At 35.9% G+C, this 71,606-nt stretch overlaps 6 protein-coding genes and 1 long non-coding RNA gene across 9 annotated transcripts; 2 read left to right on the top strand and 5 right to left on the bottom strand.

Annotated features, from left to right (window-relative positions):
- Positions 1-6,399: 6,399 nt before the first annotated feature.
- On the top strand, positions 6,400-9,408 carry LOC132623862 (uncharacterized). Its single transcript, XR_009576450.1, has 2 exons — positions 6,400-6,910; positions 8,269-9,408. It is a non-coding gene; the product is annotated as an uncharacterized LOC132623862 (long non-coding RNA).
- Positions 9,409-18,298: 8,890 nt separating this feature from the next.
- LOC132623017 (F-box protein SKIP23-like) lies at positions 18,299-19,809 on the bottom strand. Its single transcript, XM_060337718.1, has one exon. It carries the CDS (start codon positions 19,687-19,689, stop codon positions 18,484-18,486), a length of 1,206 nt encoding a protein of 401 aa, XP_060193701.1. The 5' UTR covers positions 19,690-19,809; the 3' UTR covers positions 18,299-18,483.
- A 928-nt stretch (positions 19,810-20,737) lies between these two features.
- Positions 20,738-23,447, bottom strand: LOC132624636 (GDSL esterase/lipase At5g33370-like). The gene is made up of 5 exons (XM_060339384.1): positions 23,198-23,447; positions 22,561-22,709; positions 22,233-22,457; positions 21,583-21,832; positions 20,738-20,967 (listed from the first exon to the last, which is right to left on the bottom strand). Exons 1-5 carry the CDS (start codon positions 23,445-23,447, stop codon positions 20,738-20,740), a joined length of 1,104 nt encoding a protein of 367 aa, XP_060195367.1.
- Positions 23,448-26,792: 3,345 nt separating this feature from the next.
- On the top strand, positions 26,793-34,231 carry LOC132621177 (protein S-acyltransferase 10). 2 transcript variants are annotated; one of them, XM_060335346.1, is made up of 12 exons: positions 26,793-26,946; positions 27,058-27,155; positions 27,268-27,382; positions 28,073-28,147; positions 28,279-28,350; positions 28,507-28,644; positions 30,112-30,145; positions 31,074-31,183; positions 31,589-31,675; positions 32,898-32,981; positions 33,540-33,605; positions 33,849-34,231. In XM_060335346.1, the coding sequence occupies exons 2-12, from the start codon at positions 27,065-27,067 to the stop codon at positions 34,024-34,026; spliced, it is 1,050 nt and encodes a 349-aa protein (XP_060191329.1). In that variant the 5' UTR covers positions 26,793-26,946; positions 27,058-27,064; the 3' UTR covers positions 34,027-34,231. The 2 variants fall into 2 exon arrangements, with proteins under 2 accessions (XP_060191329.1, XP_060191330.1); XM_060335347.1 differs by lacking the exon at positions 32,898-32,981 and having other exon boundaries at positions 26,830-27,155.
- An 876-nt stretch (positions 34,232-35,107) lies between these two features.
- On the bottom strand, positions 35,108-43,500 carry LOC132621746 (ribonuclease E/G-like protein, chloroplastic). Of its 2 annotated transcripts, none has more exons than XM_060336122.1 (13): positions 43,343-43,500; positions 42,601-42,806; positions 41,915-42,161; positions 40,498-41,813; positions 40,099-40,416; positions 39,924-39,965; positions 39,033-39,157; positions 38,753-38,900; positions 37,286-37,358; positions 36,512-36,624; positions 36,297-36,416; positions 35,626-35,781; positions 35,108-35,538 (listed from the first exon to the last, which is right to left on the bottom strand). In XM_060336122.1, exons 2-13 carry the CDS (start codon positions 42,652-42,654, stop codon positions 35,359-35,361), a joined length of 2,892 nt encoding a protein of 963 aa, XP_060192105.1. In that variant the 5' UTR covers positions 42,655-42,806; positions 43,343-43,500; the 3' UTR covers positions 35,108-35,358. The 2 variants fall into 2 exon arrangements, with proteins under 2 accessions (XP_060192105.1, XP_060192106.1); XM_060336123.1 differs by lacking the exon at positions 43,343-43,500 and adding an exon at positions 43,238-43,258.
- An 8,206-nt stretch (positions 43,501-51,706) lies between these two features.
- Positions 51,707-55,037, bottom strand: LOC132623841 (uncharacterized). The gene is made up of 7 exons (XM_060338653.1): positions 54,619-55,037; positions 54,394-54,526; positions 53,477-53,580; positions 53,203-53,374; positions 52,954-53,094; positions 52,777-52,862; positions 51,707-52,660 (listed from the first exon to the last, which is right to left on the bottom strand). The coding sequence occupies exons 1-7, from the start codon at positions 54,708-54,710 to the stop codon at positions 51,913-51,915; spliced, it is 1,476 nt and encodes a 491-aa protein (XP_060194636.1). The 5' UTR covers positions 54,711-55,037; the 3' UTR covers positions 51,707-51,912.
- A 1,382-nt stretch (positions 55,038-56,419) lies between these two features.
- On the bottom strand, positions 56,420-57,720 carry LOC132622174 (uncharacterized). Its single transcript, XM_060336724.1, has one exon. It carries the CDS (start codon positions 57,613-57,615, stop codon positions 56,629-56,631), a length of 987 nt encoding a protein of 328 aa, XP_060192707.1. The 5' UTR covers positions 57,616-57,720; the 3' UTR covers positions 56,420-56,628.
- Positions 57,721-71,606: the final 13,886 nt, after the last annotated feature.

Raw genomic sequence — 71,606 nt, 5'->3', positions numbered from 1 at the left:
TGAGTGCAAGAAATAGTTTGGCTTCTAAATTTGAATAAGAGACACATTTTGATTAACGATGTACTAAGGGTGCCAAAATATCACCTAATACGGAAATATGTAATTATAAAAAGACCCGGGTAACAATTATATGATGTCGCAAATGACCGTGCAATAATATTTAATAACAAACGCTATCATTTAAATGTGCGAAATAAATGCGATGTGTGTGCGGAAGTTGGTAGAAATGTCGAGAAATGCAAGTTTCAATAATACTAAATAATAGTAGCAAATAAATAGCGGTAGTAATACTGCTAAATAGCAATGATAATGGTAATAATGATAATGTTGATGATAATGGTGATAAAATAATAATAGATATAATAATAATGGTAAATAACAAACATTGATAATTAAAAAATGATAATAATTAATAATAATAATAATAAAGATGATAGTAATTAATAAATAAAAATAATAACGATAAATAACAATTATTGATAATAACAAAATGATAATAAATTAATAATAATAACAATAATAGGGGAAATAATAAAATAATAATGATAATAATAATAAGAAATAATAATGATGATAATAATAATAATAAATAACAATTATTGATAAAATAATGATAATAATTAATAAATAAAAATAACGATGATAATGATGATTAATAATTGATAACAAATAACGCTGATAATAATGATTAGTAATTAATAATAATAATGATAATGATAATGATAATGGAAATAACAAGAAATAATAATTAATGACAATTAATAATAAAAATGATAATTTAAGAATAATAATAATAATAACAATAATAATAATAATGATAATAATAAACTGCGGAAGAATAAATAAAACGTGGGTGTTAATAAAAGACTAATAATTATAGTAAAACTTAAATGCATATTTTTTAATTTCTCGAAATACCAGAAGTATAAATAGGTATTTCGGAGGAGATGCGGGACAAAATTGGGTGTCAACACTTACTAGCAAGCATGCGCTTAGTAGCATTTATGTTAGCAATGTCGTTACTCATTATCAACATATCATCCACGTACAAACAAACGATGACAACGTGGTTCGGAGTGTTCTTAATGTAGACACATTTATCACACTCATTTATTTATCTTGAATCCATTTGACAGCATCGTATGGTCAAATTTTGCATGCCACTATTTGGGTGCTTGTTTTAGTCCGTAAAGAGACTTAACAAGTCGACACACCTTCTTCTCTTTCCCTAGAACTACAAACCCTTCGGGTTGTTCCATGTAAATTTCTTCCTCCAACTCTCCATTTAAGAAGACTGTTTTCACATCCATTTGATGGATTTCAAGACCGTACATGGCGACTAACGCTACTAACACCCGAATAGATGTAATCCTCGTTACCGGCGAGTATGTATCAAAGTAATCAAGACCTTCTCATTGTCTAAACCCTTTAACAACTAGTCTTGCCTTATATTTATCAATAGTACCATCAGCTCTCATTTTCCGCTTGAAAATCCATTTGGAACCTAAAGGTTTATTCCCTGGAGGAAGATCAACCAATTCCCAAGTATGGTTGTTCAATATGGATTCTATCTCACTATTGATTGCCTCTTTCCAAAATTGAGCTTCCGATGAAGACATAGCTTCGTTGAAAGTTCGAGGCTCATTTTCCAACAAAAATGTTAGAAATTCTGGTCCAAAGGAAATAGACGTCCTTTGACGTTTGCTGCGTCTTGGATTTTCCTCATCAGGAACATTTTCCTTTGTTTCTTCCCGAGGTCGTTTAGATTCTTTGCTAGACGATTCACATTCCTTTTTATACGGATATATGGTTTCAAAGAAGTCAGCATTATCTGATTCAATTACCGTATTCACCTGAATGTCGGGATTTTCTAATTTGTGAACCAGAAATCGATATGCCTTACTATTTGTGGCATATCCTATGAAAACACAATCAATGGTTTTAGGTCCTATTTTTACCCTTTTGGGTTTAGGAACTTGCACCTTGGCCAAACACCCCCACACTTTGAAGTATTCCAAATTGGGCGTCCTTCCTTTCCACTTTTCGTATGGAATAGATTTTGTTTTGCTATGGGGCACTCGATTGAGTATTCGGCTAGCTGTTAGAATAGCTTCCCCCCACAAGTTCTGGGGTAAAACAGAACTTATTAACAGGGCATTCATCATTTCTTTCAGTGTTCTATTTTTCCTTTCCGCAATTCCGTTTGATTGTGGCGAGTAAGGGGCAGTTGTTTGATGAATAATGCCATATTCCAAACATATTTGTTCAAAAGGAAATTCATATTCACCGCCCCTATCACTCCTTATCATTTTAATCTTTTCGTTAAGTTGAGTCTCAACTTCAGTTTTGTACTGCCTGAATGCTTCAATTGCTTCATCTTTACTATTAAGTAAATAAACGTAGCAATACTGCGTACTATCGTCAATAAAAGTTACGAAATACTTCTTTCCACCGCGAGATGAGATTGACTTCATGTCACAAATATCTGTATGGATTAAGTCTAAAGGACTTGAATTCCTTTCAACTGACTTATAAGGATGTTTAACATACTTAGATTCAACACATATTTGACATTTTGATTGATTGCATTCAAACTTGGGCAATACTTCCAAACTAATCATTTTTCGCAAGGTTCTATAATTGACATGTCCTAAACGTGAATGCGATAAATCATTTGACTTAAGCAAGTAAGACGAAGCAGAAACTTTATTATTATTATTAGCAACGATCATTACATTCAGTTTGAAAAAAGCCCTCTGTGAGGTAACCTTTTCCTATGTACATCTCGTTCTTACTTATTACAACTGTTGACACCCAATTTTGTCCCTCCCTTATTTAATTTTATTCACTCGGGCATCTAAATTTATTGACGAGCTAAATACTTTATTTTCACTACTATTATTTTCACTACTTTTATTTTCAACATCACGAGCATTACTTTATCACAAATTTTTAAATATTCGTCATCGTTCCATTTTTTTTTTCGGGTTTAGAATCGTTAAAATTAATTACAAGACAACACTTTGTTAAATCCTTATTTTCTACATATTAATTATTAATTGTCTTCACATAGTATATATTGTACTAGTTACTAAATTAGAAACTCAAAAATAATTAAATAGAGGAGGAAGAATCAACAATTTTCACCTCATAAGCAATTGCTCGGAAGTATATCAATGTTGGACTCATTTTGAAGCTCGTATTTTAAAACAACGTATTATAATTTTTATTTCATCAAAATATTATTTTACAAGGGGTAAATTCTTGATAATAGCTATCTACCCCAAAAGAAAAAAAAAGAAAAAAAAAAGAAAGAAAGAAAACTTTGCATTTGTATTCCTCTTTCCACGCCACACATCTCCCCACAATCTGATTTCTTTTTCCCTTTTTCTTTAATGGGCTCCACATTTTTTTTATTTTGACTACATCTCAACATCTAACCTAATTGCTGTTGCACCTATTTTTACCAAGGCTAAACAAAGCACAACTTATGGAGCTCTGAAATAATTAATTATGTACAGAGTCGCCACCTAGCATTTAAGGTATACTAGGGTACCTATAAATTATTAATATATGCAGCTTAACATGGTCTACGAAAATAAGTGAGATTCTAGGTAAGGGTTCAAATTATTCCGAAGGGAAGGTGTTAGGCATCCTTCAGAATCCACAAATGTGATTCCCGGCTGAACCAATTTAACTATACGAGGGATGTGTAAAAGGCTTTATTATTTACAAAAATTAATAGAATTTAGGCTAAAGAATAATATGAATATTCACATAAATAATCATGCAATACGTATTTTATACATATGTGTTATAATAATTAAAAAAAAGTTATGTGCAACTTAGAAGCTTGAGTATGTGACAAAGGTGTAAAAAATGGGCATGAAATTATTTTGCACTCGAAGTGAGTTAACTAATTTAACTAGCTAAGTATGTACGCCTAATCAATTAATTATGAGAGTATATTCTAAAGCCTAAATATTGAGGCAAATCGCCCTATTTATTCACTTAAGTATGCTAAGCTATTGAATTAAAACTCTAGCAAAACGTGATAACTATAAGAATATTAGCTACAAAAATAATAACTGCCTAATATTAATTTGTCTAAAGCACATGAAATTTAAATCACCTAAGCAGATCATAAATAAATACCACTAACCTACACCCTAAAAAGTAAAGTTTCACTATATTTTATGCTTGCATAATTTAAGAATGTAAAAAAAAATATATAAACAAAGAATTTAAGAAGCTATTTGAACTTCTTTTGAGTGTCATCTTCAAAAAAATAACTTCAATACCTGCATGAGACTTAATAAAAAATGTCAATAAGAGAATAAATAATTATCGGATGAATTAAAAATAATGAATAAACTTAAAATAAAAATCCGTCTTTGTACATGGAAGGCCTTAGAAATCGACGGAAATTTCTTCATCGGCCAATACTGTAGTATCGTGTTCAAACCAGTGTAGCTTCGGATTATCCGAAAATACAGCAGTGTTTTATCAGACAAATAACATTCAAAATGCAGCGACTGTTTCATAACCGAGCATAGCATTTATGCCCCTTCAAGTGTTCTTAACAAGCAACATCAAGTATAGTGTCTACTTCTTATCAAGTGTAGCATCCGATCATTATATTGAATCAAGGCAGCAAGTTAATCACCCATATGGCAATAAATTTTGGCCCCAACTTTCAATATCCATTATTAGGCTAATCAAACACTTGAAGAGAAGCTCATACTATGCAAGAAAATGTTATCTTGCAGAAAAAATAATGACCCAAATGGATAGTGAAGATATTGCATCAAATCCAAGAATATTATGAGTGGACTGGGCAATTTGGGAACATCAAAGGGACAGACACAAAACAACATGAGGAATAAAACAAAGATGATAGTATTGGGACGAGGGAGAAAAAGTTAGTGGGGAAATTGGAGCTAGCTGCTTTTTGCCAGTAGAATATAAATGATGACAAAAAATATATATGTGCAATCACCTTTTGGGTTCACCTAAAATAATGACACTAATCTCTTGTAAAGAAAGGCATTATCAATACCACAGACACATACCTAATCTCATCTATGGAATAAAAAAAAAAACTAACTTTATATGACAAAGAACCCAATATATACGTTTAAAGGTACTTAAAACAAGAAGTGTGACTTAATAATGCGTGAGTTTTCGGTTATCTACTTATCTTCCACAACAACTTTGTATCTTGGCTGGAGGTTCTGTAATGGAGTAGAATATTTTGAGTGGGGGTGGGGGTTCGTGGGGTGAAGTTAGCTGGCGTTGGTGTTGTTGATTTGTAATGTTGGTGGCGATGTGATGGGGCAGTGGTGGTTGATGGAGGTGTCGTGGTGATGGTGTGGTTGAGGGACGGGAAAGATGAAGTTGTGGGGCAGTGGGCTTGTGGTTTGGTGGCGTGGTGGCTGCTCCAGTTCACCGGAGCTTGAAGCTCCTCGCCGGAGCAGCGAAGAAGATGAAGATGGGGAGATGAGCTGGAAAATGGGAAGGGAGGTGTTTTGGAGCCTCGCCGGAGCTCCGAGCTCCGGCGTGGAGGCAGCGGCGGCTGTGAAAAAAAAAATGAGAGGAGGGAAAATGTTTAGGTTTTCTTTTGTTGGAAGAGAGAGCCAAAAATCTGAAAAATTAAGTGTGGTGGAATAATGAGGAGAGAGAGTTTTTAGGGGGAAAGAAATGGAAGAAAATTCAAAAGGTAGAAAACATGTGGGGCCCGCAGAGAAAAGGGGAAAGGAATAAAATCTGGAAAAGGAGATGTGTTGTCTGTGTAAGTGTGTGTTTGGGTATAGAATGAAGACAAAGGATGAAAAAATAAAATTTAACCCCACCCTTTCTTATAATATCAATGAACACCCTCTTTTGTCCAAAAAATGAAAGAATGCACCCCTTTGTCCCCTCAATGCTTATTTTAATCCCTTTTTTTTAAAAAAAGTGATGAAACCTTGACTTGATCGGATTTTACTCTGCGTTTAAAAATTAATTACTCCGATTTTCTCTGCACTGTCAGACTGTACTAAAATATAGTTAATTAATACATGTATAAATAATAACGCAAGTATAAAATATAAACATTAATGTCTATGATATGAAAATTTATTGCTATAAAATTAAGAAACAATTATTAATTGCACAAAAAATTGTAGTATTACGCTGTACATGTGCAAAATAATGATTCTTGAAAAATGACAATAAATTGAGAAAATTCCTAAAATAAGGATAATCATCAATAAATTGTTGAAAAAATGTAAAAAATGTATTTCGTGCTCTTTAACGAATCAGGGCCCCCCAAAACGTTAATTTTAAGCATGTCAAGCCAAAATTAGGTGTCAACAATTGCTCTTTCTCTTTTCTCCTTTTCCCTTTCCGCCTCCTCATCTCTCCCTTTCTTCTTTTCCTCTTTCCTCCTTTCTCTCCTTTTCCCTTTTCTCCGCCGCTCATCCCTCATTCTCGTCCCCTCCTTTCCCTCCTTTTCCCTTTCTCCGCCGCTCCCTTTCCGCGCTTCCTCACCCCCACACACGCTCCCCTCGCTCCTCTCTTTTTCGTCAATACAAATCAAACCCTATAAATATAACTCGAATGGAACCATCTTTAGGGGGGATGGCTGGACAAAACGAAAAAGAAGCCAATAAACTTAGACAAATCATCAAGAAAACAGATTGAAAAAGGGGGGGATTTTTTGTTGAGCAAGAGAGCTAAGAAAACGGAGACAAAGGATTTGGAACCAAAAATTCCCTACAAAACACACAAGTTTTAATCAACGAAAACAACCAACAATTACTCTACTTTTACCTTTTCGGTTTGAAACTCTAACTACTTTAATCGGGTTCGTTCGTGTTCGAGTGTAGATTCGAGACTTGACGTCCCCACTTCACTGTACCACAAAAAGGTAATATCGTCTGCTGTTTAGTTTCTTTAGCTGATAATGTTGTGTTGAAATCAAGTTTGGACTTGAAACTGCGTATGTTCTGTTGCTGTTCAGTATTTCCAATTGGTTTCTTAATTCTGCGTTTCTGTGTTATTTAGAGTTCAACATGGCTTAATCGATTTTATAAGCTTCGTAGCTTTACTTTGCCTTGGTCTGTGAATTGTGAAGCATGATTTATTCTGATTATTGAGCATTTGAAATGGTTTTACATGTAATATTATTAGACTTATTGTTTTAGTCGTTAGCTGCTATTTTAGTTAAAATCCCAGCTTATTCTGTTTTCTTTGTAGTAATTATGTAGTTTCTTTGTTATCCTGTTATTTTGCTTGATGTTCGGGTGCTGTTAGGATTGGATATTAATCTCTAATTGAATTTGAAAGGTGTCTATTGTAGTTTGGATGATTAGATGAAATTTACAAGACTTAGAACTTATTTAAAGTCGAATATACATAGGATATACAGTGGGTTATCAAGATAAGAAGAAGATATACATTTGATATACATCTGATATACACACCATGGTGTGTATATCTTAGGTATATTGATTATATGATTAAAACAGGCCAGCATTGTCTCTCTTTTGCTCTATCTGGTCAAGTAATATACCCTGACATGAACACAATCTGCTTAGTTAGATACGACGAAATGGTTATATGACATGTCGATGTTGCTTACTGATTTGATTGGGTCTATAGTTTATGTTCTATGCTCAGTTCTATTAGCAACCATGTATTAGGCCTAGTTCTATTTTTATCTGATTAGTATGTTTATATGAAAAACAAACCTGTCTTAGACCCTGATATCAGTTATGTCCGAAAGGTGGTCTATAGAAGAAAAATTCATGAAATAAGTCATGTACAGGCTATTTCTGGATATCATACTCTAATTCTCATGACTTGAAGTGAAATCTTTCATTGGTTCAAATGACCAGATAAGCTTAAGGTTGTTTGCAGTAAAAGAAAATCAAGACCTGACCTTTCTGATAGCAGGAGTTAGCATTTGTATGGTCTACTCTTTTGGTCCATAGACACAGAAAGTTCTATGTTAATCATTTGCTTATAGTTGGTGAATTCAAATTCTGCTCAATGAGTATATTGTCAAAAATCTGCCTACATACCTTGTTTTACAGAGATTTATTTTCTTAAATAACTCCGCTGCACCTGTTTAGTTGAAGCTGTTTGGGTAGATATTGTACAACCCTGAACCTATTCAGTTTTTATTGTGATCTAGTATGTGTTTGATTAAGTTAATTCAGTCCCTGTTCTATTCAATATCTTTTCCTGTTCATGTTCACTATTATGCCCTATCTGTTTTTGAAGTTGATAAATGAAGTCATGCTCGTACCCGTCGAAAGGATCGCAACCTGTGTATGTCCTGCATAGTTTATGGTTCTGTCGGAATATCTCATGGTATATTAGATACTGTATTCGAAATGATGCATTATGCCAATTGGGACTAGAATTGGTGTCACTGGGCTGAATATCTGTCCTTCTTGAAATGGAAGGAACAATCATTTTTCTTCATTTTTAGTCTTGTCCCACGCGTGAAGTTTATTATTTGACAATTGTTCTTGACTTTAAAATAAATCAGAAGACTGCTGTATTCATTGAATCTCTTTGTTTACTGTTTGTTTGGAAGCTGTCAATACGTTAAACATGAGCAGTCCCTTGTTTCGAGTAAAATTATTAAGACATATAATTTAGAAAGTTTGCCCTCTAGCTGTGTTCACATTTAGCTTGTTGGGAATCTTCAGTTCTACTTGCTGTTCTGTTTAAAGAAAGATTGATAATTTAGCATGCTTCTTAAATTTCTTCCTGGGAATTATGGGTTGATTAATTTTAAGAAGGTTGGCTTCTTCTTTGCAATATGATTTGGGTGTGTTAAGCTCCATGTCAACATCTGGCCGAAGCTGAAATCTGTTTCATTCCATTGATATGATTATGGAAAATTGCGTGAATGTTGTGGTGATTCTGTGTTTATTTGAATTTCCTCATGTTTATACATCGTGAGCATACCATGCCTGGAATATACCATCTGCTAATTTGTTTTGTTTTTGAGTTCATATTCCATATGTTTTAACATTATCCATTGATCGTATACTAATCCTTTTTCTTTTTATTTTCTATGCATGACATGTCGCATACGAGTCCGAGCGACTTGTCATCTCCTCCTGCATTTGGCTTCGGGCAAAGCCCAACAAAATCTTCTCGAGTCAGCCCACCCGCAGCGAAAAAATAAAATTCTGGGCCGAGGCCCATAGCAGTGGCAGCGAACAGCAACAGCCCAAAATGGGCTGAGCCCATTTAAATCATTTTACTCCCCTATTTTATTTTATTTTGTGCATTTAATTGGTAATTGTATGACTGATACTTTTACTTGTTTATTTGCTTAGATTAAGTAAACCTTAGCGAAATTAGTGGGGTTTGGGTTTTAATAATGAGTAGTTAATTTAAGGAAAATCAACTGTTAATTTCATAAGTTTCAACTACTTATAATATCTATACTGTCATTTTCTATTATTAGAATAATTTATTTTAGAATGGCATGACTACATACTTTGAGAATCAAGATTCATTCTTACTATTTTAGAAGTTTAAAACGTTACTAATTTTACATTAACGTTAGCTTATTCTAAAAAAGAGGCAAACTAGTTTTAACGGATAACTGTTCCACTTTAGTTCTTTTCCAACACTTCAAAAACACATTTTGTTTAAAACAGTCTTTGCATAATATACATTGAATTAATAGCCATTCTATAAAACCTTTAAAATTTTATTAAATATCTTTTAAATTTGTTGGTCATTTTTTCCAAATACATATAAACATTACACATCTCGTTTCTTTTAGTAACTAAACTCTTTTATGCAACTATTACTTTTCTACAAGTTTTATTTTGAATAACATTCTATATCTATTCATAACTTTAGCAATACTTACAAAGTTATTTTCTTTTTATAATATTTACACTTAGCCTAACTAATTATAAGTCTGGTCGGTTAACCATTGTTAATGGGTCTTATAGGATGCCTAATACCTTCCCTATAGACTAGTTGAACCCTTACTCAGATCTTTTGGTTTCGTAGACTTTACAATAATATCAACTTTAGATAACTACTTTAATAAACTTTAGGTGTCCTAATTCACCGTAAATAATTAGGTGGTGACTCCTTAAAATAACAAAAAAACAGGAATCACCAATATGTTGTACTTCTAATTTAACTCCGGTTAAAAAGGGGTATGACAACAACCTTTTCAGAAACATAAACACACTTAAAACCGTTTTTCACTAGAAGTCTGGTAGATACTGGATTTTTCCTAATTTTAGGAACATGACAGACGTTGTTGAGATTCACCACCTTGCCGGAGGTCATCTTCAGCAGTATCTTTCCATAACCTTCAATCTTGACCGTTGCAGAATTTCCCATATATATGGTCTTGTCGGGCCCGGCGGGAGCATATAAAGCAAAGGCTTCTCTAACAGCACAAATGTGGCGAGTGGCGCCAGAGTCAATCCACCACTCTTTCGGATTTCCCACTAGGTTGCACTCAGACAACATAGCGCACAACTCATCAACCTTCTCGTTTGTTTCAACCATATTAGCCTGACCCTTCTTCTTTTCCTTTTTCGGAGCACGACAGTCTGCAGCTTTGTGTCCGATTTTTCCACAATTGTGAGTTCCTTGGTCCCAATGCCTTTTTCCTCTTTTTCAGATTAGTTGGGGCAGTTTCAACAATATGTGTTCCCCCTATGGTTGATCTCCCATTTGCCTTCTTCTCCGCTGTCTTGTTATCTTCCTCGATTCTCAACCGGACTATGAGATCTTCCAGTGTCATCTCCTTTCGCTTGTGTTTCAAGTAATTTTTGAAGTCCTTCCATGAAGGAGGCAACTTCTCTATCTGTCACGACCCAACCCCGTGGGCCTCGACCAGTGCCCTAGCTGGGCACCTATACGTACCCGATATCCAAATTAGCATATTATCATAATAATAATATAATAATATTAGTGGATGCTACAGAATTTATCAGAAAAAGCAGACTTGGCACACATAGGCCGATAAGGCCATCATAGAACAAAGTATCCCAAACATATGTACAGAACCCACACAGATGTATCCACAGACCTCTACAGAACATATCATAATCATAAGACAGGACAGGGCCCCGTCATACCCAGAACAATATACATATCCAGATAACAGTGACAGACTGTACCAAAATATGGGCTCTGAAGAAGAAAGCGCCCCAAAATAGCAGAAACGGGATCCTAAACGTGTGGATCAGCAAACATGTCGTCTGTACCTGCGCGGCATGAAAACGCAGCCCCCGAAGAAAGGGGGTCAGTACGAAATATGTACTGAATATGCAAAGCGGAATCACAGAAGTCAAATCATAATGATTACAGAAAATGAGTACAAAATCCAGAGTGTCAAATGCATATTTCCAAAACCGACAGAATGTGTACAGAAACATATGTCATATCATATCCGATCCCTGCCACGGGACTCGGCAGACAGAATGTGACCACCCTCCCGACGCTGGTGCCACTATACAGAGGAATCAGAAAAAGGGGCGTGGCCCCGTATCATATAATGTCATATCAAAATGGCCATAACAGATCAGATCAGAATAGGCGGACATGGCACATCATACTCCACAGATCCATGTACGCGTATACCTGCCCCCTCACATCGGGACGCGGCGAACAATGCAGAGAATCACGCTTGACAACATATCCTGGCCCGGGCTCAGTGTGGGAAACATTGGGACATCCACGAATGCAGTAGTGAGAGACTAATGCAATTTAAAAATATAATAAATGTTTTCAAAGACTCGATGAAGCGTATCAAAGACAAACAAATCAAATGGAGTCGGACGGAATCATAATAAATGTATTTCGGATATCATAATAAATTACAGAAGTATAACTTTCCCGAAGTCATTCCGAGTGTCAAAATAATTTATAATATTTAACAGAATATTTAAAATAATATTCGTTAAGCGATTAGTAGGGTAATTAAAACATTTCTTTCAAAAATCGCTTAAAAAGGAAGCTTTAGCATATTAGGGGCAAAACCGTAAATAGCGGGCCCGCCTTGGGACAAACAAGGCGGCGGGCTCAAATTGTGCCCTCTAAGCATATAGTATCACCTAAAAAGGTTATACAGACATTCTATGGCTTTCTGAATAATTTAGAGCAAAATTGCATAATTTCAGAAAAAGCGTATCAAAATGGTTCAATTCTACTGAAGGAAAAACTGAAATTTTGTCTTGCGGATTCCGAGGGCCAAGAGGTCCTTCGAGGCCCGGATCCGACCCTAACACACTAAGGCATGCCATGGGAAGAATTGGGTTTGCTTTACATACCTTTCACGCCCCTTAAGCCTTTCCAAACTCACTTCCCGTTTCGTCGAAAAACTGCAATTGGTCAAGTTTACCAATTGTGAGTTATTAATGCCATTATTACAACTTTAAGCATATTTGGCTACCGAAATTTCGGCAGCACTTCCCCTATACATATGGCACCCCGAGAATTCAACTCGGCTAGAAATCATCAACAACAACCCAAACGACAACATTAACATCAACAAAGAACATTAAGAACACAAATATCCTTCAACTAGACATTTTTCTCACAAGTTGACATAACCTTCATTTCAATCCAAACTTCCACTAATATCAATAATTTCACATTCATCAACAATCAAGATCATCACCATATAGTTCTAGATACATTTCATATCGTTTGCCTTAAGATATACACTCGATATACATAATATACAACTTTCCGCCAAAATCATAACTTATGCAAAACATCAAATCTTTGGCATCCAACTTCATAACAAGTTTCCAACTTCCAAATTCATCAATGATCACCATAATTCACAACCAAACAACTTCATTTCCTTAATGTCGGAAAATCATACTAAAACGACATAAGTTTCTACATTCCAATTCAATACAAACTTATATCATTCTAACTTCATTTACATATCAAGCATTACAACAACACTCCAATACACTAAACAAACTTAATCAATTCCATTCCATAGCCAACATACCACACGGCCATATGCTATTTTTCCATATCAACTAAATTCATCCAACTTTCAATTCCCATATGCATTTCATCACAATCACAACTAGAATATAACATGAATTCTATACATTTGGCTATACAACATGTATATACACACGACTACAAGCCATATACCAAACCCACATTGCAAACTTCCATTTTTCCATACAATCAACACATTTCTACATACTACAACACAAACAAAACTTCATAGCACAATAAAAAGGTAGAAATTCTTACCTTTTCTTCAAGTTTTCTTCACTTGGAGATGTAGTCACTTTGATGATTCTAATGCTCCCCACTCCAATCCAACTATACCAAGTTACAAAGGAACCTTATCTTAGTAGGAAAACCACAAGACATGAATTTTTGGAGCAATATTTTTGGTGGCTATTTTTCCTAGCCAAACCCGAAACCCTCCTTGGTTTTTCTCTTGTTCTTGACTTCTTTCTTGCTTAGTTTTCTTGAATGTTCTAATGCATATAATGAAGACTTTAGACATCTTATATTAATTGTCACATGACCATGCACATGGCTAATTAATTGGGCTTGGATCAAGGCCTCAAGTTAATTAATCCCATGAAAATTTAATACACATTTTGGGCTTGGGCCATACCATGGCCGGCCACTCCAAGTGCATTGGGCCTTAAATTCTATTCCATCATTTTTGGCCCAATGACTTATAGTCCACGTTTTGTAATTCCCGAAACTAATTTCCAAAATTCCAAAATTACCCTTAACCTTGTCCCACACTTTCATGACTATATTCTTTCATGCATAACTCCTATGTTCAACAAAATATCAAATTGATCTTATATCTCAAGAATCCAATATAATTCAAGTCTTTCTAACGTGTGAAAACACGGGTCATAACACTATCACTACCGCAACTTGAAACGCCCCACTAATCACCAAACCTACAACAAACATTATGTAAGTAATAGCGCACTGAATACTTTCGACAAAGGTATTAATTAGATTTATACCTTCAGCGAGGAGATCGTGGATGATAACCTGCAACTCTTGAACTTGAGTAACAACAGACTTGCCATCTACCATTTTGTAGTCCAGAAACTTGGCAGCGATAAACTTCTTTAATCCAGCATCTTCTATTTTATATTTCTTTTCCAACGCATCCATAGTTCTTTTGATGTTCCCACATTACTATAGACGTTATAAAGATCATCCTCTAGTCCGCTAAGAATATAATTCTTGCACAAAAAATCTGAGTGCTTCCACACCTCAGTTACAACAAAACATTCATTCTGAGGTGTTGATTCCGACACAACCGGAACGACCTCATTAATAAACTTTTGGAGGCTTAAAGTAGTTAAATAGAAGAACATCTTTTGTTGTCATCGTTTGAAATCAATTCCGGTGAATTAACCAATTAATATTTTCCCGCGGAAATAAAAAATAATTTCAGAAAATGAAGATTGAATTTTAAATAAATTTGGTCCAAAAGATTATCAATCAATCAGATCATTTGACCGAATCCGAAGCCGAGCGACGACGACGGCGCGAGGAGAGTCCCTCTTCTCAACCCTTTAAGAGCTAGAAGAAGTGCTTTCTAATATAAGCACATAACTTTCCCTTTCTACCACCAATGTGGTACAAAGCTCATTTTCAAAGGAACTTTGCTTTAAACTAGGGGTGGGCGTTCGGTTTTTCGGTTCGGTTTTATCAAATTTCGGTTTGGCTATTTCGGGTTCGGTTTTTTGAAGGTGGACACCAAACACCGAACCAAACTAGTTCAGTTTCGGTTTTTTAAAGTTTGGTTCGGTTTCGGTTTTTCAATTCATTTTTTTTAATATAATATTAGAAGCGATTCCATTGACACTAATTCATATTCTCAAAAGCAATAAAACATAAAACTGATAAATTGAAATCAAAATCAAACAAACAGGATACACAAGAACAGAAAACTATAATCATGACATAGGATTACTAGGTGTTATTTACATACCGTAAGAATAATTAAGAAAACACATAAAGGACATACATTAATCGTAAAGAGACATACTAGTTACCTTTCTGTGTTAAGGATATTTGATTTTTTCAATTGAAGTGGAAAATTAGGGATACAAATGCAAAAGATGACTTATTACAATTGGGTTTTTTTTTGCTTTAAACTTAATGGGCCTGGACTATTTTAATTTTTTTTGGGTAATGTATTAAATTTCGGTGTGCGTTCGGTTTTATCAAACTTCGGTTCGGCTATTTCGGTTTCAGTTTTTTGACGATGGACACCAAACACCGAACCAAACTAGTTCGGTTCGGTTCGGTTTGTTGAAGTTTCGGTTCGGTTCGGTTCGGTTCGATTTTTCGGTTTCGGTATTTATGCCCAGCCCTACTTTAAACTTCATTTTCCTTCCATTGTCTTTTTCCCTCCATTTCTCATTCACACCAACTTAGCTAGCTTCAATCATTAACTAGCTTTAAAAGTTAGTGTAGGATCCGCATATTTTCATGTAAATAAAATAATCACGACTCAGCAACTTCCTGTTTATTAGTCTTGATTTCCTGATCCTGACGATTAAGCCAAGATGGTGGCGGACAGAAAATATCTGCATATTCAAGGAAGGATAACAATGATCCAAGCTTACTACCTTCTATGGTAAACACTCCTGCGCTATGACCAGGTAATCCTTTATATTTATGCACCAGTTCCTCACTAAGACCACCTGATTTGCTACCACCCTCGTTCTTGTCATCATCATTGCTGCTAATCACAGGATGCCCAAAAGTAATCCCAGAAGGGACAAAAGACGGACCATGGCCACGATTAAATGCGCTATACCAACCACCGCGACAGTCACAATCACCATCCTCCTTCAAGATGTCCATATGTATACCTCCCCCTGTGTAATAAATGCAATTCCCTCGGCAGTCACTAAAGTCTTTTGAAGAAATAGAGAAACAACAGTCATCACCAGCGAAGAAAATCCGATCACCCAATGTATGCACTATAGTCCACTCATGTTGTTGTTCATCTAGCCGGTACAATTTAATTTCATTAATGGTATCCAACCAAGAAGACATGTCAACCAGAAACAATTGGCCACTTGATTCCACAAGTTCTTACCCCCAGTATTGTGTAACCTGGAGTCTACCTTGATCTCATTAAGCAAGGAATCAAACTTTGTGGTCTCACCATATCGATTAACAGCTCAAAAATCCCCCTTATACACAATGATATCGTCAATCTCGCAACTCCTATCTTTTAACTTAGTCCACTTCTCGTCCCCCGATTTAAAGTAACATAACTGACCCCAACTATGAATTGCCATTAGAGAAAAATAGTGATTGGCCCCAGTGCTACTCCAGGCATGGTTGGTAGACTTTAGCAAAATTTTACTAACAAGATGCCCTACATCGTGATCCTCATCGAAACAAGGTCTCGAGCGATCGACGTATTGGACATGATAAGATTTGCAAACTTGAAAAACGCGGAAGTCTAGTTAATTCAATACCTTATTAGGCACATCCTCCGGCAAAACCTGGATTGTTTTGTGGTTTAGTGGATTGACAAGGCGCAATTTTCCATCTACTGTTTGCATAATCTTCACCAACCAGCCTCTGGAAGACGAAGGATTATTATTAACGGAAGTGCCGCCATCATCAAGGGGTTGGAAAAGATAAACAGTGCTTTCGATTAGATAAAAATCAGGGTTGCGTCCATAAGTGGACGTGTATTCGGGGAGGATTGGGACTTGTAGTTTAAGAGGTAAAGAAGGAGAGTTCTTGAAAGGAGGAATTGAGGAACGCCATGTTGGGCAGACTGCACGAAGGCGAAGGACGTCAATATAGGTGTCGAGGCATTTGCTGATCCTCTTGGCAAGTTCTTTGGGAAGTTCGGACCACGGGATCAGAGTTCCACTAACCATACTCATCTGCTCTCGGCGTTAGGCTATTGAAATTAATCCCGAGGTCTTCCTCTATAGTAGGAACTGAGCGAAGAGTATATGGATATATATAATAGGAACTAGGAAGTAGGAACAGAACCAAGGTTAGACATACTAAATTGACTAGGATATGCTTTCTTTAATTTGTTATAATTCATGTGTAAATAATTTCTTGTTAGTTTGGAGGTGAGTTATTGAGGTATTAAATTCTGCATAAGTAATATCACATTATACATAGTTTTTATGATTATACAGATACAATATATTATTTTTTATAAATATTTTAAAATAATTTGTATTCTTTTTGAATAAAAAACTTATTTATCTCTAATAGGTTAAATAACTCTATACCTTAAGTCCATTCTAAAAACAATCCATGAATTCAAACTCGTTTGTTCAAAGAAACAACTATGAAATTTACCTATATTTGTTTTTCGTATTTCTTATAAACTTTATTCACTTAATTAAAACTTAAAAATCCTAAGACGCTTTCTCCGTAATTCAAGAATATTATAGCTATCAAAATAAAAGGTAATAACGAATTATAAGATGGAAAATGATAGAAAATTCTCTCCTAATTGTAGGAAAAAGACATGTAAGAGGGAAATAACGTTAATTTTCTTTAAAACCGAAAAATCGATCCAAACCGAACTAAACCGACTACAACCAAATGGATGGATATGTATTAAATGGTTTGGTTTTAAGAATTTTAAAAACAGACTAGAATGGTTTGGTTTTGGTTTTGGTTTTAACCTAAAACCCACCCATGAACACCCCTAATATTTCGAGCAGAGTTAAAAAAAAAAAAAAAAAAAAAAAAGGAAAAAAAATCTCAAGGCAATGGCAAACCTCTACTTTAAGGCAAACTTTTGCCTTAAAATTCTGGCTTAAGGCAGAATTTGAATTCTGCCTTATAAGGCAGACTTTTCGCGAAGCTTTGCCTTGCAATTTTTTTTTCATTAAGCGGGGGTTCGAACTCATAACTTCGAGGTATTTTCGGTCACTTTTTTAAGCGAAGGGCAAAAATTAAAGACCAGCGCCTTTGAAGGACAATCCGTGCAAAAAAAAATGTTTATATTATACTCCATATCCCATTTTTAGCCCAAATAAAAGCCTTAATGCTGCTATATATTCCGGGGCAGATAATCATAGGAGCAATTTGAAGCACCAGTTTATACACTGCGTTGAGAGACTTTTCCTGTCATCAATTGTTAAAGGTGTCTAACTGACCTTGTATGATGTCTAATGCCTAGAGGAGCCCCAATTAGTTTCCCTTTGTCCCACATAAGAATAGCATATCAATTTAGCAAAGCAAGTAAAATTTTCCAAATGACAACAATATTAAAGCCATAGTCAAAATATTAGTACGTCATTAGCTAGTAGTAACACAAGAAACAAATTGAAATCGAACGCAAATTAAGGCGAAACGACATAGACAAGTTAGAGAGTTTAATTAGAGTAGGATCTGCATCTTTTCGTGAATTAATCTTGCTGCCTCTTCCTTACATGTAAATATTATAATCACGACTCAGCGACTTCCTGTTTACTAGTCTTAAATTCCCTGATCCTCGCGATTGAGCCAAGATGGTGGTGGCCAGAAAATATCTGCATATTCAAGGAAGGATAACAATGATCCAAGCTTACCATCTTCTATGGTAAAGACACCCGTGTTGTGACCATGTAATCCTTTATATTTGTGTACCAGTTTCTGACTAAGATGATCACCATACTTGTCACCAGATTCGTTGAACAAATGATCACTGCCACGGTCACCATACTTCCCCAAGATCTCCATTCTTATACCTCCGTTTGTATAATAAAGGCAATTCCCTCGGCCGTCACCAAAGTCTTTTGAAGAAACAGAGAAACAACAATCATCACCAGCGAAGAAAATCCGATCACCCAATGTATGTACTTCAGTCCACTCATGTTGTTGTTCATCTAGCCGGTACATTTTAATTTTTAGTGCTTTGCCCCCAGAATGGCCAATAACATGGCGGAACTCGGGATATCTATCATGATCAACATCTAAAAACATATCAATCAGAAACAATTGGCCACTTGATTCCACAAGTCGTTTCTTCCTACCCCCAATATTGTGTAACATGGAAGCTACCTTGGTCTCATTAAGCAAGGAATCAAACTTTATGGTCTCCCCATAACGATCAACAGCATAAAAATTTCCCTTATACACAATGATATCGACAATCTTACAACTGCGATCTTTTAACTTAGTCCACTTCTCGTCCCCCGACTTAATGTAACATAAATGACCCCTAATGTGAATAGCCATTAGAGAAAAATAATTATTGGTCCCAGTACTACTCCAGGCACGGTCATTGGTAGAATTTAGCAAAATTTTACTAGCAGGATGACGCCCCAGATCATGATCCTTATTGAAGTATTGGACATGATAAGATTTGCAAACTTGAGAAACGTGTAAGTCTAGTAAATTCAATACATTATTAGGCACATCCTCTTGCAAAACCTGGATTGTTTTGTTGTTTAGTGGATTCACAAGCGTCAATTTGCCATCAACTGTTTGAATAAACTTCACCAACCAGCCTCTGGAAGACGAAGGATTATTATTATTAATGGAAGTGCCATCATGAAGGGGTTGGAAAAGATAAACCGTGCTTTCGATTAGATAAAAGTCAGGGTTGCATCCATAACGGCCCGTGTCGAGGGGCATGATGGGGAATTGCAATTTGAGAGGTAAAGGAAGAGAGTTTTGAAAGGAGGAATTGATGAACGCCATGTTGTGCAGACTGCACGAAGGCGAAGGACGTCAATATGTGTACCGTCGAGGAAACTGCCGATCCTCTCGACAAGATCTTTCGGAAGATCGGACCACGGGATCAGAGTTCTACTGCCCATACTCACCTCCTCTTATAAGGCTATTGAAAATTAATCCCTAGGGCTACCTCTATAGTAGGAACAGAACTAGGAGTCCTAAGTTGCTCAGAACTCGGCGTTAGGCTATATAGGGATTTTCTATATAGACATCGTTGAACTTTCACCGAGGGAATTGTGCGAAACGTTTTTTTTCTTTTTAAAACCGTGTAAAGTGGGTACATAAGGAAATAATAAAAAGTTCATAAATAGGACAAGATAATATGTTGCTATAATTGTGGGATTTTTAAACGAAGCAAATATGAATATGAATTATTTAAATAATGATTAGGGCTTTTCTTTAAACAATTAAATCTTAGTCATTAATTCTATTTTATGCCATGTATCTCAAATTCAAGTAGAACTTGGGGAAAATGAAAGAAGAGAAATGAATAGGAAGCGAATCCATACACATTATGATCTTACTCTAAACCTTCGGGAAGCGTAGCGATCTACAATTAAATTTTGGCACCTAAAAAAGTGGGATAACTCCTTATTATTTCAAACTTTATAAGTACTTATTCAATTTACTCATATTTTAGTTACTTAAAAAATTATAATTGAAATATTGGTTTATTAGCACTAGAAACATAGAACAAGAATTCAAGGAGTTAACAAGAAAACTATGCAGGAAAGCGATGGAATAGACCAAATATATATGCTGCTTTTGTCGAGTATATTGCGTCAGTAACAATGGTTTTTACAATATAGACAAAAGGCCATGTATTATTTTTACAAAACTATCGAACAAAATAATCTACTGTATTTCTTTTGTTTATTGTAGACCAAAATCAACCTTATTGATAATTGATGAACGTTCACGTATCCCTTCCCTCCGTGCTAACTCAGTAGCTGTTACCTCATGATTTTATTTATTTGCTTTTGGTTACATATATTATACTAGTGTAGTAATTTCAGTGCTGAATAGTTGCCAATGTACTGAAGTTGACTGGTGTGACAAATTCCTGGCCAGTTGCATAAAGAAGAGATAAAGCTGCCATTTTAGCTGCTTTCTGGGTTGGGTGAAAATAATCCCAGAACAAGTATTCATCGCGCTTCTTGCAAAGATCAGATTTTGAAGTACATTTATCACTTCCTTTGAAAGGTCCCGTACCACAGCAGGCTGCTTCAACTTCTTCGAAACCTACGCCACACAAGGAGTAAACAATTAATCATAATGTCTCAACTAATTTGCGTGCACCTCAACTAATTGTGTATCTGCAAATCAATTTTGAATGTAATGACACATGAATTAAGAAAACCAATAATTTCAATTAAAAGGATTGTTAGATTAAATTACTTTGTATAATATCTTCTTAAAATGATTAATAACTACTTAGAGACTTTTTAATTAGAGTATAGATCTTTTATAGAAGCAACGGTAGATTTAAAACAATAAATTAATATCTTCTTAATTTTTTAAAGTGATACTTATATTGAATTCATGTTGCTAAAACGACATTTAAAATATGGATAATTATCTCGATCGACTTTTCCGTGATTAGAATATTCTTATCTTGAGCATTCACATTTTAAAATTTAAAATGGTGAAATTAATAAAATATGCTTCAAGTTTTATGAATGTAAACTTGGAAAATTTTAGAACTTATTTTTTAAAATAGCTCTATGTTCAAATATCACCACGTTCATGTCTAAACCTGAATGACCCAACTAAGTTTCCCAGGGGATTAGGGTATATTAATTCACAAGTTTGCACCTTCTTTGATATGATCCGAAACTGATCAAAATCAATAATTACCTGATGCAACTGCATTATCAATAACGCCCTTGGTCATCAAGAAAGAATTTCCAAGTGAAAAGTTCATTCCTGGATTTGCTGTGCTGAGATCTTGCAGCAAACTGAGTGTTGTATTATAAAAAATTTGAGCATAACCGTTAAGTGTCTCATTACAGGCACCACCAGGTGTTACAACACGTATTGCCGGACAACATCCAATAGTTGGAATGCCAACAATTCCAAATTTCCTTGCACCTAGATTATATAAATTCTGCATTTAAAATAAACAAAAAGATATTTCAACTTTTCATTGTACAAGGAAACAGAACTGATAATATTATAGTAGTACATTAAAGTGAAAATCCAAAACAAATAACTATACAAAAGAAAACAACTTGAGTGTGTTTAGTACGTAGTCATTTTACCGAAAATGTTTTTACTAAAAATACTTTTTCATGGAAAATTTTCTTGAAAATGTTTTTGGGTGTTTGATTGGTGTGAAAATTATCTTATTGAAAAAAAAATATTAATAATAATATTAGCAAATCAGAGAGTGTCTTGATAAAATATTTGAGTAGCAAAAATTAATAATAATAAAATGTGAGTGTTAGCTGAAATAAATAATATGAAGTTAAGACGCGGATACTCGAGATAGAAAATGATATTATAACCTGCAAGTGATAGGCAAAGGTATCGGTGAGATCAGTGATGAGTTCATGTGCAGATATATTGTAATTGTAAAGAAATTGGTCGAATAAATCATTGCTTCCCACACTTATAAGGTAGAACGCATTTGCAAGCAGCTTTGAACCTTTGGCATCTCCATATATTGCTGTGATGTTCTCACATACTGTTTGAAATTGCTCTATTTGTCGAGTAAGTGATACTACATTATGCTGCAAGAGTCAAAATCATCGATTATTACATTAAACGTCATCAGAATATATAAATGCAGAGATAAAGAAATAAGAAGAAATAAGAGTAATTTTGAGATCTCACAAATCCTTGATTTCCAGTATCGTCAAGAATGCCAGATCCTCCAGATGCAAAGTTGACACCACGGGGTATGCTACTCTTAAATGTTGACCTCTTTTGAATCAAGGCGTAAAAGGCTGGCGGGCTTTCCGTATAATTACCCAAGTGCGTCGCTAAACAATTAGTATCATTTAATTTCCTTGTTAGATTGACAGTATATAGATGTATAACTATATGTATCGAAATCTTTTTTTAAAAAGAAAATGATACCATGTTGTTTGCGTGGACTTTGTTGATAATATTTCAAAAGAAAAATTACAAGTAAAAAGAGCTAGATCTTACCGTACTAATCGTAGTGAGGCAGGTCTAGTATTGTCCATCAACAAGCATGTAAAAAATAAAATTTATATATTTGGAAACTATTAAATATCTAATTATTCAGAAGATCACTCAATTATTTAAAATTATCTAGTAAACTCATGTTTGTTTTGTTTGTACAAAGACTTCATTAGATAATTTCGGATGTTTGGGTGACCCTTTGAGTAATAGATTCGCTCTATTTTATGTAGCAAAGTTCTGAGTACAATCAATCTTGGGCATAAATTCTTTAAGTTTTTTGGTATAAAATTTACATATTTAGAAAAGAAAATAGTGAATATACCAATGAAGTCGGCAGGGTTATAGCCATTGCTAAACCTTCCTGTAGCAGCGTGGTTTGGATAATCAATTCCATAGTAAGGATTATTTGCTGTAGCGAGACTTCCATTTAAATAATTATTAGTTCCAACATCTACAGTCGAATCGCCAAATATAAAGATAGCTGGTACATCTGCCAAGACCAACTTATTTGATGACCAAATAGCACCAGCATGTAACAGGAAAATCATAACGATATCCCCTAGCTTAGCCATGTTTGAGAGCTTAAATTTTTGGTATATATATTCTCCTTTTTGTTTCAGTTTCGATTTCTTGCTGCACTACCTATAATCCCAGACCTTATTTATAAGAAAGTCTGGAAAAAAAAGACATGAGCAAAAGGTTGAAAATTGCCGTATACAACATGAGAAGAATCTTACGACATCATCAACCCTAGGCCAGGTGGTTTACCTCGCTAAAATTTACTTGTGTACTCCTGTTAATAATAATGCATATATACTTAGGATGTTATGATTTCACTTTATATTAAGGGGTACAAAGTAGCAGATCATATGTAAGCCAAAAAATTGAGTGAGTTTTTGGTAAAAAAAAAAAGTTTAATTGGTGAAATTACTTCGAGAAAGTAACTACTTCTCACTTGCAATTATCTTCACTTTTAACTCCATTTATCTGGAGTTAATTTCTAAGAAGATTATTCAACTAACAAAGTCACTCAATTGTAACAAAAAAGTTACTTAACTATTTTCATTTCACCTACAAAGTCAAACTATTGTTATTTCACCTACAAAATCACCCAATCAATTCAAGCGATATTAATTACCGGTAGATGTTGCTGATGTACTTTTTTAAGCCATTTTTAAAAAATAAAATAAAAAGCTATTTATTTTAATTAACCATTAAATTGACCCAGTTTTAATTTTCCCGGAAATTTACAGAAAAATGTCACTCAACTAATATTATGATTATTAATCTTTAACATATGTTATATTGTTTTTTTTTTTAAATGTTTATATTGTTTTCCGGAAATTTAAAGAAAAATGTCGCTCAACTAATATTTTTTTATTTTACCGGATATTATATTTTTTAATATTGTCAACTTTAATTAAATGTAACAAAAAATATATTTGTGATTTCACTATTATAATGAGAAAAGTTCAATGATCATGAATAACTCAGCATTTTCCACATAACTTCAATCGTACGTAGAGTAATAGTCTCAATCCTAGGCCAGAGAATGAAGACCAACGAGCTAGTACATTAACTGTCATTCATTTTTGGGCTCACCTATAGTATTATTTAAAATAAACAGGGAAATAATCAAGATACCCTGCCATTAATTCATTCTTTACACAGTTGAAACAGACGAAAAACCAGCATAGGGATATTAGTTTGATGAATAAGGACACTACGTGACGTATTAATAATTAATATACAAACAAATTAAAGAAGATCTTCTAGAGTTGATTGTCGTCGCGGCGACATGAACAAAACGGAATTACTTAGTTGTCTGAACGAGTATCGCTTCTAGTTAAAAACAATGCACATCATTTGTTTTACTAAGAAAGTATATCCAGAATATCTAATATGAATATCCTTGACGTATATTGCAACTTCTAAAAGCATGTGCCAAGCTAATGTGAAGTTAAGATTCGTGTTTTCATCATTATTTCTACTGAAGTCCAAAGATCATTGTCCAATTGCCCTTTGCTACAGAGCAAGGGAACATGCTTAATACTAGTTTACACCAACGTTAACAAACACCACAGAAAGAAAAGGAAAAACGAGAACGAAAAAAGATTAAAAAAAACTTGAAAGCAAGTGTCGTTCATGCAAAATATAGATGAAATGATTAACACTAAATTGATTATAATTAGCATGTAAAAATTCACTTGCCAAAAGTAGGGGTGGGCATGGTATGGTACGGTATTTGAAACTTCGGTTCGGTAACTTCGGTATTCGGTTTTTAAAAATACGATACCATTACCATACCAAACTAATTCGGTATGGTTCGATATTTTTAAGTTCGGTTTCGGTATTTCACGGTACGGTATTTCGGTAATCATAATTTATTTAACTTCCACTTACGTATATATCATCACCAACCGGACACTCACAAACCCAAAATCCAACAAGATCTAACCGATCCTGAGGTAAAGTTCAAAAAGTTGTTTTCAACGTCAAGGTTCTAAGCAAAATTCCAAGAGGTCCACTGAAAGACAAAAAGATCCTATAGACGCGAATAGGTGGCACCCCTTAGGTTCACAGAGGCTTTCCTCCAGATGTTGTGATTCAGTTATGTTAGAATTGTCTCAATAAAACTGGACCATTGTCATGCTGGTTGCATCAAATGATGGGCTGTTCCTTTAAGAATTCAATGAATAGCTTGGAAGGTTTGTACGGTTCAACAAGCTTGGAGTTTTCTTGTGGTAGTTTTGAGTTCCAGATATGATTTTCTTTTTTGTTAAATTTTGAACGACTGTTGTAAGATTATTGGCAGTCATCATGGTCACAGTAAACATAAATATGCAAGTGAGTATTACTTCAATTATAAATCAAAAAAAAAAAAAACACATAAAAAAAAATGTAACTTAACACATAAGTCAACAAAATTATACCTGCAGGAACATGATTAAGGCCAATTCTAGTACTATTTAACGCTTGTTGAACAGAAGAAGAGATCTTAGTAATATCACCATAAGCAGAAATGGAAACAGGTCCACAGTATAAATTGGCATTAAATGAGATATGATGTAATTTTTTCTAAGAAATCTAGTCTATATATTTAGCAGTAGTAAATATAATATATATGGATTGTATAGATGTAGTATAAACTTCGGTACGGTATACGGTATCTCGGTATCCATTTTATAAATACCAAATACCGTACCGAATACCAAAAAAAATTTAAATTCATACCAAATACCGCAATACCAAAACCGTGATATTAAAAATTTCGGTATCGGTATGGTATTCGGTATATACCGTACCATGCCCACCCCTAGCCAAAAGCCTTGAAACACTTCAGGAAAATATAAATGTTTGAAATTACAAACTTGCATGTTTGAAGTTAAACTTTGGTAAGCCCAACTTCAAACCAGCATTGTTTAATTTTTTTTTTTTTTAATTTTAAACCCGTGAATCTAAAATTGATCTTAAAGCTTTTAAACTTACAAAAATTTATGAACTTCAGCTACTATATGCTTTAAACTTATTTGTATTTTACATCCTTTCTTGGCCCATCTCCTTAATTTGTATTTTTGACATTTGAAACAAATAAAATTGTATTTTCTTAAATAAAGTCTCGTACTAAATATTTAAGATAATTTCTCTATTTACATAATGCAAAATTGTAAAGTAAATTTTTACGTGTCTTCTCTAGATTGACTCTTAAAAGCACCTTATGAAAAGATTAATAAAACTGAAAGTTTTGGTAATACCAAACAAAAGTTTTCTTTCAACTAATTTAACCAAATACAAATTATACTACTCTTTTAAAATGTTTTTCCTGCAACTCCATTTGAAAAAAAAATCATTTCAAATTGAGCCAAATTAGGAAGTTTGTCACCAGGCCAAAACTTGTACAGTATTTTTTAAAATTTCCCCTAAATAAACTGAGGAAGCCAAGTGTTGCATTTAGGAAATGAAGGGGGTCGATTCGTTACGTCTGTAGTTTTGCTAACAGAACCCAAAATCTTTCTCTCTCTACAATAATATCTCTCCAAGATTTGTTTGTTCTCAATTTTCAACTCTCCGGTAAGTCCAGAACTAAACTGATAACACTAGGCCTCCACATAATTGTATAACCAGAGACAAATGTTTATTGAAACACAAGTTTAATCAAACTGAATGATTTTCTTAAATAAGGAGAAAAATGGGAGCATTATGTGACGGCCTTTCACGTGACACGTCGGATCGTTTTTCCGACCGTTGTCTCCACTTTTTACCATGTCTATCCGATCCTGGTAACTATTTCTTTGCGGTTTTTACTGTTACAATTCGTTTATTTTTATGTAGTTAGTGTAACGCTATAGTTTAATTTGAATGTTTTAAATTTTGATTTTTTTTGTTTGTTAGCTCGGAGATCGACTTTTTGCTTAAGAATAGCGTTGGTGATGCTGCACTTGATCTATGTGGGAGCTCTATTTGTCTTTGACAAAGATTTGATTCACAAAACTAAACAAGACCCATGGTATTGTATTTGCTCTCACTTTACTTATTGGGGAAAAAAGATTTGAATTTTTTTTTTTTCAAGAATTAGCAGCTAATTTATGATGTGAGAGCAAAACCAATAATACAGTGGAAGTTTTGAGTCTTTGTTTCGGAATTAGCAGCTAACTTATGAAGGGGTTGATTGATGTGAGAAAAAAATACCAATAATACAGTGCAAACAATGAGTCTTTGTTCACCTAATAATTTGCTCTCACTTTACTTCGTTGTTTGATTCGCCTAATTCATTAGCAGCCAACTTATGAAGGAATTGCTTGTCATGTTATATTTTACAGCATTTAACAAGAACCATAATACTGTGCATACAAAAGATAGAATCTTTAAGTTATGCAGCAACGTCGTTCAATTTGGTAGAGAAATTTGTTCAATGCATTGTATTATGGTTCTTGGTAAAATATATTCCTCTTGTGTTTTATGTGATTGTTCAGTCTATCTAAAATGATGAACGCCTTTCTATATTTGGATTATCTGACCAAAAAAGAAAACAAGAAATTGATGTAATCCTTTTCAAATAAGTCTCCGTTTCAAAAGGAAAATGATGGAGTTGAATAAAATGGTCCTGTATTGATCATTTTTAATGTTGATGTAGATATTCCACTTTTATTTTGGTGTTTTTGGTGAAACTGCTGATACCCTCTTCCTTGCCTTAAAGGTACACAACCATCTATTTGATCCTGTTTGCTGTTACACTGGCTCAATACTTCATCACTTCAGGCTCTTCTCCTGGGTAATTTCACGCACACTCTTACTTTCTAATTTACAGGCCATTGTTAGTCTTTATGCACTTCAGAGCTACTTCTCTGAAGGACCAGTAAAGTTGCAATGTGTGCTCAGTTAAAATTTCTATTGAACATGTAGCTACGTGCTTGATGCAATGAAGGCTGTCAATGAGGCAGATGCATCATGTAATAGGGCATCAATGGCCTCAAAGTAAGAGAATTTCCTTTCTGGTTCTTTACGTGGAAAGTAAATTACTGGATTCTGGCATATCTGGGAAATATTAAAGTGTAAGTATGTGGAGAGTTCTACAGGGTTATCTAATTGCTACTGTTTTCTGCCTATTGTGATGTAAAATGTCAAGCAAAGACAGCCTGCGTCAAGCAAAAACGGCGATGTAGTTATTACAATCGACAGGGACCAGTTGGGAAGGAATCTTCTAGGCCGTGGTGCAATGGCGTGGACAAAGCTAGTGATGGATATGTATCCTAGTGGAACATCTCTTAGGTAGGATGACTTGAATAATACCTTGTTTATGCTTTTGTTGTCATCTCTAAAGCAGCTGCACTGTTTTCTGCCTATTTTGCAGCCTCTACCGTGTATTATTTGGTTCATCTAGTTTCATCTTACATTTTGGTTCAGTTTAACTCAAATTGTTTATGGAACAAGAGAAGGTTTGATTCAATCATCCGAAATCTGCTGTTTTGGATTATAATTCATGATTCTTGTCGGACTGGGAGGATATAGGGGGGCAATATTTTATCCCCTTAAAGATTAGGATACAGGGAGCAACTTATGGTGATGGAAAGTCGTTGCTACTCATTATCCATTTCACATGTGAAGCTTTTATTACTATGAGATTTAGATGAAAATTGTTAATAGTTTTAGATATAGAAAGCATCTCAGCATCATAAGGTGCCCCCAATTGGCTAACTGGTATATTGCAATTATTTGGCGAACTGCAGCATGCTGTAGCTTTTATATGGAGGGTAGAAGCTGTAACAACCCAGTATGATTTCCTGAGAATGTTCAGAAATTCGTAATGTTTCATTCGATAACAAAGGAAAATGTATTGACATATAATGAAAATTTCTACTGAGATGTGTTATTATTGAATCATTCAGAGGCATAGCTAATAGTCTTGTAATACTAGTGCCTCCAGCATCATGTGTGGTCATCTCCCTCTCAAATACCTTTATAAACTGGATTATGATCTGAAACTAGATAACATTATTTTGTAGCCAGTCATCAGTTCTCACATGAATTTATGCCAAATAACTCATCCTTGCTTGGTTATCACTTTTGGAAGTAGTTAGAGATGCATCATAAATACTTAGTGCTTAGCTTGTGGAAAATGGTGGGATAGGCTTCTCCACTGTAAATTCATCTTGGTTGTCCTTGATAACGAGTTAGATTCTTCTCGGGGTTTATGATAAAACTTGAATTCTAATGGTGATTAATTCAGTTGCTTGGGATTATTTACCATGTGAATCTAGGTCTCTGGGCTTTAGTGTTATGGTAAGAGTACAATGCATGATGTGAGTTAGGCCCACGTTATAGGTTCAAATCATGCTTCAGATAAAAGCCTGGTATTTAAATGGAGAATTGTAGGGTTGGACCCATTATCCACCGAGGAACCTTGTGCCATTGGTCCCTGGGGATTTCTCTGTCAAAAAAAGAAAATCACCATGTGAAGTTAGAACTACTTTTTCCTTTCCTATGTTCTTTCCCTTTGCACCACTTTTGGATAGAAGTATGACGCTATGTTGATTCTATAACTACAGAATCAACATAGTGTTATTTTTCTATAAGGAAATGTAAGTCTCGGCAACGGAAATTACATTTTTTTGCCGGAAATTATATTTCCTTATAAAGAAAAAAGACTCTATGTTGATTCTGTAGTTATAGATTGCAAGATTCAATTAGCAAAAGCATCAGTTTCCCTTACTAACTCATTCTTGTTCTCTTTTCCAGAAGTGTGACTTGCAGTTACTGTGATGTTGTGCAGGTAGAAACTCCTTTCTGTCTTTCATTTGTATGCAAAATAAGCATTTTGGTACTTCTGATGTGACTTAATGATTATAGGAGTATTTTTGGATAGCCAAATTAGTGACATGATTTGAGAGCTAAATACTGACTACGTAGGTTTGGAAGGAAATGAGACAAACTTGTGACATTAATTTGGTGCTAATATTTTTTCAGTTGTAAATATTCGTCTTATATTTCCAAGATATTCTAATACACTATTTACTCTCTTTGAAGCTCCTTGTATTTCCGAGGTTACGGTCTTTACATCCTTGATATGTTATGCTCTATGAGATGAACGAAATTATTAGTTGGTCTCTCTCTCTCTCTCTTTTCTTTCTTCTTTTTTCCCCCCTCTGGTAAATCTTAACTGTCATTTCCTTGATGAACATGTCTTTTCCGTAAATCATGTCTAGAGCTTCTTGCTCCTTTTTTGCCTTTGGTCGCCAACCCCTTGCCAAGGAGTAGTATCTACCTTATTACTAATCAAAACATAAAAAAGGGAGTCAGAACCTTCTTAAGCTCAAATGTTTCTTTAGCTTCTAGCCATGTTCGTATCTAGTTTTTGCCTTAGCTTTTACAATAGGTAATTGCCTCAGTTAACCCTTCTCCTTGAAATGAGGTTGAGGACAGATATCTATTCAATTGTTAAACGGTTTATGACCTTTTGATTTCTGATTTATAAGTCAACTATTGTGCTTATCCTAGTATTAACACTCCTATTTATTCAGTATAGTTTATGGTCGCCAAAGTAATTTGTGGAAAATTACTGATGTCAGAAGTACCAATTTCTACAATGGGCCTTATCCAGGGACTTTGTCTTTTTAAGTGCCTAGAACTTATACCTTCACTAGTCTACACTTGTACAGTTATGTCAACAACGTTTGAATTTTACTCTGCTTGATTTGCAGCCTCCACGAGCTAAACATTGTCATGATTGTGACAAATGTGTTCTTCAATTTGATCATCATTGTGTTTGGCTTGGGACGTGCATAGGACAGAGTAATCATTGCCGTTTTTGGTGAGCATCCATGCTACTAAGTTGACGCACCAACAATATTTTTTATCTTGCTCGCAGTTCAATGAAAATAATCTTGCGATTTTACTGAAATCATTTGTTTGTACCTTCAGAAAAACTAAATGACATATAATTTGTGTATAATATGATGGTTCCATATGTTCTTGTTTGAAACAGCTCTATGCTTAGTTGTAACCTCTGCATCTTCTTGATGCCATTCTAATACATTTTAATTACTTCACCAAAAAAAATATGATGGTTCCATATGTCAGGGCGCTTGATTTTCCTGAACTTTTAACTGGTAATAGCTACTTATATTACATGCATGCCTGCACGTTTTTTTCCTAGAACTTTATAAGTTTCAAGTAATTGGTCTTGGTTAGTTTATTTATTGCCTAAGTATAACAGGTGGTACATTTGCGGAGAAACAGCCCTATCCCTTTGGACTGGCACGTTATATATTCAATTCCTGAAGTCTGACATATCAAAGCCTTGGTATGTAATTTTGATGATGCTTTATAGTTTAAGAGCTTTTCTGCTTAGTCTCTGATTCTTGCCCATACCCAAACATATAATTAGAGGATGTTAATTCATAAAATCATTTGCTTTAACTGAAGCTAAAAACTGTCAATTGGTGTATATTCTTCCTAAATCAAAAGCTTCAACTGGTGAAACGTGAACTTGCACATATTGGAATATTTTACTTGTTGTTTGAAATATCTCATCCTCTTCTGAGAAGTAAGAAGCTTGAAGAAGAGCCAATACCACTACCCTTTTGGATCTTATACAACCATTGCATGTAAGTTATTATGATTGTCCTAAGATGGCAGTTGAAGACTTATCCGGGGAAAAATTAGATGGCAGTTGAAGAGACAAGTAAGCAATTGCGATCTCAATCCTAGATATCTTGCATTTGGGTCAGAAGAAAAGGTTCCATCATTCCATGAACTGAGCTATGCTTGGATGGGTACGAAGGAGTTTTGACATGTACTAGGAGGGATATAAATGTTGTTTGACTTATTTGGATGTCCGTTTATGTGCCTCTAGTTGGGAAATAAGCAAGTGATGATAACATTTCTAGGTTAACAAGCCTGTATTACTATGAAGGATTCTTACCCTTTTTTCTAGGTTCCTTGTTATTTCGAATATGCACGATTTTCAATCCATCAATCAACTAGGTCTCAATCCCAAACTAGTTGGGGCTGGTCATAAAAGTCCTCTATATATTCTATTAGAACTCGTGATATTTGACTATCTTATATTGGCCGTCAGCATAGCGCAACCCCTATTCTATTATCTAGATAGGACCGTCCATACGAAGCTCATATCGGTGGAATATCCACTGCCTTGATTGTTTAAAATTGCCGAAAAGTAGAGCAGTTACTGTGAAAGCAGCAAGAGATCTGCATTTGGTTCTGACTTCTGATTGTGCTCCTTTAAGTTGTCCGAGTATGAACACTACTTTGGTTGTATAAGGTTGCAAAACCAATTTTCAAGAGATAAAAATTACAGTGGGAAACAGTAGTTAAAGAAGGGGCTTCTCATGACTAACCTTAAGCTGACATGACAAGATGGTACCGACATGATTATTATTTTTGCTTCTGTTTTCATGTGTTCGTTGAATGCACACGCATCCCACCATAAAAGAACAAGTCGTGAAACTCATCCAATTTGAATCTTTAGATGAATCTGAACTGAAATGCTATAATGGCTGCAGGTGGTTATATGCAATTATGATCTTGCTGCTAGTTACTCTGTTTTTCTGCCTCATCTTCCTTCTCCTCCTCCTACTTTTTCATAGGTACAATTTCTCTTTACTGAAGATGGACTCTTTATTTAGCATTGCCTAGCATATAAATTGCGTATTTGTGGAATTCTGTTAGATTTATGTTCTTAAAATTATGTGCGTAAAAAAGGATTCTGGAACCTCTGTTTGGTCGGCAGGGTTGATAATTCTGGGAAAGGATGTAATCATTTCTTTAAGATAATAAATATCTCGTATAAAGAAAAGATAAAGTAGGATGCCTGGTTACCTTTTTTCAGTCTTGTGAGGGAGGCAGAAACTTATTACAGCTAAATTACTCAAACTTTAGTATTTGCGAGTGAAACCCTCTCCGGCTAGCATAACAAGATGGAAAGGTAGGAAGATCATTTCGACTCTTATCTCGTCATGTGCAATAGGACATAAAATTCAGCAGCCATTTGGTAAAGTAAAAATGAAATCTACCACGGTTTTTTCGAGTCCCCTAAATTGACATGTTAAGTTCGGTCAGCCAACATATTAGTGCCTATATTATTCCCCATGATATTCGTTTTGCTCCTTTAGCCGAAGTGTCTGAACTCATGTTTCTTGAATCAGCTACCTAGTTTTGACAAATCAGACCACTTATGAGCTTGTGAGACGACGGCGCATCCAATATCTGAGGTTAGTTATATTCTCTCAATTCTTGCGTAATTTTATTTACGGGATAGTGGCAGGTATGTCTCTTTGTTGCTTTGAGCCACTACTCTGGATGATATGATTAAAAACGTTGGACAATGTTAGTTGCAGATATGGTCAACATCTTTAATGATTTAATAGATATATCGAAAGCAAATGGAGCATGTATTCTCATCAGGATATTGTCTCGTCTTTAAGTCCCAAGTTTAAACTTGCTTTGATTTGCAGGAACATTCCTGAAAGAGTCTATCCATTTAGTAAAGGAGCATGCAGAAATTTGTATGATTTTTGCTGTGCCAGGAGTAGCAAATATAGGATGGATCCGCTGCCAACAGGACAAGAACTTGAAGAGAAGTTGAGACCTTATACATGCTCAGATGTTTTATCCTGTCGGTGTTGCTGTTGACCACTTGTGTTGTATCCTAATATTTGAGTTTTCCCTAGATTGTACACTTGTGGAAAGATCTAGGATAGCCATTTGTTTGTACTGTCAACTTTTATATACCACAGAGATATCCAATTCAGGCATTTGTACGTGATCTCAGTCATATTTGTCTATTTTTGGGTGACACTGGTTTTGCTTAATTTCATGGATAGTTCCAAAATTCAAATGATGGGTCCTGTCCGTGCAGCTTCATGTTTGGTCAAGTGTGGAGTGCAAGGTAACTTCTCCTAGAAAGAGAAGGGATTCAGTTCAAAATAGTAGGGGCCGCATCTTTTCTTTTACTTTTTGTTTCCAAACCAGCCACAAAATCATTTTTCTATCCCAGTATCGGAATGTAAACAGTTACAGCCTTACAGGTTAAGGCTTGAAGGTAGAGGAGGTTGTAATTGAATTTTTTCTTTCCGTGTTCCCTCACAATTTGATTATTCTATAAACCTTGTGTTTAGAAAGGAAGAAAGAAAATGAAAGACGAACGCTAATACTGATAAGCGGTTATGACTGTCGTACATTTAAAATAGTCTTTTAATATATCCTTGAGCAGTTTTGTTCCTTTAAATCTGCCAAATGTGAGTATTTCTCGACAATTTCAATCCAACTATTGAGATGAATGAGTATAAACCTAGCCATCTGTTTTCATTTGAAGGTAACGAGGAGAGCTGATAGATATTAATTCAGTGTCCTTCCCAGACAAAATCCGCATGGGCAAAGGAGCGATCAGTTGATTTATTTTTTTTCAATCGCATTGTCAATCAAACAGAAAAAGAATTTTCCCCCTTGAATCGCTAGTCGGACATGACTGACTGAAATATCTGAGAAGAATATCTATACACAACAGTAAAATAAAGTCAGATTTGAAGGCAAAACTTAAAAGGGACGATATGATTTTCAGCATCATGCTAAATTGCCATCATAGGGTAAGGTCTACGTACACCCTACTCTTCCCAACTCTTCCCAGACTCCACTTGTGAGATCACATTAGGTATGCTGCTATTGTTGTTGTTGTGTGGCAAAAGCTCATGATTCTGAGATAAATGACCCTATGTTGTGGCTTCCAAAAGGCGAGGCCAGATAAGAAATGGAATAGATGTATTACCAATTTGTACATGCTATGCAAAATTGTTTTTCTCATAAAACTAGCTATTTCTTACACCAACCTACTTCAAGCCGAGGAGAAAAACTCAAAAGGGATACAGCTAACCTGAGGAAAGAATCGCTTTAATTAAATTATGCTACCATATCTGGACGTGCTTTGTGAATTAAGACCTGTACAGATTATTCTTGAAGGAAGCAAGATCACTTTCCACTACTCTTCCACTTTTTGATGGGAAAGATGGTGACTTTTTTCCGAGGGGGGTGAAATCCACCCTCTGTGGATCGCAACACTGAAATAGAAGCTTCACGTTCATCCTTGTACTCCTTGTCGACTGTTAAAGGTTTTAGCTCAAAGGTCCCTTTTGTAAAACCTCTAGCAACCTGGTCAATCACAGCTTACAGAAATCAGTAAAAACAGAATAAAAAGTGCTATTTTGTTATGAAAATGAACAAAATGATTAAGCATACCTTCAGAAGAAGCCAGACTTTAAGAGAACTACTCAAGATTGCTAGCCTTGTCCTCTTTCCTGAAGTTAAATAGTTAGACATGAACTGATCAACCCTGAGAATAAATCTAGGCCAAGACTTGGGGTTTACAGGGTCTGCCTTCTGATCCGTTGTGGACTGATCAACGCAAGAAACATAAGAAACAAGGAATTAGTTAATGGGAAAGCGATTATTATGTCGAATCATGTTAAACTATATTCAGAAAGATCTAAAAGATGAGGAAAAATGGAGACCAAGTGGTAAGAATGGATTAGCTTGCTAAAGAACCAAAAGATTTTGGATGACCTTTTTGTGGCTTAACAGATACTCCCTCTGGATCAAAAAAAGTGTCCACTTAGCCATTTGCACACCCCTTAAGAAAATACTAACTTCTAGAAAAAAATGGTAATTTGACTAAACTGCCCCTAATTAAATAGATATTGGGATTTGATCACATAGCGCTTAATAGGGGCAAATCTGAAAAAATAAGGTTAATTCTTAAAAAATAAGGTTAATTCTTTCTTGATTTGATAAGTGGACACTCTTTTTGACCCAACAAAAAAAGGCTAAGTGGACTTTCTTTTTGATCCGGACGGAGTAATAAGGAGAAGATAGCCTTGAAAAGGTATCTGAAAAGTAGTTAGTTTACTTACTAGCAGCCGGCAAATTTCACGTTCAATCTTAGAGTATGCAGTCGCTAAAGCTTCCACCCTCCCTGTCCCATGACAACACGTACATGGTTCACTGATCATGAATGTTACACTAGGTCGAACCTGTCAGGTATAAGATAGTAGTGACCCAATCATGATTAATTAGACATCTCCACTAGTGTAGTTATGACAAAGAAATTCAGCACCAAATAACATACTCTTTTCCTGGTAATCTCCATAAGCCCATGTCTGGACAATTCGGACACCTTAACTGTTGATCGATCTCTCTCAACAGCCTTCTTGACCTCCTCATAGACCAATCTCTTATTTGCTGGTAAACGAAATAACACAAAAGACTTTCAAACAATTGCATAACATATGTCATGCAGGTATATATGCTTTGTAAGTACATCTGTACCAAATAAAAAGAGGACTAGATCTTCATAATGTGTTGTTTACTTCAAGATATCATGACAAATCATATGGCATGAGCTGAGTATCAAATATAGTTTGGAGAGAGGCATAGTAGGCTGGGCCTGATCATGCAATTTTCAGTCTGATTACGTGCCAGCTTTAGATGGCGAAAGGTGTTATGTACTACAATTAATGTACTATAATTACCAAGCATTCAACAAAGATAACTTCAATTTTAGATTTATATAGAAGAATTTTAGATTTATATAGAAGACCCTAGTATAAATTTCAAGTCTCCCTCTTTTCTTTCTTATTTGCAGTAGTATTACAGGGAAAAAATATAGCCCGATAAAACCACATAAATATTGTGCATCAGTACCACATAAAGAACACACACAATGAAATTTCAACAAATATTAGATTCTGAACCCTAATTTTAGAAGTATACTACTTCTGTGCTAACAATTTTTAAAGGTTGAACTCCTCAAATTTAAAATTTCGGATCTGCCTGTGACACACACACAGAGGGAGGGAGAGCGAAAGAGACAGAGGGGGTAAAGAGAGGGCTTTTTACTTACAATCATCCAACATATCTATGAAATCCACCACAATAATGCCACCAATATCTCTCAGCCTTATTTCCCTTGCAATCTGAGAATAGTTTTAGCATATCCTTAATAACCACAATTATCATACGATAAAATAAAAATTGGAATCTTCCGTAAACAATAAACATACCATATAGAAAGAAAACCAATGTAATCCTATGTTTGTACATTTCAGTAACTACCTCCGGGCCTCAGATAAAAGGTTCAAATCTAACCAGAGACACCTAATGAAGCTACAAATGCGGTATTTCGTTGAATTAGAATGGCGAATACTTGCTTAGTTGCGCATGGTCAAAGCAAAAATGAGCACATAACATCTCATTTGTTTCTGGCTTTTCCTTTTCCTTTCCCTTTCTTTTCCCATGTTTGTAATTCTGCAGCCCAGGCTGACTGCTAATTGAATCAAATGAAAGCAACTTAAATAGAGGCGTATAAAAGCAACCAGAAATTGTCCCCAGTGCTCTGGTCTAGTGGTAGGAGCGCAATGTGTGATGTGTGGTTAGACGCACGAGAAGAGCTCGAACCTTCCTTAGACAAAAGTGTGGTATTTAAGTGAAGAAAAGTAGAGGGCGGGCCCATTATCCACATAGTCGCAAGCCGTGTGCCATTGACCCTCGGGGATGTCTTGGTTATCCCCTCCAAGGAAAAAAAAAAAAAGCAAGCTGAGGTTTAGCAGTAAATGAGAGTCTGAGACATGGTATGTTCTTCAATATTCCCAAACCAATAGAAGGTTAAAACGTCAATATGCACATGATGCCCTGTGTCGTTTCTGTTATTAAACAAGAATTAATTCTCCATTGTAGATCATTTACAGATTTTTCTTCTGTTCTGGAGCCTGACAAGTAGAATATGATTGTGAAGTGTATAAGAAAAGAAGGTTTGTATGGCTTAAACACGTGTGGAGAATCTATCACATCCGTCTTTCCTCTGTCTTACCACTCGGCCGTGTCGCCAAAATGCTACAAATATAAAATAGATGAAAACTTTCACGGATTACTAAACTGCTACTAAGCTACAAATGACACCGTGTCTACCACAGGAAAAAAGAGAAGCGCATGTCAACAGACATATTTTAGTGTTGCTATTCTTCCCTACTCTACTTGTATCAAAATATTCAGTTATTCACTACTGCCTCCTGATTATTATCCACAAACATATCCACAATGAATAGAAAAATATATGCAAAGGGTGCAAATTAAGCTCATGAAACTCTGGAAAGTTAATATTTCGATTTTGCCATAGTTTATAGCTCTAACAGAAAGATTGAAGTATCTTTCCATCAAACACTAAGCATCTTCTAATTCATTGAAAAGGATCTTCTAACCAAATCCGTCTGTTTCCCAACTACTCAGATGCATCTGCCAACTTTTTAAGGTGTAGAAAAGCTACGCTCTAAGGAAACAATATGTAATCATAAAAAGATGGAGGTCTACATACTTGTCTGGCAGCTGAAAGGTTAACATTGAGAATAGCTATCTCTTGTGAAGTCCCTTGACCAAGCACACAGTGTCCACCATTTACATCGATGGAGACTAAAGCCTCTGTCTGTTCGATCACTAGATAACCTCCGTTATCAAGGGGAACCCTGCAAATGTTATAAAATTGCAGGATTAAAGAGGAACTTCAATGAAACATTAAATATTACGAGAAGTTATAATACATGTAAAATACATAAAGCTAAAAGAAAGTAATAGAAAAGAAACTAAGTAATCTCCACCTTTTGCTGAGGATGTTGTTTATTTCTTCCTCAATCTTGTATTCATCAAACAAGGGAGTTCTTTTACTGTACAACTCAACTCTTTCACAAAGATTAGGTGCCATTTCTTGAAGATAGTTTGTAACCTGAACAGAGTCCAATAATATCTATATTAGAGTACATCATAACTCAAAAGATCCTTAACAAGTTCTAGCCCACAGGCTTCTTTATTACAAATCCTAAACAATACAAGAAAGGCATTGATCCGAATTTCTTAACCTTGAGAAAATGATTAAAGTTGTCTTAACACTCCCACAATAATGAAAAAGAGGAGGAAGAAAAACCAATTGATCTCTATCATGTAACACTATAAGGCGACAAAAAGTTGGGTAACACTATACCGCGACTATATGGTGGATGTGTGGAAGGAAAAGTTATCAGAGATGCTTTGAGCCAAAAAGGAAAATATTTGTAACTTTAAAGCGCAGATGGCCTTTTAGTGTAAAGACAAAAATCAATTTCCTCTTTTCACAAGTAGCTAATGTACTGAGATGCATATTGCAGATTGATGTACTACTCATCCATTGCACACTCTGGGTGCTATTCTTTAACAAAAAATTAATCACATTTTCAACCAAAAAAAAAAAAAGAGAAAAAATACTGCAACTAGCTAGTTTTACTTCTTAAATGTTTCATTAAATGAGGTTTTATTTGATCCAAGATATTCTCATGCATCGCCAAAATCCTCTATGCCAAAAACTACTCACTATTGCAACTGGTTATCAAAAACAGCTTCCATGCTCATATATGAAAAACTAACTTAGAGGAACATAAAAGACTGAGCAAGACATGCAATCGTGCTTAGTTAAAAATCCTTTCATTCCACTGACTGATAACTGGCTAAGTCCATACCTCATGATATGTCCTTGGAGAATCAACCACCAAACTCTTCACCTGAAAATCAATGCAAGTGTAAGAAAGTATAATTATGTAATCATGCTAATTTAAGAAAGCCCCTAACCAGAAGTTCCCTCAAAAAATAAAGAACTGAACAATCCATGAAGGAATGAACCGAGAATGAGCAGACCTTGTCGCTAAAATAATCCTGAACAACAGAGAGTGTTTGGCCCATTGCCTGGTGAAGCATAACGGGAACTGCTCCATCAACGCCTTCATCTGCGGCAAGAGCTGCAGACTTTGCATGCTCAGTTATACTTTTCCAAGTTGAAAGCAAGCCTTCCAAGTCCTTCTGCAATTCATTTAATGGATGACCAGCTGCAACTGTCCTTACTGTAAGACCATATCCTTGAGGCTGTAAAGTTTTTGCAATGACCCTTAAACGTGTGCGCTCAACACCAGCAATCTTCTTTGAAATACCTATCATGTTGTCACGAGGAGCTAAAACCTGGGAAGAGGAGAACCAATTAGATTGGGCTTTCTAATAATAGACTTTCAGCTGAATACATGATCATGAAACATGCAGTACCCAGAATCTGCTCCTTAATTTCGGATAAGCAGTCAGTGTCGGGCCCTTCGTGCCCAATCCTTCTTTAACAACTTGCACAATTATTTTAGTGCCTTTTCGGACCTGGACCCACTTGCTTTCATCTCTTTGTGAAACTTTATTACCATTCACAGCATGCTCAATAGTTGGATTCTGCCCTTGGTACCCAATTCCACTGGATTCTTCCAGATATTTATCTGCATGAGTTTCAAGCCCATGCTCAGTTACACTACCATTATAATTCTCTGCAAGGACTTCTGAAATATCACCACTTTCATGCTCCCCAAACTCATTGTCCATGTATTCTATGGATTCATCCTCTATATCAGCATCATCAATCTCATCTGTGTCCACTTCTTCTAAAGTGGATTTATTTCTAGGAAGACCTAGGTTCTCTTCAAGCATGTCAACAGCAGCACCATTAATTATTTTTTCCCGACAAAATGGGGGGAAAATAAACGGTTCTCTGTTGGGCTTTATATCCATAAAGGAAGGTCTTGAAGTGCCAATATTTACAAATGCACCACCCATGTGTGGAGCTAATTTTGTAACTACTCCTAGATATACGCTATCGCACTGCACGTTATTTTTCACTGGTTCCAGCAACAGTTCAACTAGTTTCTCATTTTCTAAAACAGCAATTCTTTGCACAGTACAAACCGAAGAGTTAATCAGAATAATTGTTGTGAAGGAATCTTCCTTGGAGATTGCCTCACATTGATCAACAGCCAACAGCTTCTCAGGTATTTCTTCATGTTGATCGCTAGATAAAGGTTGAGCTAATTGTTCAAGTTGATCGCTAAATGAAGGTTGAGCTTCATCCTTAATATCCGGCTGTTCAACTTCACAGCCGTCAGGAGCCATCTGAGCATCAAAACTAGGAGAAGAGGTACATGCTTGCAATAGCCAGGGCTCCTCCACATAGGCATATCTTGCACACAAGGTTCCTGACGAAGGATCCTTAGCATTGACCGCATACTTTGACCATAAATCCTCACCAAGTGTGGACTGATTTAAGAATCCTGATTCTACATTTTCAGAGTCAAGATCCTCGGCAATCTTGTCTTCACAAATGGCATCACTAGAAGCATCTGACTCTGCCAAATGATGAAGAAGCAGAGAAGACTCGCATAGCCATGGCTCCTCAATGGTCAAACGTTCTGTTGAAATACTTTTGGCATATTCTGAAGCTGTATCAATTTCATCTGAGAAATAACTATCCTCATCTATAAAATCACTAAAGACCTGCTTTAGGATGGAAGAATTGTTGTTCAAGCATTTCACAGTAACATTCCCATCTGCATTTCACTGAAAGCATTTAATATCCAAAATAATGCATAAATTAGAGAAACTACGTATGAGTATAACTTTCCACAAAAGATTATCATATAAGTAATACCTCTAGTGCGAGCTGGAATGAACAGACGGATAGGAATAGACCTCTCTACTATCGAGGATCCAAATATGCTGCCCAAAGGCATCCTTGTACAAGATTTAATCCATAAGTTCCTTGAGAAAACTTTTCCTCTTTGTTTAGAAGGTACCAACACAGAGACATCGTGCCTAGCTTTGCATAAAGGTGTGGACGAAGTCAACATATCTCCCTTCATAGAAGAGTTGCAGTTCAAATTTCCTGAATGCAGTATCTGCAAAGACAACAAGAGCTTATTCACGCTAGATAATGAACAAACTTCAGTATCTCGTACATTCTCAAATCATTTATGCGAAGAAATGGACCTCGAGCTTAACTTAACCTCAAACGCTAGCTCCTGAGGTGAGGATTGTCCAAAACCATATAGGACCAAATACCTCATCCAAAACCGATGCGGGAAATCTAACAACCACCGCCAACCCCCCCCCCCCTCCCCCCACCCCGGGGCACTAACATGGGAGTTCAACATCGGCTAAACCAAGAACTGTAGATTTGATATCAGTCTCTATAAAATAGCTTAGATTAGGTAGATATTAGTCTATTCTTTTCCCTTTTTCCTTTTAAACAAGAAGAGACATAGCTAGACGGAAAATTTTGAAGTTTTCTTTCCCTATGACCATTATAATGGGTATATGACATATTGAGATGGTTACCTTTGACGTCTCCCATAGGCTAGAGAGTTCAGTACAAGATAAGAGAATAACCATCTCCAGAGATGGACCATCCACTGAATCAACTTCTCCGACTCAATGCACCTCAAATGATACTTCCAATTCAACAAAAAAAGTACTTGAGAAATCATAATGTGCTGCATCAAGCAGCCATAATAAAACTAAACTACCAAGCGTCTGAAACAATTCTGCAAAAAAAAAAAAAAAAAAGAACTCAATAAGAACAGATGATGCTAACTTAGCATAGCTAAATTAACCCCAACATCAGAAAAATGCTTTATCTTGCACTTTGCAAAAGACATACGGGACCCATAAAATGGACTTATTGCTATGCTTTCATCATTTTTGTTGTCAAGAACTAATTTTTAAATGACAGCAGTGGATGTAATCCTTCTAAAGAAACCAATTCAATAGCTTCAAATAAAGTGTCTGATCACAATTGCATTTCAAGAAAGAACTGCCAAAGCAATCTTTTCTTGAACTCCTAGGCCAGTCCACAAAAAAATGGAGGAACCCCAGAAAAAAGGAATGATAAAGAATGAAGGGAAAGATAGCATAAGCATTCAGTAGTGTTAACACAGAAAAATTGAGGTACAAGACTTAAAAGGAAAGCAGCTACTTTATTCGGTCCCAAAACTTGATCTTCCAGCTGATAAAGGAGAAGCTAAGGTTATGAAATGAAGAGGAAGTAGCAAATAGAAAGAGAGAAGATAAAGAGTATAACCTGATAGAGCTATTCAGCAATAAAGAAGAAGAAGAAGAGAAACATATGTAAAGTGTCCCTGTTATCTAGTACATCGGACAGCAAGAGGAGAACGGCTAACTCTTGTTCTTGAAAGATAAGGAGCCCATTTCCTATGGGTTTTTCAATTTCTCTTTTATTTTATTTCTTCTCCTTATGAAAACAAAAAAAAACACAAATAAAAACAGAGGAGAAAAGGGTAAATTGCAAAGAAGAACACCCTAGTTCTTGCTTTATTTTAATGGGAAAAACAAGTAGTAATTGTTTTTTTTTTTTTTTAAGATGGTGCTTAGAATTATACAGGTATTAATGAAGTAATCATATTATAGTAAAATAGAAAGAATTTAAGTTAAAAGTTGAATTACCAAAAAATCCTTTAAAAGTTGAGTTATTACATTTTTATCCTTAAGTAAAACACGTATCATCTATTTAATCCGTGTATATTTTGTCGGTATTAAAGTCCAATAGTCATTACTCCAAACGCTTCATATGATAGCAGCATTGATTCAATATTTACAAGCAACAAACCTGTAATTAATAGTCACTGAATATGACCTATCCCTATTCTTATTATTATTCCACCGTTACATGTATTAACTAAGACACCTATTAATGATTCTGTTCATATACCCCACTAATGATTCCTAAATACTCTCATTTATGACAAAAAGAATTAAGCAAGCTTTATAGTTTTAATTTAGGATACCACCGTGAGAAAGCAAGTGTTCCATATGCTCAACAATTTCCCTTTGCTCATGTGTTGTAAGATTGTTTGGTAATTTTTCTTTAGAAACTTAACTTTAATTGATTTTTTCAATTAACTTCAATTCATAATTTTATCAAGCATCTGTTTATGGCTCATCTAAAAAGTCTCTATTATCGCATACCAACCATTTATATTCCTTAATAACAAATGCAAAATATTATTCTTATTGATCACTACAAAGTGAAGAGTTAAAGCAATATTGTTTATTAGCCTTTTGTTGTTGAGAAAGATACTATGTAACATAAAATTAATCCCAAGACCACTGACAATGAAAGTCAGGATCGACACTCACAAGATAATCAAGGATTAGATACAGAGTCGCCATATAGAGAGAACAAAGGGTTGTTTCCTCAAAATGGTAAGTTGAAAATCCATTATCAACATGCTTTTGTGTACATTACCTGAAAAATTTTACGCACAAATTTTTCATGATTCGTGATACTAACGTCTCGGTTGTTCTATCATCTGATGCAGAGAATGTTGTTCAAGTCTAGGGATTTTCAAAGATTTAATGACTCAGAAGCTCCACTTTAACTCATTTCTTACGTCATTCTAAGTTCTGTGAAAAAAATTGGCGGTATGACGTACAACAACAAGTTGTAAGCTCCCTGAGATTAAAGTTTTGGGAGAATAAAAAGTCCGAAAGTTTTATCTATTTATAGTGTAAAAGAGTTTACTTTTCCCCTCCCTATTTGTGTATTTACTTAGATGTTTTAAAATTTTCTTTTGTTGGTGCTTAGCTCTTTTTTTTTTTTTTTAGGGTGTGGGGGGGGGGGGGGGGGGGAACCTATAACTCCTTAATTTAAGAACTTCATGCATTTTTTTTTTATATATTTTCACTTTACTTTTCTCAATCAATACAAGCGTTTTATTCATTGAGAAAAAAGAAGACTAAAACAAACTGATGGTATATAATTCATTTGGGCAAAATAGTCAAAAGCTTATATCATACTATGTTTCGGTAATTATCTAAATGTATCTAAAATCTTTGTATACCCTTATATAATTTTTTTCTTTACAAAGTAAAAATGAAATACAAATAAGCGTTTAAATAGATACTTTTAGTTTAAAAACCCTATAAATTGCTTATATATTGTAATCTCTGTCCATGGACTTAAAAAACTTAGTACAATTAATAATTTTGATAACTTAGTAAATATTATCTTTCAAAGATGTCATATTTTCAATACTATTATGTTCTCCGATAATAATAAATATTAAAATAGACTCATCATTCACCATTTTGATCTTGTTTTTTCCTCCTTCAAATTCAGTATAATTGACATTATTCTAATATTATTTATACAATTTTAATATGTTTATACCGATTAGCATGGAATACACGTGCAACGCACGTGACCGAATACTAGTAAATTAGATATGAGAGAATTTATGTATTATTTATGTAGTTAGTTATGTAGAGTTTAATTATTCATGTATTAGTAATTTCATCTTCTATCATGCATAAAGTTACATAGATTATCTCATTTCTTATACATGTATTAGTTATGTGGGTTTCAAATTGCAAATCAAACACCGTGTTAGATGTGTTGAATTTTATACATAACAAAAGAATGCTACCAAATATGATATTACTTATGCAGGATTTAATACATCAATAATCTAGCTTCTAACTAGCTATTAGACGACCCCTAATTGTTTTCTTTGTTTTGTTTTGAAAGGTAACGAATACTAACAATAACAAATGTCACAATAGAATTTCAAAAATCCTTAGATGCACGTAACTTTAATGATTCTTTTATTTTTTTCTCTGTTTATTGAAGACTTAAGCTAAAAGAAAGCAAGACAAGAACAATGCTTATGAACCTTTTTCTCAATTGATTAAAGATTATTGTTATCTAAAAGTTTAACAAGAATAGGAGTATGTTTTATCTAATACTAATCATAAATATACCAAGGGTAGTTGCCTACTTCTTGTTTAACTTGTCAATACATTGATATGATCTTAATGTGTCTTTCCTATTTTGTAGTGGGATGGTTGAGCATTACAATTAGTATTGGAATAAGGTGTTCTCTCGATTTAAAATTCAGTTAGTCGAGTCCAGAAATTAGTTAAGGAAGTTAGGAAAGAGTAGTACTGGCGCGTGGGCCACATGCGCCTGTTCAAAAGTTAGTTGTAACTGATTTTGGCGCCTAATCTGTGACTATAAGAGTATCAGTCCAGATTCAATGTATCCATTATGTTTTTGATGAATGAAATAATCTTTTACCTTGCTTAGCATTGTTAATCACAAATCTGGAGCTCAATTTGAGTCTCTCGAGTGTATCTGTTCAAGGGAAGAGTAGTTCTCCCCTTTAGGATCATTCAATTCTGTCTAAATTTGTCCTCTCTAATTCTAATATGTATCATTGGTATCAGAGCCCTTATCCTCTGACCTATAATGGGAGATCATAACACTCGCATGCAAGAGCTGAAAAGGGAAGTTAATACTTTGAAGGGGTCCATGGAGGGAGTTGTTACTTCAGTTGTCGATATGCAATAGTCTGTGGATTCGAAGATAACACAAGCTGTGGATGAGATAAAAAGATTAGTGATGGGAACCATGAATCCTGAGGTCACTATCCAACAGGTTAATCTAGAAGAAGGAAAAACCCAAGGTGAAAATGGAACCAGAGGAAATAGAAGGTGCAATAGTGCAAGAGAGGGAGATAACCACAGAGGCAATGAGGGAATCATGAATCAACAATTCATTAATCATCACTATCAACTAGAGTTCCCTAAGTTTGATGAATCTAGGTTGAAAGATTGGTTATACAAAAGTGAGCAATTATTTGAAGTGGAGGAAACTCATGAGGATTCCAAGGTAAAGCTAGCCTCATGCAGATTGGAAGGAAGGGCACTGCAATGGCATCAAGCTTACATAAAGTAAAGGCTAACCAGAGATTGGCCAAGATGGGGTGAGTATGTTAGATGCTTATATTCAAGATTTGGATCTGAGCTCTTTGATGATCTTATGGGTGACTTTAAGGATCTTAGGCATGTCAATACAGTTCAGGAATATATTGACATTTTTGATAAACTACTTACTAGAGTAGATCTATCTGAAGATTATGTGGTTAGTTGCTTTGTGAGGGGACTAAAACCAGAAATTGGCATGACAGTCAAAATGTTGGGCCCTAGAAGTTTAGCCAAGCCCATTAGCTTGGCTAGGATTCAGGAACAGAACTTAGAAATCTAACAACAAATTTTTTTTCCAGAATTTTAGCATGACAACCCCTAAAAACACTACTAGAGTCACCTCACCCTTCACCCCAAATAACCAACCCCTACTATAAAACACACAACACCACCAGACCAACAAACATCTCAAACCATTGAACAATGCTGCCTCTAGATCTAGTGTTGCCAACAACTCTAAACCAGTTTATAAGAATCCAAAGTTGCTAACTCCTGCTGAGATGGAAGAGAGGATGAGTAAGGGATCATGTTATAACTGTGATGAGAAGTATTCCTTTGGTCATGTTTGTAAGAGGAAGAGGCAATTATTTTCTATCGAAGTAGAGGAGTCTGAAGAACCCTTAGCAGCTGTTGAGGAGGAAATATTGAATCCAAGTGAAATGTTAGCTGTAATGGCTCAAGGGCTGGAAACTAATGCTGAAGGGTCCATTTTACCCCATGTGTCAATGCATGCGATGACTGGCACTCATGATTTTAGGACCATGAGAGTGACAGTCTCTATAAGAGGCAAGGCTATCAAGGTCCTGATTGACACTGGAAGTACACATAATTTTTTGGACTACCATATTGCCAAAAAGCTAGGTTGTGGAATGACTGCAATAGCTTCTTTTAATCTGTCCATAGCTAATGGTAACAAGGTTCCAAGTCAATATGTCTACAGGAAAGTAGAATGGAAAATGCAAGGAGTTGGCTTTGACTCAGATATGTTGATACTACCTATTGGTGGTTGCAACATGGTGCTTGGTATACAATGGTTAATCACTTTAAGAGACATATTGTGGAATTTCAAGCCGTTGAAAATGGAGTTCAGTGTCAAGGGAAAGAAGGTCTCACTTAGAGGGGCACAGCCACCTGCAACTAAGATGGTTAAAGTTGGGCAGATGAACAAACTGTTAGCACAACCAACTGAGTTATGTATGATCTCAATTGGTTTGCTCATGGAGGAGGAGCAAGATAGGGGAATTAGCTTGCACTCTATGGAAGGTGATGGGGCTGAAGGTGCACAGAAGTAGGAATTAGCTGCAGTACTGAATCAATACACAGATTTGTTTGAGACCCCTACTGAATTACCACCTTCTAGAGGGCATGATCACAAAATCATCCTTAAGGAGGGCACTTCACCTATTAATATCAGGCCCTATAGGTACCCTGATGTACAAAAAAATGAAATTGAGAAAATGATTGATGAAATGCTAAGCAGTGGGGTGATCAGAAACAACATCAGCCCGTACTCCTCACCTATTGTGATTGTGAAGAAGAAGGATGGATCATGGAGAATATGTGTTGACTACAGGGAATTGAACAACTTCACTATTAAGGACAAGTTCCCAATCCCTGTTATAGAGGAGTTACGTTGCTAGATGAATTGCATGATGCCAAGTTCTTTTCCAAACTAGACCTCAGGTCTGGTTATCATTAGATTAGGATGTTTGAGCCTGATATTCCCAAAACTGCATTTAGGACACATCATGGCCACTATGAATTCTTGCTCATGCCATTTGACCTCACTAATGCCCCCTCCACATTTCAAAGTCTGATGAATCATATTTTCTATCCCCATCTGAGGAAATTCATCCTTGTTTTCTTTGATGACATACTTATTTACAGCTCTAATTGGCATGATCATTTGTCTCATCTGGAGGGAACTTTCAACATGACTTTGGAGTGCTTAAGATTGATTACTTAGGACATGTATAATCTGAAGGAACAGTGGGAATGGACCAACATAAGGTGGATGTTGTACTGCAGTGGCCTTAACCAAAAACTCTGAAGGGACTGAGGAGATTTTTGGGGTTGACTGGGTACTACAGGAGGTTCATTTAAGGCTATCGGGTCATTGCTAGACCCCTGCATGACATGCTCAAGAAGAGCAATTTTCATTGGACTCCTGAAGCCACTCTAGCCTTTTAAAAACTGAAAGTTGCTCTTACTTCTACACCAGTCCTAGCTCTACCTGATTTCTCTAATGAATTCACTATAGAAACTGATGCTTCAAGCTTTGGTATTGGTATTGTACTTGCTCAAGATAATAAGCTCATTGCCCTTTCAGCAAGGGTTTATCTACTAGGAACATGGCATTGTCTGTATATGAGAGGGAACTCTTAGCACTGGTTACTACAGTCTAAAGATGGAGGCCATACCTCCTTGGCAAGCACTTTATCATTGAGACCGATCATCACAGTCTTAATTACTTGCTTGAGCAAAGAATTTCCACCCCAGACAGCAGAAGTGGTTGATCAAACTGCTTGGCTATGACTATTTTATCATGTACAAGAAAGGCAAGGAGAATGTGGCTGCTGATGCACTATCTAGACAAGGTGAATGTGTTCAACTCTTCAGTATCTCAGGTGTACTATCACCACTGATTGAGCAGGTCAAGTTGTCATGGTCAACTAATCCTCATTTGCAAAAGTTGCTGCAGGCCATCCAATCTAATAAGCCTCCTAAACCTTATTACCTATTTAATCCTGGCATTTTGAGCAGGAAGGGTAAGATCATGGTGAGGGCTGACCCCCAACTGAGGATGAAGTTATTATTGCACTTCCATGCCAGTTCTGTAGGTGGCCATTCTGGCATTTCTGCTACATGGCACAGGCTGAAGCAGGAATTTTATTGGAAGAAAATGAAACAGGATGTCTACAGTTTTGTAAGAGAGTGTGACACTTGCCAGAGGTGCAAGGGGCAAACTGTTGCCTACCTGGGACTGCTGCAACCCTTGCCTATACCTGAGAAGGTATGGCAAGACATCTCTATGGACTTTATTGAAGGTCTACCCAAGGCTGTAGGCAAGGAGGTCATTTATGTGGTGGTGGATAGACTGAGTAAAGCAGCTCATTTCATGACCCCTAAACATCCTTATTCTGCCTTAGATGTGGCACAAGTATTCATGGATGGTATTTTTAAGTTGCATGGGATGCCGAAGACCATTGTCTCTGACAGAGACCCTATCTTTGTTAGCAAGTTTTGGCAGAAGCTTTTCACTCTGCAGAAGGTTTCCCTGCTTACTTCTAGTGTTTACCACCTTCAGACTGATGGCAAACTGAGGTGGTTAATAGATGCTTGGAAAGTTATTTGAGGTGCATGACATTTGAGAAGCCTAAAGATTGACCTAGTTGGTTGGGTCTTGCTGAGTGGTGATATAACACTTCCCACCATATATCTATCAATATGACCCCATATGAAGCTGTTTTTGGGCAGAAGCCACCTCCCCTTCTGCCCTACTCCCCATTTGATTCTAAGTTAGATGTGGTTGATAGGAGCTTACAGGCTAGGGAAGCTATTATTAGGAAGCTCAAGTTCCACTTAAGTCAAGCTCAGAACAGGATGAAAACACTGGCTGATAAACACAGGACTGACAGGTCCTTTGTTGTTGGTGATTGGGTGTTTGTGCAGCTACAACCTTATAGGCAGATGTCTCTCAAGGATCACTCTTTCCAAAAACTCTCTTCCAAGTTGTCCTTGCTAAGGTTGGCCATGTTGCTTACACACTTGCACTACCTCCAGGCTCTAAGATTCATCCCACCTTTTATGTGTCTCAATTGAAGAAAAAGCTAGGTGCTTATGTTGCTTCTACTGTCTTGCTTGAGGTCCACTCAGATTCAGGCCATATTCTTTTGGCACCTGATTCAGGCCATATTCTTTTGGCACCTGAGGCTATCCTTGATAGAAGACTTGCCAAGAAGAGGGGAAGGGCTGTTACACAGGTTTTGGTCAAAGTGGTTGAACACTGCTGAGGAGAACAACACTTGGGAAGATTTCCAGGATTTCTCTCACAGATTTCCACACTTCCATCCTTGAGGACAAGGTTGTTTTGAAGAAGGGGGTATTGATATGATCTTAATGTGTCTTTCCTATTTTGTAATAGGATGGTTGAGCATTACAATTAGTATTGGAAGAAGGTGTTCTCTCGATTTAAAATTTAGTTAGTCTGAGTCCAGAAATTAGTTAAGGAAGTTAGGCAAGAGTAGTACTGGCGCGTGGGCCAGACGCGCCTGTTCAAAAGTTAGTTGTAACTGATTTGGCGCCTAATCTGTGACTATAAGAGCATCAGTCCAGATTCAATGTATCCATTATGTTTTTGCTGAATGAAATAATCGTTTACCTTGCTTAGGCATTGTTAATCACAAATCTGGAGCTCAATTTGAGTCTCTCGAGTGTATCTGTTCAAGGGAAGAGTAGTTCTCCCCTTTAGGATCATTCAATTCTTTCTAAATTTGTCCTCTCTAATTCTAATACGTATCGTACATCAGAATTTCTTAGCCTCCTTTTACAATCAAACTCAAGAATTAAAGGTGCTCGATTGATTTTAGAAACTGGAGAAAACGTGAATATATAATCTTGACAAATGAGAGAGGAAATGTAATCTACCAAGAGACGGAAAGAGCCGCAAAATGGACAACCTTGCAAAATGGATATGCAAGATTCATTACACCAATATTTATTAAAATGACACAAACGGATAAGTAAACTCCATGAAATTATGCTACATATTATAAGAGAACCATTTAACATATCATTTGGTTTCTGTACTGTATACTATTATATTACTGGCACAAAATATATCTGATTCCACGAATCCTGGATAATCTAACGAAATTTCTGGGACTTGAGAGATTCGAAGCGAGCAGTAAGTGTGTCATAGTCAGGCAATTTGGGATGAACCCGGGGTACTTGAGGTGCAGGCCTGTTAGGGGCTCGGTTGGTTCTTTTCATGGTTTCTTCAGTTTCCATCTCTTCATCACCATCTGATTCATCAAACTTGATACCTGAATGTGCTGATGGAACATTGTAGCTGTGCCTTCTATAGAACTTTCCACCATCAGTATCATTAGGTGGGCTGTGTTGATATGTGATACCACGACTTGGGGGATCTTCCATCTCAATTTCCTCGTCGCAGTCTGAATCATCATACTTCGCATTGGAATTCGAGGATGGAACGTTATAGCTACGTCTCCTATAAAACTTCTCTGATCTTTTCATATCTAATGGCATCTCTTCACCAGCAGAACCATGAGAATTTTCAGAATTCCTCATGTTCTTTCTACTCCAGTGCATATCATACAAATCAACTATAGACTCATGAGAAGGTGGTGCCACGTCACTCCGCGAGAACTTGGGAGGAGCCTGAGCACCAGAAATGAAAGGGATATTGTCAACAGGTGCATTGTTCATTGAGTCATGATAACCAGCAGAAGATGCTTTTGCATCTTTACTGGCCAGATATGCAGCTGCTTCAGCAGCCGCAATTGCTTGCTTAGCAGATTCAGAAGCTGCTTTAGCAGCTGAAGCTGGGTCATCAAATTTGGCAACTTTTGATTCTCCGTCATCTGAAGCCCTGTTAGTAATTGGCATCAGCCAAGTCAACGCCTTTTTATTTTTTCCCACAACAAGAAAAGAAAAATCATAGTTTTATGCAGTAAGGGGGGAAAACAGACTTTAACTTATGAATACCTCAGAAGGTTGTTAGGCTCAGCAGGTTGCTTTGAGGTCGGCTTCAGGGGTAAGCTACTTGCACTTACAAAGACATTTGGTCCTTCCTGATCAAAGAGAATAGATAATAGTTAGATGATCATCAAACATGTTTGGCATCATACATGGATATAGATGGATTTTGAAAGAAAGACGCACTATACGCTCTTCTGGTGGCTTGAGAAGCTCCGTCTCCGATTCTGCAGTGTCCCATTCAACCTGGTATTCCTTCGCTATTTCTTTCATGATCTTTAGTTTGACTTGACCACTTGGAGTTTTCACAGAGAGCTTTTCGATGAGCTGTGACAAAATTCCCAAATTTCGTTTAGGCCCTCCGCAGCACACGAAATAGATTTATTTATTACTGTAAAGAAAGCAATGACTTTTTAGAAGAAGAAATATGAGTACCATTCGATTTACACCAGCATCGGGTCGTAGATCAGTGGCCGCTGAAACAAAATCTTTACCATATTTCTTCTCAAAAATATCTTTAATTCCCATTAATTCTGGGATATCTGAGCACCGGGGGGCTGCAAAAATCAAACTTGCTATCCCCTCTTTCAGATCAGCTGGACATTGCCTGCAACAGGAAGATCAATAGGAAACAAGGGTATCTGTGAGCTTTGTCCTGTAATCTCAAATTAAAATCTTGAAAAAGATAATGAAACTTGAGACACCTTACCTTTGCTTCGCAATAATAGGAAGTCTAGCCACAATAAGTTCACAGAAGAGCTCGAGGAACTCATTTGCTTGCAATATGTTTTGTTCTCTTATCACATGTTCAACCTATTAAAAAATGAAGCATGTGAATGTTCTTTCCAAATGATTAGCAGAAGGAGTCAGCATTGGGCAACAACTTCTTGAGAAGGATCATAAACGAAAGAAATAAGAAGATTCTGCTTTAACTTGAAAAATTCTAAAAATACACATTGGATATCAAAATAGAAGTAGTTTATTGAGATCCACAACTATAGATGTGAAAGATAACATTCAGCTCGAAAAATAAGCACACGATGCATTTCTACCCTCTCATATTGCATAATATTATGAGTCTTCATAGGAAATTTCAAGATCACCCAACAGAACAAACTTATAATTGGATTTTAGAAACACTTTGCATTAAATAAAATAGCTCTGTACTATTGCGTTGATTAGGCTAATATGTAGACAAAAAACCAGAAAGTTCTGATTGCATAGTTTGGTCTGAAATATTAATATAGACATGTCCTGTAAAGCAGGAGATGCTAACACTGAGAAGAGGGGGGGTTCAACTTAAGATTTTTAGTATTGAACTCGTAATATTTTTAAAGCTATAGGTTCATGTCTACTATTTGTTAGAATTTTAATAATTTTTTTAACACATAAATTTATACTCTGAGTCGAAAGTTAAGGGTTCAATTGAACATAATGCATTTTTGCCCTCCCAGGCATGATATAGCAAATCCGCCATTCTACAACTACTCAAAGAAACTACCAAATAAAGCCCATTCCTAGGTTACATACAAATCATTTGATTAATCAACTAAACCTCAATATTGAATCATAGGTCACATACGAACAAGAAGAAAAAAGATGGAATTGAGGAAATGGAAAAAGTACCCGAATACGAGCAGTAGCATCTTGACGAGACTCAAGAAGCATAGCAATGTCTCTCCTCATTTGCCTCACAACCACCTCCCTCTTGTTCCTAAGCAACTTTATCCTGGCCACAGTCATCTTCGCCATTGTCTTGCTGCATAACCACACACACAAAAAATCAGTAAAAAGTTAGAGTAAACTTGATTTTCTTAAAAAGCAAAATTGAGGGGGCATTGGGAAATTCACCATTTAGAAGAATTGAAGGTTCTGCAAAAGAGAGATAAACCCATCTTCATAGCTTTCTTGCAGTGCTTTGTGGCAGCATTTGCTACTGTCATTTTAGGGAGAGTAGAGCAATGAGAAGAGTGTGTGTGTGAGAGAATGGTGGAATGGTGGTAGTGAAGAAGAGACAGAGAGTTGTTTGTGTAACGGTCGTTTGGGATGAAAAGAAAATATGATTAGTATCAAGGGATGACGTGGTGGTTCTTGAGGGGCCCAACGACGAGCGATTACAGACAATGGACAAAAGAGCCGTTATTTTATTGACGACTTGGAGTTTCGTTTATAGGGTTCTTATTATGGACCTTAGGCTTAGAGGATCCAATGTTTGATTCAAGGTTTGTTTCGAACAGTGGGCTTTGGGCCTTCCTAGGAAATGTCTTTCGGCTTCCACCTTTGCTGTCTTCACCGTTTTCCTTTTTGAACAGTGTGCCTTTTCTCCCCCCTTTCACATTGCTTTTTTTCCCTCACCTTTTTCACACTGCTGTCTTCACCGTTAAGGTACCATCTTTTAAGACATAAAACGAATATTATAAAATATTTGCTAGGAGTACATTTAATTCCTTCAAAACTAACTAACACTTACTCTCTCCGTCCCATATTACTTGTCAACTTTTTTCTTTATAAGAAATCATAGATAAAAATGGACTTTTATTTTATTATCCTTATCTTTCTTCAATGAATTGGACTCTAATCAATATTAGTTACTTTAAAAAACAATTAATGTTAAGGTCAAAATAGAAAAAAATTAATTAATTCTATCTTAATTTTATAAATGAACAAGTATTTTGGAACGAATAGTTTTAGTGATGTGGATAATTAATATGGGATGGAGGAAGTATGAGATTAAAGTTGAGGTTAAGCATGACAGTCTCTAACTTTAAATTCTTATTATGAAGTTTGAACTACCAAATCTAACTTACAGTGGGTCTTAAAATCACTCCAGTAGTCCAAACCTCCACGACGGTAATACCATACAATGAGGGTGAAGAAGGAACATCCTTTTAATTTATTTGAATTTGAAGTAGCAAATAAAATATGCTATATGAATTTAGATTTCACAACATGAACACCACTCGTTAAAGGTCAGGTTAGAACAATAATGCAGGTTTTGACAATAGTGACCTTTAAGTTAATTACTTTGGAAAAACTTGAATAGCTTAAACAGCAGGTGTGAAATCGGTGCCACGTATAATTCCTACCAATTTTTTCGTTTTCATTTTTTACTTCTAGGATTACTCAAGAAGGAGACTTCCGAGTAATATTTATTTATCTTTCTTTTAGCTTCCGTTAAGATTTTCAAAAGTTTGACCCTAAGTTTTAGTGATTGAATATCAATTTCCTCGTACTTCCATTTCTACATATTATTTGAGTCTGATTATCTAAGTTATCTTTTAAACCTCGTTAAAGAATAATCACTTTCGTTAGAAAACACTCTTGTGGTGTCTAGAGTCGTAGATAATATCACATTCGAGTTGTCACATCTCACAATTATTTTCACAATGTTTCACACAAGAAGGGACTATCCATTAATGGACTATAGGGCATACACAAGAAGGGACTAGATCCCTTGATGGACTGAAATACTGAATGGGCCAACCCACAGCAGATCAGCCCATTTAAATTACTTGTTACTTGCACACACTCTTGGATATCTTTGGGCTAAATCCGTAGAAGTCCAAATAATCACTAATCTAGCAATCTTGGCCAGAATTAGCACCACTACAAAATTTTGGCACTAATCTGTATTGGAATTACACAAAAGACAGACAGAGATACGACAGGACAAAGAGAAAAGGATTAGGAAATTGGAAAACTTTGTCCATGTTTCTAACCCTCTTCCCTTAGCTGCTAATAATATACACAATTATGTTCATTTACAGGACTCAATGACTAGAAATATCTATACATCACAGCTTCAATCATGCAAAAAAATACTTGAGCTGCCATGCATGAGACCTTAATGTTCCGTCTACTTTATCTACTGAGAGAAAGTATATTGAGTAGAGACACCCTTGTCCGGATCAAAAGCTTGAACAACGTCTCCAATCCATTTTCAAGATCCTCAATGCTACCTTCCAAATTCTCCAGATTTCTTTGTGCAAATTCAAAACTTTCCACTTCCTCTTCATGCCCAGAAACACTGTCCAGCAAGTTGTTCAATGCAGTGTCAACTTTCTCCAGCTCAGTCAGCTTTTCCCTCTGCCCTTCACTGCCTACAAGCCCTTTGTGTAAAACCTTTGAAACCAATGACCATTTATTGGACTTTGGTTTCGAAGCTGGTACAGAAAGAAACATTAGCAATGATTGAAAGGTAGAAATAGTTGTGAAACTCGCATCTTCAAGAACCCTTATTATGGGAAAGAGCTGAGATTCTGTGTTTGTGGCTGATGGGGTGTTATCTATCTGTTTCAACATAGTAAGGGACTTTTCAATCTCCTTTTGGGTGTTTTTTCTTGAAGAAATATAAGTACTTACACTACCCTCAATAGTCAAAAAATCATCCCCGGCTTTGCTTCTCCTAAGGGCAGATTGAAGTTCTCTCACGCTTTCTTTTAGACACATAACAGTATCCCTTGTGTTGCTGCAAATGTCTATGAATCTCACTGATCTTTCCAGCAATTCCTTCACAAAATTGTCATCTTGATGCGGATGAAGTGCTCGCTGAGTCATTGGTAGCGCAAGGAGTTCCTCTATACACTCGTATAATTCTACAAGGTCTGACAAAGCATTTTGGGTTTTTTCTGCTGCTTTTGGAGATAAAGGAGAAGATGATTCCCAAGTTTTGATTTTGTTCAAAACTTGCTCAATCTTGATGGTGCTGGGATGTGATCTAGCAGGAAAACTAACACAACGGGTACGATATGGACTATGTGAATGAGACCTTGGGGAAAGAGCAGCCATTGTTCGAATACTTGAGAGGTTCATTTTTTCTTTTTCAAGTTGTGTTATGTTCATAAACATTCCTTGAGCTGATATTTATATATGCAAAAAATTTGGAAGCAGACAAAAGTTCGGAGAAATGAATAGTTAATTTGGAATATTAATGTATCAATGTGATGTACATGTGAAGCCAGTGTGGGTTTTTTAATTTCTTTGTAATGGTTCTATCTGTCAAGGCTTCAACCAACAAACAAGAGCATCACTTTCATACAAACAGGAGTACTTAATGCTATATCAAGCATAATATAATGATGGGATAGGGTATATCTCTGTTTAATTTTTAATTTTATAAAGGATTTATGTGGTACTAACTTAGATTTTTTAAACTTAAAATTATCACTTTTCTCAAGCATCTAGGCCACCGCCGAACTCGGGCATAACAAAGGTTCATTCATCCAGAAAAGTCGGTTGGCATAGGGAAATGAGGGTGGGCTCCCAAAATTGTCTTGATTGGAGGAACTTTTGCATTGGACAATATTATATATTAAAGCATATATGTACAACCAACGATTGAATTTAGAGTTCATAGAGTGAGATCTAGAGAGATCAATAAGTACTGCATATGGTGGGTAGAAGATTATAGTTGGATATTGTGGTTAAGACAACTCATGAAAAAGATATATTATTGGGCACGTACGAGTGGCATGTTCTTTCACTGTTCTCAGGTCCACGCATGGACCTACCCGAATAATGTTAGTACCATTTATACCACGGTTGGTTCTTGAATCCTATTGTTCATTGCATTGACCTTTGAGTTTGTATGGATAAATTCGTGTATGTATGTTTTTTTGAGTCTCCAAAATCTAACTTAAAAAATATTTACATGAGAACTATCATAGTTTATAAACAATGATTCCAAGAGTTGCAAATTTGTAAGAGACATACAACAACATGAGAAACGTCACAGATAATCACGGAAATAGTATATTTAATTGTACTTGTGGGGGTGAAGAGGAGTTTCGAGGATCATAATTCATTCCATAATGGAAAATATATGAAAATAATGATAATGAAAGTTTAGGAGGTGTGGGCGTGGGGCCACTCACTTACCTAGCTTGTAGTTGGGTTTTGGACACACTCATTGAATGTTAAATGAGAGGACACTTGTCACAAACAATGTATTTGTCCAGGTTGAGAGGTCTTTTTCTTTGAGTCCCTCCATATCGTGCTGTTTTTTGGGCTATCCATATCTCCATAATTTAGGAGAGCATTAATGCACTTTAATGAAGCAAATTTGTAGAGTAGTTTATTTTCTTGGAGTTACTTACAACGACAAGTAACGGTTCATAACAACACATTGATATAGTAGAAAAAGTTTTTACGCTTGGTATAGAAGTTGAATTATTTTCAGACATGAGTCTTAATTCTATGTACCAATGATATCAAAATATAACTAAAGAAAGCTCCCACTTGCATGAAATTATGGAAATTCCATATGTAACGGAGAAATTTTAGAGATGTTTGCTTTGAAATCAAGAAAAGTTCTGAATAGGGGTAAATATAAACATCTGGGGCAAGGTTCAAGTGTATATTTTGGCTGCATCCTCATACGTATAGAAGCAGTATAATTCTTGAGGTCCATATCTAGGAAATAGGGGATGAACACACTTTTTACATACATTATTTTTCAGTTTTCTATGGTATAGTGGTTAATGTATTCTATCCAAAGATCCTCACAAAGTCCCATTTAGATTTCTTTTACTCTTTATCCAAGAGTATGTACAGATGTACTTGGTTAGCAATAAAAAAGTGCCCAGGATATCTTTACTTTTGTAGCTTAAATGTCGTATTCTTCAGTATTCATCACGGTATGACACGTTATGTTTCCACTTTGCTTAAATGATTCTTGGCATGGATATTATATTAGCAGGGAGGATATGCTCCTATCTAGAATCATGAGACACTATGATTATTTCTTTTGCAAAAAGTGTAAACTTTTGTTTGATATATCATGTATCCAAAAGCATCTTAAAGTTATTCTTGGCAGCATCTTAAAGTTATTCTTGGCGGGGATATTATGCTCGTTAGAATCGTCATACACTATGATTAGTTCTTTTGCAAAAAGGGGAAACTTTTGTTTGATGTATCTAAAAGTGTTGAGTGATCTTGCGAAAGACTAGTGAGTCATCGGGAAAAAGTGTTCTTGGTCTCCTAATTGGAAGAGTTAAAGTGTCTCCTGAACACTCAGATTTGGCACACCACATGGGTGAGATACGTACGTTCTCCTTTAACAATCATGGCAAATAAGACAATCAAAAAAGCAAAGTACGTAGTTTACTCCCTAATTTGAGGTCAAATTCATATGACACGCTTCTCTAATATGAATTATCCTTACATATCTAATATTTTAAAATGTATTTAATACATATCATTTTTATGTTCATCAGCCCCTATTTCTAACTATTTAATTAAGAAATTCAATTATTGGTCATTAAAGAATACAAAAGAAAGAATTTTAAATTTACAGGATGGGATCTATCTGAATCGAAAGTATTAATTTCAACAAATATTGAACTAAAAAAATTATTGATTTCAAAATGATTTGTCATCTGAGATGAATCTATATTTCGATTAGTTATTTGTTATTGAATCTATGGATTTGCATACACATAAAGACCATAAAAAGAGTTTAATATGTGGATTTGCATACACATAAAGACCATAAAAAGAGTTTAACTCAAAGAAAAACATAAAAGAACCTCGTCCATTTCGACATCTCATCTTCTTCAACCCCACTTTTGTTCATCTTTTCCACCATCACCAATCCTTGCAACATAACCACTCTCCTCTCAAATTTTAGTTCAACTCTTTAGATCGTTTTTAACAAGTTTCAAATCGTCATTCAATTCTAATAAAATTCAAATTGAAGCTCAACATAAAAGTTCTTAAGTTACTAACAGTGTTCTTTGAATTTTGCCGAGACAATTATAATCAATTCAGCTTAGGAACATTCACAAAATCAAACTCACTTTGTTGGTCATGGAACACCAAAATTAATCATCAAGTATCATTCTTAAAAATGACTTCGTTATCAACTCACTGTAAATGAATTTTAAAAAAACAACAAAGACGACTTAATATTAAGATTTGAGTCGTACTTGAGCTATGCTTAGTTATTTTAATTTCTAAATTAATTATTTCAATTAGTTCTTCATGCTTTTTTGGCAAGATGATTGTTCATATTTAACATCATATCATATCATCATCATCATATAATACTAAAAGTGGGAACAATGAAAGTTAAAAGTTGAATTACGAATTTACCCCTCAAAAATTGAGTGACAATTTTGCCCTTCAACCAAACATTACTTCAAAAGTGGCTTTTTGTACAAAGATGTAAACACGCATCAATTTTAAAAAAAAAAAAATTGATTGCAATAAATACAAATATGACGCCCATTCATATGATTAGCATTTACTAAGGAGCCGTTTGGACATGGTTTGAAACCATGGTCTGAAATCATGGTTTCAAACTATGGTTTGAAATCATGTTTGGACATGCAATTTGGATATCTTAAGTTGTATTTTTTCTTATAGACATAAAACCCTACAAGTTGTGGAAACTATCAAAACATTCCTAATTCTTATACAATCTTACCAAATGAGCAAGTCATAGTTCATAACAAAATTAATACGCTACTAGAAGGCCTTTCTAAAAAATAAAACACCAATTAATCAAATTTTAGTTCAATAAAAACGAAAATTTTAACATGAATAGTAATGAGGTTGGTGGACATAAATAAAGGTAGACATAAATAAAGATTGGTAGACATAAGTAAAGGTTGGTGGAAGTTAATGAGGTTGGTAAATGATTTGTGGGAGTAATTGTTAAAGATATCCATCAACTTATGGGTCTTTTTTTACAAAATATAAATTTATGGGGCAAATTTTTGAAACCATGGTTTGAAACCCCAAATCATGCTTTTTTGGATGATTTGCGGTTTTAAACCATGATTTGAAATCATGAGATGAAATGCATGTCCAAACGCTGATTTTATTTCATGATTTCAAACCGCATGTCCAAACGGCTAGTAAGGCTTTTCATATTCTCTATCTTCTAATGAAGATAACAAAAATTAACTACACATTAAGCTGGGAGGAAAGGAGAAGACCTTTATTTTCTCTACTTTCTAATAACTTAATAATTTTTTTATGTAACTAGTACTCCCTCCAGATAAAAAAAAATGTCCACTTAATATTTTTTTCTTGGGTAAAAAAGAGTGTCCACTTATCAAATCAAGAAAGAATTAACCTTATTTTTTTTATATTTGTCCCTATTAAGTGTTATGTGATCAAATCCTAGTACCTATTTAATTAGGGACTGTTTAATCAAATTACCTATGTTTTCTAGGAGCTAGTATTTTTTCTTTAAGAGGTATGCAAATGGCTAAATGGACACTCCTTTTTATCCGGAGGAAGTACTTTACAATTATCATCTACCTAAAAGTAAAAGTACCTCCCATTATGATCAATTTTAATTTCTTAACGTGCAATTAAGTGTATCTTTTGATTCTTCAATTCTGAGGTGAAATGGATGGGTTATAAATATATTACTAATGATACATAAATCATAATTTAAACTTCTAAACGTACAGATTAGGTGTATCTTTTGAATCTTCCTTTCTGTTGTGAAATGGAAGATGAGTAATAAATACACTCCCTCCGTTCACTTTTACTTATCCACTATAGACTTTGCGCATCCTTTAAGAAATAATAAATAAAGGACATATTTTACCATGATACCCATATTAATTAATGCTAAGGGTAAAACAGAAAAAGTAAATTTTTTTTTTCTTGATATGCAAAAATAGACAAGTAAAAATCAAGTAAAAGTGAACGGAGGGAGCATTATGATACTTAAACCATTTGTGCTTATGAATTCATCCGCACATTATAGTTGCAATCTTTTTATATTCCATGTAGTAAGAAGCCTAAAAGTCTCCATTTTTTTTTTTTCAATTTACTGAATGAATTCCACGAAACTCCCACACCAGTTTTGAAGGCCATTTGCTTAATTCTCGATATTGAAATTTCTAAACTCTTTTTCCAAGTCAGAATACATATCTTTAGGAATGCAATTGTTACTTAACCATTGCATTCTTATTTTGCTTTACATTGTTAATTTAATATGTTCAAGTTCGTACTAATTATTGTTGTTATTTTGCTTTGTATTGCTCTGTGATTCGTCATGTATAGTGGAAGAAGCATTTGGCCTTCACCTTCTCCTCTCCATCATATTTTGTGTTACCTCCTGAGGTAAAGTTTAAACTGCTTTTTCCGTACAACGTTTTCTTTCATTTTGTAATTTATATTGCACATATGGAGAAGAGAATGGTATTAATTTGAATCATATTATAATTTTAATTTTTTTTTATAGAGAAAAGGGTAAAAAATGTTCCTCTACTCTGGGAAAAGTGCTAAAATTATACTCCATTATAAATTTAGGTCAAAAATACCCTTCACGTCATTAAAGTTTTCAAATAAACCCTATCTTAACGGAAATTCCCAACATAACCCGATTTCATTTTTAAACCCGACCCAACTACATAAAAAACCTATATGCAACCAACTTGTTCCTGAGTACTACATCTGGAGTCACTAGGCACAAGAGCGGGTAACACATATGGTTTTTTATATTTAGTTGAGTCGGGTTTAAATTTAACGGGTTTAAAAATGAAATCGGGTTAAATAGGGGATTTCTGTTAAAACTGAGGTATATTTGAAAACTTTAATAACGGAAGGGGTATTTTTTACCCAAATTTATAATGAAGGATATATTTAGCTCTTTTCTCAAAGTAGAGGGGTATTTTTTACCCAAATTTATAATGAAGGATATATTTAACTCTTTTCTCAAAGTAGAGGGGTATTTTTGACCCTTTCCTTTTTTAATCGTAGAAGTTAGAAGGCAAGTACCTTTGTTCTCTTTCATTATTTGTAAATGTTAAATGTTAGTGTTCTTTTATTTTTATCTAATTCTATGTAATATGAAATAAGAATATGATTTTTTATTCATATTTTCTGATACATTGTTCTTATTGAGAGATAACTAACTAATCATTGCATCATATGAACTTGATCTATTATGCAATCATTACTCTTTCCTTATTTACTTTTGTTTTAAGAAAAGTGGTCATGGGTAATTGTCACAAATTATGGAGTTCGTTAAAAGATTCAGTACGCTTATGCTTGGGAATAACAATAAACACTAGTCAAATAGTGTGAAAATAATAATACTCCACACCCTTATGGGTGTCATGACCTCATATATATATATAGGAGTAATATTTACATATTACATAAATACCCCTAGGTATCCTCTATTACACCCCCTCAAACTGTGCGGGGGAAACTACGCGCAGGTTGGACCGTAAATATTCAAAGCGTTGACTGGACAAGTTCTTCGTGAAGATATCAGCCAACTGGTGCTGAGTTGGTACATAGCGAACTACCAGATCACCATGAGCAACACGCTCTCGTACAAAATGATAGTCAATCTGAATATGCTTACTACGATCATGTTGAACTGGATTCACTGCTAAATACGTCGCTGAAACATTATCACAATAAAGTGTAACAGGAGAACGGATCATCAAGCCCAACTCTGCTAACAGAGAACGGATCCAAAGAGTATCTTGGACCGTGTATGCAACTGCCCGGTACTCTGCCTCGGTGGACGACTTGGACACTGTGGGTTGTTTCTTCGCACGCCAAGAAATGAGGCTGTCCCCATAAAAGATCGCATAACCCGTGGTAGACCTGCAACTATCGGGACAGCCAGCCCAATCGGCATCTGAGTAAGCTACCATAATTGAAGATTGCCTGCAAGGACGTAACCACAAACCAAAACCTGCTGTACCAACCAAGTACCTGTAGACACGCTTAACAGCCAACAAGTGAGATGTACGAGGAGCATGCATAAACTGAGAACCCAAGTGCACAGCATATGTAATATCAGGTCTAGTCATGGTCAAGTATTGCAAGGCCCCTACCATACTACGGTACTCACTAGGATCAGACAATAACTGTTACATCCCGTATTTTCGAACGTCGGATTATTTGTAAGTTGAGGTGGGGCCCACACGTCAAGATTTTTTTTCGGAACATGTGACAAGTTATATGAATCACATATGTAAAGTTAAACACAACTCATGAAGGACCTTTGGGCCAAATCAAAGTGGAAGCCCTCCAAATGAATATTTTTAAGAAAACGTTTTCGGGTGACCTGATTTCGAGGGGCAAAAACGGTATTATAAGTTTGGAATTTGGAAAAATACCAAGAAATAGAAGTTGTAGATAATTGAATTAGCTTTCCAACCATAGGTCGTGGGTCCCCAGGTGACGTCGGTACAAGGAGATATGGACGTTTTAAGGTCGAAAGGTCAGTGGGCTAGGCCCAACTCGGGACCAACCGGGTTGGCCCAAAAAAAAATGAAGAGAAAAATCAGGCCCAAGTGAGGAGGTGGCCGGCCATGGTCCTTAATAAAGGACCCAAGCCCATTTAAATTAGTCATGTGATTAATAATAAAAGGGGCTAAGTCTTCATTTTCAACCAAGAACATTCTTGAAGCAAAGAACAAAGAGAATAAGAGCAAAGAAAAACATGGCATACGGCCATGACCCCCAAATATTAGCTCCTTAAAATCTTTCTCCAAAAATTATTTTCTTGTGGTATTCCCACTAATTCAAGGGTCCTTTACAACTTGGTGTAATTATTTTGGAAGAAAGAGCACTTGTTTCTTCAAGTTGACAACTTGGTCAAGTGAAGAAGATTGTAGAAAAAGGTAAGAACTAATTCCTTTTTATTATGTTATGAAGGTTGGTTTATGTTGTAGTATGTAGAAATGAGTAGAATTTATGGGAATATGGAAGTTTACAAAGTGGGTTTGCATGTGTATGTAAGGTTGTATAAATAAGATAAGTTGAATTTTATGTTGTATTCTAGTTGTAGTTGTGGTGGACCTTATACTGGAAATGGAAGAAAATGGTTCAAGTTGGCATGGAAAATTATTGGAAATAGTTATAGGAAATTATGTGATTTTAATGAAGTTTTTATGTAATTATGGAAGTGGAGTTCTAAATGTGAATTATTATGTTAGTTGGTGAATTTGGAAGGATAAAAGTCCATATTGGCATGAAAGATTGGTTGTTAAGTGGTTATGAGAAGTTTTGTGATTTTATGGTAGATTTATGTAATTATGAAAATGAAATTGTTAAGGTGCAAATTATGATTATGGTTGATGAAATTGGAAGATGGAAATATGTTATGAATATGTAGATTGAAGATTAGAAGTTTTGGATGGATTATGGTTTTGGTGGAAAGTTTGTATATTTTGTATATCTTGTGAATATTTGTAGAAATGATATGAAATGCTTCCGAATGGTATTGTAATGATTTTGATTAGTAAGGATTATGAAAACATTGAAATTGGTTTGGAGATGTGAAGTTGGAATGAAAGTTATTACACTATGTTGGAAGAGGACTAGTATGCTATATTGTGTTTTGTAGTTATTGTTGTTGTTGTTGGGTTGTTGTTGATTGTTTTGGCCGAGTTAAATTCTCGGGGAGGCTATATGTATAGGGGAGATGCTACCCAAATTTCTGTAGACAACTATGAATTAAGGTTGAATACTTAAAGACTTGAAATTGACAATTGGTAAATGTGACCAATTGCAGATTTTTGACGAAACGAGAATTGAATTTGGACTAGCGTAAAGGGCGAAAAAGGTATGTAAAGCTATCCCTTTCCTTCTCTTGGCATGTCCTAGGTGTACTAGGATCGGATTTGAGCCTCAGAAAGTATCCTATTCATAGAAACCCGAGATTGAAAATGTCCCTTTTTCATTCAATAGAATTGAATACCAATTGTATGCTTTGTTGAAAGAATTTTGCAAACTTTCTCAAATTGCCTTGAAAGTTAGGGAATGTCCCTAGAACCTCCATAGGTGACTCCAAAGATTTAATATACGTAATTTGCGCCCATCGCTTTAGTTGACCCGAGGTGGGCCCATTATTCCCGACTTGTCTCTTATTGTACTAATGATTTATTTCCGAGTCATGTAAAATGAAATGTTTTCACTATCCTTCTAGCTACTAAAGGACAATTGTTTTGATAGTTTCCGTGAGTCTTGTAAAGTATTTTGGTATATGGAAGCGACCTCAGAAAGATTATTTCTCCGTAACTTATTATGACATCCGAAATACACTTACTATGATTCTGTCCGATTTCATTATTTCGATTTGTCATTCGATATGTCTTATTGAGTCTCTGGAAATATATGGTATTTTATATTGCATTTAGTTTCTCACTACTCCATTCGTGGATGCCTCAATGTTTCCCTCACTGAGCCCGGGCCAGGATATGTTGTCAAGCGTATTCCACTGCATTGTTCGCCGTGCCTCGATGTGAGGGGGCAGGTTTACTTGTACATGGGTTGTGGAGTATGTTGTGCCATGTACACACATTCTGATATGACATGATATGATTTAATATGGCCATCTGATATGATATGTTATGATACGGAGTTATTCCCTATTCTGGAGCATGATGTGTTGTGGCGCCAGTGTCGGGGTGGCGACCACGTTCTGTTCACCGTGTCCCTTGACGGGGGCCAGATATGATATGGCATATGTTTCTGCATACGTTCATTATGTTTTGGAAATATGCATTTGATAATCTGGATATTACACTCATTTTCTGCAAATTCTGTTTTGACTATGATTTTGTTTCTGTACTTCGGGCTTTACATATTCAGTACATATTCCGTACTGACCCCCTTTCTTCGGGGGCTGCGTTTTCATGCCGCGCAGGTATAGACGACAGATTTATTGACCCGCCTGCCTAGGACTTTATTCTGCTATTTTGGGAGCGCTCTTTTGTCCAGAGCACATATTTTGGTACAGTTTTTCTGCTATTGTATATATATGTACGATATTCAGGGGTACGACGGGGCCCTGTCCCGTCTTATGATTCTGTTATGTTCTGTAAAGGTCTGTAGACATACTTGTGTGGGTTCTGTATATGTTTTGGGTTGATATGATCTGTGATAGCCTTATCGGCTTCCTTGTGCTATAACTGTTCATCTGTGACAACTAGCAGTGCCAATTGATCATTGTATTGATATATTCTGTTAATATGTTGGTTTGGGTTATTGGGTACGTATGGGTGTCCAGCACGGACACTAGTCGCGGCCTACGGGGTTGGGTCGTGACAATAACTCACCATCGGTGAGAGACAAAGTGGTACGACTGGGAAGAGGAGTACGTACTGGCTTAGCCGTATGAAGGTTGAATTTACGAAGAAGATCCTTAACATACTTGTGTTGACATAAAAATAAGCCAGAAGACTTACGCACGGCTTGCACCCCAAGAAAGAAATGCAAATTCCCCAAATCTTTCATAGCAAACTCCTTGGCCAAAACATAAATAAACTTGGTAATTAAAGGAGTAGAATTTCCCGTAAGAATGATATCATCAACATATAAAAGAAGATAAAGAATGAATTTGCCCTTACGAAAAATGAAGAGAGAATTATCAGATTGTGCACAAAAGAAGCCCTGCTGCAACAAGAAACTACTAAACCGATGATACCAAGCTCTTGGAGCTTGTTTAAGACCATAGATGGACTTTCGGAGACGACAAACATGATCAGGAAAATCAGGGTGAACAAATCCCTTAGGTTGTTCCATATACACTTCCTCTAACAGTGTCCCATGTAAGAAGGCATTCTTAACATCCAATTGCCTAATAACCCAACCAAAAGAAATAGCAAGAGTTAAAACCAACCGAACAGTAGTTGATTTCACAACAGGGCTAAAAGTCTCAGTGTAATCTACACCAGGTTTTTGATGCATTCCACGAGCAACCAGACGAGCCTTAGGCCGAACCACATTACCATGCTCATCGCATTTTAGCGTATAAACCCATTTTGTACTAACCAAGTTTTTATTAGAATTTAATGGTACTAAGTCCCATGTATGATTAGTGAGCATTGCATTAAACTCCTCGGCCATGGCTTGGCGCCACTTTGGCACTTTATTAGCTTGCGAGAAACAAGTCGGTTCTTTTTTATACTCAATAGTGTTAAGGTTCAATAGAGTATTTGGTTTGAAAATTCAATCTTTAGCTCGGGTCCGCATTGCATGAACATTGGTAGAAGATGGTGGAACAAAGATGCCACCCAAAGGAGAGGCGACAGGCTGGTGGTCGACGGTATCAGAAGGAACAGAAATGGGCTGCTGAAGTTGGGGCTCGGAAGAGGGCACAAGCGGGGAAGACGACCCAACAAGGTATTGGCTAGGTGGGACTTGTGGACTGGGCTGCAAAGGTGGACTGGGATGCGACAATGCCCGAGGAGACGGAGGAGATGGCTGCTGCAGTGGAGTAGAAAGTGGAGGTGGACTAAGACGACCACTAGATGGGCTGGACAACGACGGCGAACTAGGGGATGGGTTAGACGGACTGGTGCGATCGGAAACAGAGTGGTCACCGACGGAAATGGTGGGAGCCACATTGGTCGGGGATTGGGAGAAAGATAGAAGGGAAGGGTCCGAATCACTACTCCCAATGACTCTGGATGGTTGACTCGACACTAAGGTGCGATATGGATAGACGGACTCATGAAATCCAACATCCCGACTCACATATACCCGACCCGTAAGTGGATCCAAACACCTATAACCCTTATAACCGGGAGCATAACCAATGAAAACACATGACACTGACCGAGGAGCTAACTTGTTAGATGGTTTAGCAGGAAAATTAGGAAAACACTGACTGCCAAAGACACGTAGGAAATTATAGTCTGGAACCCGTTTAAATAATGTTTCATAAGGTGATACACCATGCAAAACTGGAGTGGGCAATCGATTTATTATATAAGTGGCCGTATAAGCAGCATCGACCCATAATTGAGCAGGTAGTGAGGCTGCAATGAGCATTGTTCGGGCTAACTCAATGATATGTTGATGTTTGCGTTCGGCCACTCCATTTTGTGCCTGGGTGTTCGGGCATGATTTTCGAAAGGAAATACCATTATGTAAAAAATGGTTAATTAAAGGACCATTATCAAACTCACGCCCTCCATCACTCTGAAAATGTTTTATTTTTGTATCAAATAAATTATCAACTAACTTTTGAAAGAAAACAAAATGTTGGTAAACATCAGACTTTCGTTTTAAAGGATAAATCCAAGAGTAGCGAGAATAATCATCCACAAAACAAACATAATATTTGTACCCAAGATGTGATGCAATAGTAGATTGCCATAAATAAGAATGAACAATTTGCAAAGGTTTATCACACAAATGAATGACATCTTTAAACGGAAGACGATGAGATTTTCCTAAACGACATGGAACACAATCATGAATAAAACTAGTTGCACAAACAATAGCTTTATTTTTCCTAAGTGTGTCTAGAACTCTATCTCCACAGTGACCAAGTCGACGATGCCAGGTTGGACCAGGAATGGAGGTTGTCAAAAGAGCTATTTGCGGAGTAGAACGACTGGTGATGGTGATCGGGTATAGACTCCCCTGACTAGTAGCCTTGAGTAGCACCTCCCCCGAGTGGTTGTCCTTAACAAAAACATGATGCTCGTCAAAACTCACAGTACAATTATTATCTTTGCACAATTTGTGAACCGATATTAAATTAAATTTAAGTTGGGGAACATGATAAACAGAGTTTAACTTCAAAGATTTATTGTTGGAGTTTAAAGAGGCATCACCAATATATTTAATAGGGACTTTAGTACCATTTGCAACCTGAATTTGAACTTGGCCAGAGTAAAGAGATTTATTCGTTAAAATACCTTGATCATGGGTCATGTGGGAAGATGCTCCTGAATCAGGAAACCAAGTAGTAGTGTCATTCTCGCCCGTAGGAAGTGCAGCAAAAGCTGACGTAGACGACGTCTGAGCATAACGGGATGGACAAGAAATTGCTGAGTGACCTGGATGATAACATATTTGACAAACTACAAGAGGAGTATTAGTCCCAAACACCCCCTCAACATTAGAATGACCTGCAAAAATACGGTTAGTACCACAGGAAGTTGGGGCCAAAATACTCTTAGATGCTAAAGCTGAATTACAAACTGCCATACCGCCTTGAGTATTCTGAGTTGGTGCACTTTGATGTGGCCCCGAGACACCCCCTTGCTGCTGCCCGTGTTGCTGGCCACCGTGACTGCGACCACGCCCGCGGCCTCCACGGCCTCCACGACTGCCACGCCAACCCCCTCGTCCTTTACCATTAGATTTATTGTATTGTTTTTTATGGTGATGGTTGTTAGAAGTAGAGAAGGTGGTGTTGGAAGGAGCATACAAAGTACTTGCAGCAAACGCTTGATGAGTCACCAGCCCATGGTCCCTGTTCTTCTTGAAATTCACCCGTTGTTCTTGAACTAGTAGCATTGAGCGTAGCTCATCAAAAGACGTCGCCCCGGAAAAATGAGTAACTCCAGTAATGAAGGATTCATAATCCTCACCAAGACCCAATACGGTGTATTCAATCAAATCTTTATTCGACACAGGAGAATTGATAGCAGCAAGAGAATCAGCTATCAGTTTAATCTGACGAAGATACGCCTCCATAGACTGAGTCTCGCCTTTCTCGACATGAGACAACATACGTTTCAACTCCATAGACCGTGCCATACTTGCATTCATAAACCGAGACTGTAAGCGCTCCCAAATCATCGTCGAGTGTTTAAGATCATGTACATCCACTAAAGTCTCTTTAGACAACGTAGCAAAAAGACACACACGAACAATTTGATCAATGCGTATCCAATGATGATACTCAGTATTGCCAATCTCACGATGATGAGCGTCCAATATATAAATAGGAGGCTTCAGAAAGGAACCATCAATCATGCCAAGCAGCCCATGAGCAAAAAGAAACGATTCAAATTGTGTACGCCATGGTAAATAATCCTCAACAACAGTGAGAATAGTAGTAACAAAATTCTTGACATTAAATTTAGATGGCTCGAGACCAGCAGCGAGAG

The sequence above is a fragment of the Lycium barbarum genome, chromosome 12, assembly GCF_019175385.1.
Source record: "Lycium barbarum isolate Lr01 chromosome 12, ASM1917538v2, whole genome shotgun sequence".
Taxonomy (NCBI): domain Eukaryota; kingdom Viridiplantae; phylum Streptophyta; class Magnoliopsida; order Solanales; family Solanaceae; genus Lycium; species Lycium barbarum.
The sequence above is the reverse complement of the archived record's forward strand: the minus strand, read 5'-3'. Positions and strand labels throughout refer to the sequence as shown.

Bases quoted from the DNA above. Each gene is read 5' to 3' on its own strand.
- LOC132623017 (XM_060337718.1), bottom strand. From the start codon at position 19,689: ATGGCGTTCATCAATTCCTCCTTTCAAAACTCTCTTCCTTTACCTCTC.
- LOC132624636 (XM_060339384.1), bottom strand. From the start codon at position 23,447: ATGGCTAAGCTAGGGGATATCGTTATGATTTTCCTGTTACATGCTGGT. The intron at 22,458-22,560 runs GTGAGATCTCAA...TGACTCTTGCAG, and splicing joins ATACTGGAAATCAAGGATTT to CATAATGTAGTATCACTTAC. The intron at 20,968-21,582 runs GTAATTATTGAT...TGTGTGGCGTAG, and splicing joins TGATAATGCAGTTGCATCAG to GTTTCGAAGAAGTTGAAGCA.
- LOC132621177 (XM_060335346.1), top strand. From the start codon at position 27,065: ATGGGAGCATTATGTGACGGCCTTTCACGTGACACGTCGGATCGTTTT. The intron at 27,156-27,267 runs GTAACTATTTCT...TTTGTTTGTTAG, and splicing joins ACCATGTCTATCCGATCCTG to CTCGGAGATCGACTTTTTGC. The intron at 31,184-31,588 runs GTGAGCATCCAT...TAAGTATAACAG, and splicing joins AGTAATCATTGCCGTTTTTG to GTGGTACATTTGCGGAGAAA.
- LOC132621746 (XM_060336122.1), bottom strand. From the start codon at position 42,654: ATGGTTATTCTCTTATCTTGTACTGAACTCTCTAGCCTATGGGAGACG. The intron at 38,901-39,032 runs GTGGAGATTACT...TAACATTTGCAG, and splicing joins AACAACATCCTCAGCAAAAG to GGTTCCCCTTGATAACGGAG. The intron at 35,539-35,625 runs GTATGCTTAATC...GTGATTGACCAG, and splicing joins AAGTCTGGCTTCTTCTGAAG to GTTGCTAGAGGTTTTACAAA.
- LOC132623841 (XM_060338653.1), bottom strand. From the start codon at position 54,710: ATGACAGTAGCAAATGCTGCCACAAAGCACTGCAAGAAAGCTATGAAG. The intron at 53,581-54,393 runs GTACTTTTTCCA...ATTTTTTAATAG, and splicing joins ATGCTACTGCTCGTATTCGG to GTTGAACATGTGATAAGAGA. The intron at 53,375-53,476 runs GTAAGGTGTCTC...TTCCTGTTGCAG, and splicing joins CCTATTATTGCGAAGCAAAG to GCAATGTCCAGCTGATCTGA.
- LOC132622174 (XM_060336724.1), bottom strand. From the start codon at position 57,615: ATGTTTATGAACATAACACAACTTGAAAAAGAAAAAATGAACCTCTCA.